Genomic DNA, 72,089 nt, shown 5'->3' with positions numbered 1-72,089 from the left:
AACGGTAAACCAAGATTCTTAGAATGCAGAAATGGTAAGGTACTTTGGATCTGTTACCTCCTTTCCTGAACCTTGCAGCATTTTTACTTCAGATACAAAAAAAAGTAGCCAACAGAGAAGGTATTTGTACACATTTTTCATCAGTAGGGATCTCCAAGGCAGTATTAAGTCAGTCACCTGGCAGTGAGTATTGAGAAAATCCTTTCTTCTTCCTTTCTGCTGTGACCAAGAAAGCTATCTTAGCTACATATGTTGATAACAAAGATAGAGAATGTGTAGCTTTCTGATATATTCTTATTTTTACACATTGAACTCCCATATCTTGATACTCTCACATTCTGGGAGCCAACCCAGCACCTTAATTTGTAAAAACACCTTCTCAAAATGCTCCAGCCTAATTATACTGGGAAAGTCACTGTCTGGAAAAGATGTGTTGCAATCATACGGCCTCTCAAAACCATATAGATTTTTAAAATGTCTTGTTCTATGACGTCTTGTCAGGGGAAGCTGTCCCTAGCCTTCAGCAGTTAGGAAAAGCTATTACTCCTACCTCAGGTACTGCTACAGGCCAAGCAGGTAATTAAAAATAGCTCATGGCTTAGTCAGCCACCAAACCTTGTCACTTGTCCCATGCATCCTATTACATTCTCTCAGCACACTGGAATTAAATGTAATTATATTATGATAATCAATTTTTTTGATAATCAATTTTGATTTTGATTTCTTCCTTTTTTTCATCAAGGAAGAAAATTAGGCAGTAATTGGGTAAAAGATGGTCTATATGGTCTCTTCTGACACAGGAGCAAAGAATAGTTTTTACATCATAACAACATCAAATCTTTTCAATATAACCTAAAGTTCTGCTAAGCCATAATTCTCACTTGGACTTTTCTCACATTATTATAGGTTAAAAAAAGAAAGAAAGAAATTATAAAAGTGTGTGGGTGTGTGTAGATACACAAGGGAATAGTCACTCAGTTTGTTTCCTAGACATAATAAATCTTTGTATAAAATGGTAGAGTGGAATGATTTTCAATTAAGAATTCATCTCATGAAACTGGAAACTGTTGTTAGCAAAATTACCCTTGGACCATAATTTTGCTGGTACCTGTGGGTTCCTTTTTGTCCTTTCTATTTTGTATTTTACTGTTAAAGTGCCAACATTCTTGATCATTTTATAATTACAAAAAACCATCTCTAGCAGGAGCGAAGAAACAAAACAAAGATTACATGAAAACTAAATTGCACAGAAATTAGTAAGTGCTACTATTACTGCACAAACTAAAATTAAACTGAGGGAAAGCACTTGCAAAGATGAGGAGAGAACAAGGAGTTAACTTACTGTGGCAATGAGGGATTCACCATGGCTGTAACATTCCAGGTCCACATGGTCATTCTAAATCTGGCCCAGTTCACAGTGATCAAAAGCTGGTACAATCTAGTGCGATGTTTGTTGGCTGTAGAAATCAGCTGATGGTTTAAATCCAATTCTTCTCAGAGGGCAGAAGTTCATAGTGTAAGGATGCTGCCCAGAAAGCTCAGAAGACTGATGGTTATTTGCCCAAGCAAAACCTTTCCTGCTTATTTGTTCTCATCACAGCTTAAGGGAAACCCGACCAAACAGAACACTGTAAAGCCACATCTGACTATTATTTGTGTACTGAAACTGTAATAACACAGCTCTCTTCCTCATTAGGCAATAAGAATACAAATAAAGAGAATACACATACCAAATTTCTAATCAACTCAGAGGCCATTTTTTCTATCCCTGAGAGGAAGTTCACTAAACATGGTACTGTCTCATATAACATTTATTGCCTTTCATTAACACCAGATGAAACACAAAGTCTCTAAAACCAGAATAACATGTCCTTCATTCCCCAAATGCTGGCTTTGCAAACTCAAGCACACATTTAGCAGCAAATTAAATCTTTCTTCTGGTACCAATCAGTCTGCAGTCTTGCATGACCTGTGACACAATCACAGATCCCTCCCTCTTTAGATGAGGGTCATGTCATGGCTGTCCATAAACCTCTGAATCTGATGGACTGCCACCACAGGGTTAAATCCCAGTTCATATCTTGCTGACTGCATGGGAAGCATATAATATTCAGTTCTCTCTCTAATGAAGAAATCTATTTGGAGAGATAGAAGGAAGCACAATCTGTAAATATTTATACAGTTTGTCAAAACTACAATGCACATGGGACTCAGAATGCATCCCACGAGCCAGCCTGCACACTGAAGTAGCTCCACGTTCACTTGCCAGAGAAGAATGGCTTCCTCACACCCCTGCACCACTTAGCCAGAACCTGCTGAAGAAGCCAGTCACAGAACCAGCCTTACTACCCAGCAGCTGTGGGTAAGGAAAGGTTGTATCAGGCATTTCACCCGAAAATCACCTGCTCTGGCTTTCATATCCAGGACCTTTCAACAGTGTCCAGATTTATGCTACCATGGCTAATACACCAAGTGTAGGCAGCCAGTTCAGTTTCATAATTGCACCCTCCACATAATGAAACTGAAATGAAAAGCAACCACGTCTCTTACTTCATACTTTAGTACTCATCCTGCCTCAAATAGGAGAGAGCCAAAGGAAAAAAAAACAGAAGTGAAACATATACTTTGCATATGACACTGGATCAGTGATGAAAACTTCAGCCCATGGAAAGCTAGAAGCATGGTAAAAAAATGTTTTCTCTAGTTATCAATTTGGTAAAATTGTATATAGGAGTTTTAGAGGGGAATGCACACAAAAGCAGCTGCTAACAAGGTGCTGACAAAGTGCTGTGAGGTGCAAATCAACCACTGCCACGACTGTGGACTGCTGCTTCTAGATAATCCTCTTATAGTGCTGTGAGGTCAGGAAAAGCACAAAAGCTTACACACTGCAGCATGAAAGAAAAGACTTGTTGAAGTGGAGATTTGCTGCAAGGATGGAAGAAAGCTCCATGTTTCTACAGCCTGCTGATATTGCTAACATTTGTCATTCAGACTGATCTTCTATTGAGAAACTAATGCTAAAACTTGCTGTCGTAACCAATTTGCATTGGAAGTAGAGTAAAACAATGAAGTATTATAATACTTAATGAAAGTAGCTCCACTCTATGTAATTTTGCACCTTCTTTGCTTCTCAGATTTTTCATACTCCTCCTTATGATCTTTTCTAAATGATTTTCATCAAGAGTTAAATTCAGGAAGTTTTTATGGAACAAGCACAGGAGCACAGGTTATGTGTCATAAGTTTCCAAGCTTCTCGGCAAGCTCATATTTGCAGGCTGGCTGCTGCTCCCCAAATATTTGTAGGTGCCTTCCTCTAGAAAAGCAGTGGACTGTGTCAGCTCTGTGCTCCAGAGCAGAAACTTCCAGGGCAAAGGCTGCACAAAGAGGAAGCCTGCAGCCTTCATACAGAGTGCTCAGCACCTGCTGCTTACCATTCTCTGCCTTCAGTCATATTTCTGTGTCTCCTCAGCTTTTCTGTGAGTCTCCTCCAAAAGCTGAAGCAGCAATAACACATGCAGGTACTGCTGTGCCCTGTCTGGAGTGCAGCTGGCTTGACTGGCATCTTTCTGCCAGTTAGCCAGAGAGCATTTGCATTTTCAAGCTGTCACCCACAGCGACTTCACAGAAAGAACAAGTATTATCCAGCATTGTTCAATAGCATTAATCATAATACAAATCCTGTTCTTGGGCTCATTTGCTTCATTCCAGGCTTGTCCTGGTGCCTGACTCACACTTAACCACAAATTCCCACTCTTCTTCACCACTGAATAGTAATTTGATGGACACTGGGGTTACTACCAGCAGGACAGCCTTTCAAGGTAGTTGGCATGTCAAGAGCTACTGATTTTATTAGTGCCTCTAGCAACTTAGAAAAGGCAATCTCTAGGGTTTTGTAGCAGGAATGCAGCTCCCAGAGTTGCTGCCTTGTAGTGTTCTTGGAACCAGTTCTGGGGCTGAAGGATGGCAAAATGACACCAGGCAGAGCTCCAGCAGAAAAAGAGGCTGCAGGGATTTGTCTCCACGCTGCAGGCAGGCTGGCAAATGAGTCACCCGCAGAACCTACCTCCCTGTATCCTACAAGTAAAGTGAATTGCCTGTTTTCCTGGAAATTTTATTTTGTTTCTTTCCTAAACACTCTTCTGAGATCAGATGAGAGCTAATTCTACCGGGTAATACATAATTCAAACTAAGACTCAAATGTATCCAAGAACAAAAAGAAAACTCTACTTGCAAGCTTGGCATTTTCTGATGGCAACAGCTTGTTCACTGCTTTTGGAGTTACAGCTGTACAGAGCTGTCCATGATCAAGTGCTGCAGAAATATCCAGCAGCCACCCAGCTCTTCACATTCCTATTCTGTGCTATGCAGTTATTTTGTTCCTTGCTAGGCTGCTCTTATGGCCCAGATACTGCTATAATACAAGTAATCCACCCTGGAGGCTTGGTGGATGTTGCACAGGTAAATATGAGATAGTTTGGCACTGGGGGACAATATAAATAATGGGAGCACATCCAAACCTGACCTACAAACTTAAGGAACACTTCACAATCACATTCCTTCTCTCAAATAATATTTTTATGTTTGCATAACCTCACCATTGCCAGAGAGGTACAGCAACAAACATTTCAATTTAACCTCACAGCAGAACTAAAACTTAAATATACATCTCTCAGTATGATCTACACTTGCAATATGGGAAACCTTGGCTGGAGGCAAGAGAATGAAAAACCCTCAAATCATGAACTCAGAACAAAACAAGTGGAATGCAAGAAGAGCCTTTAAACTAGCATGTCAAGACCATATTTTGTTTTAAATTACACAGAAAAAATGGGAGCATAGCCAAAAAACTCAGACAGATGGATTTTCTTTATTTCTTTTTTTGGTCAAACCAAACTAGCCTGCAGATTAATAACTAAAACACGTAATTTTTTGGCACCCTAAGAGGTTTGTGTTTTTCTTCATTAAATGCACATTAATAGTGCAATTGTTGCACCAATGCTGGGTTGTACTTCTTTGATCCAGTACTATAGATTGTCAGCAGAAATTTTACCAGATTTCTTTCCTGCCTTCAGTAACTGAATGCATTTCATATCGTGCTTACAGAAAGAAAACTTCCTCAAATCCTGATGGTTGCCCAAAAAAAGTGATGTTTTTTCCTCTGGTGTCAGTGTAACTCATATTCTTTCCAATTCCTTTCACTAAATTTCATATCTAAGGGGAGGTTAAGACCTACCACTTGACCTAGCAATAGGTGTAAGTTTTGTGGTTAAGCCCTCAGGGCTGAACCAAGGTCTAGAAATATAGTTCTCCACCTCTGATTAAACCGACCTAAAGAAAGGAAAAAAAATGAAGAAGGCAAAAAGAAGGAGGAGGAAATAAAAAGGAGAAGAAGAAGGAAGAGAAAAAAACCAAGAAAATAAAAAGGAGAAGAGAAAAGAAAACAACTGTCTGGTTAACAATTTGGTTGTATATATATGCATTTCAATCTGAGCAGTGTGCAATGTACTTGGTTTGCTTGATTTGTCACCTCTGTTAAAGGTGCGATTTCATTTCCCTGCTTAGCCTAACATGATATTTCTAATAAGAAGCATGACTAGGCAATCACTGGGAAACTAAATCTCTTTGGAAGAGAAGGATAATTCTTTAGAAAGGAAAGCACAGTAGGCCCCATGAGATAAGTAATTTCTGATTCAGAATAGTCAACAGTTTACATATAACTTTTACAATACCCTGTGATTGTTTATGCCTTTTATGTGAGAATTAGATAGCAACCTTTATGAATTCCTTTAAAACAGATATAGTCAATTTTAGAATAACCCTGTGGCATGCACACTGTGTGACAGGTATAAATATAGCAAAGATGTTAGTTAAACTTGTGACCACAGTTACAAATTAGTCAGGAAATAAACATAAACTGCAACATATCTGACCTCCCAGCAACAGCTTTTTAAAAAAACATTAAGGATCCAAAATGCAAATAAGGAAATGAAAATTACTTCACATATTGCCCTTAATTTGAATGTGTAGACACTTTTGCAAACACAATGAGGCACCTCTGGGCATTCTTAGGGATCTAATTGTGTTTAGAATCATGACATCTGTCAATTAAGAAGCAAGTTCTGTAAGCAAGCTGCTGGGATTATGGTGTTGCCAGTGTATGACTCCGTACACAGCCATGTCACGACCTGACAGACACATAAGTTACAGCGTCCCGCTCATCCCCTACGTTTACTTCACTCTTCAGCCTCACAAAGTCCCAGTTTCTAAACTGGAATAGTCTTCAATTGAAGACACTAGCAGCAGTTTAGGATGAAAAAATGAGCCCCAGACACCGCCAAGTGGCATTTTATTCTTTTAGATTGCAGCACTGCATCTCAGAACACAGCTTCTTGGGATCATCAATAACACCATCCCAATGGAAAACCCCTGCCCTTGGTGCGGTGCTGAGATCTGCAGACTGCTGTGCCTCCTTCCCCGCCTCCTGCCCTCACCTCAGGGCTCAGGGTGTTTATCACACTTCTGTCCCTCACTCCTCCTGCAGAGCAGCATTTAGTCCTTCATCCCACAGCCTCTCCCTGTGGCTGCGGGGCTCAGCTGTGTCCTGTGGTGGTCGTTTGGAGCTCTCTGGAAGCGGCTGTGCCCAGCAAGGGGCACCTCTGTCCTCTCTTCACAGGGGCCACCCTGCAGTCCCTGCTGCCAAAACCCTGACACCAGCACCAAATACAGTCAGTATTGCCAATAATTTTCACTGGGGACTGGTCCATGACTGAGAATTAAGAAGTGTGAGCTGGTGTGTTGGAGGGAAAATGATCAGCTCCCACCGCAACCAGTTCTAAGGCATATGACAGGAGGCATGTGCACACTAATAAGGAAGATACAAAAAACCTACACTGACATTACTCACTATTTATTTCCATGGCTGGCCTTCCTCCTCACCAAGCAGGTATATTCACAGAGCCCTCTCAGGGACAAGGCAATGCAATTATCCACTGCTTCAGCAAAGTGAGAGATGACTTGATCCAGTAGGTTCAGGACAAAATCACCACATTTTAGTTGCAGTCATATCTCCTGGTGTTTGAGGTCAGTCTTCAATCTGAAGTATTTGTTCTCTAATCACTAACCTTAAAATTTGGAAAAAAGAAAAAGAAATCAACAAATTTGATTTTTGTTTTCGGAAACAGAACTTTTTAAATTTTCACTTTGCACCTATGACACAGGTTGACAACTGTAGAGTTGTGCTGCTATAGTAACACCACCATCATCTGCTTCTAAGTGGTGTGCCTCCATGAAAGACAGCACACTGGGCAAATTTCTACCTGCTCATCTGCATCTACCATTAACATGGGGGTGCAAATATCTGCTTCTACCATCACCACATACAGCTTTCCCTGCAGATATATTGGATATTGGAAATGCAGCAATACCTCATTTTGGTGTCTCTCTGTATTTTCATGCCAGTCACTTAGGAACTCATCATGTGGGAAGAAAAATGAAATACCCTCCTTTAAGAAAGGCCACAGTGTCTTAGAGACGGCAGACCTCTGTTTTTCCACTCATCAGATGTGTTTCCATCATACCACAATGAGCTTTTAGCCTAGGTACACACTCAGGGAAAAGTTTTGTGTCCCCACTGCCCTGATACTTTCCTTGTTATGATAATAAAAATAACTCCAAACCCAGAGCATCAGCTATGCAGAAACTCTTCACCAGAAATCCAATTGCAGCCATCCTCATGCCCACCACAGAGGACATTAGAAAGCTCTTAGAGGCAGGAACCTTGGAGACAAAATGGATAAATACCATTAGGCATCAGGTGAAGAGTTTCCTCTATTGCATGTTCCTGAAGCAGCTTTTTGTCAGTCACTTCCACTCTCAGCAGGTAGGCAAGCAGAGCAGCATAAGAGCAGAACAGCATTCTGGCACTACTGCAGCTTGTACCACTGTTAGCTCCAAACTTGAGCTGAAATTTCATACTAGAAACAGTTATTAAGGCCTCTTACAAATGTAAATCATAGGCAAAACAGCCATTTCAGCAGGGTGTTTATGTGCATTTGAACAGCTGTTCTAAAGTAACAGCTCTTTCATCCAGATATTTCTCGTGTCTTGAAGCTGGGATGAAGATTTGGGAACAAAATATTCTTGCATGGAAGACCAGCACTACTTGGTAATTAAGCACACTGTGATTCACAGCACCAGAGGAATGCCAGCAAGGCAGGATTGTCCTCTGATTAGGATTAAAAAAAAAAAGGTTTCAGAAAACAAATCAGGTTTCTCTATGGCATTCTTGTGAGGCTCTTTAAGGCTCTATTCTCTGCCCACAAAACAGGAAGAACAGTGCTCCCTTGTGAGACAGAGGAATTGATCTCATTTATAGTGTCCAGACTCTGCTCTATATTATTACATGCTACTAATGAAGCTGAGTTTATTGTGGTGGCAGGTGTAATCAGTCGTCATGGCATCCCAAGGATGTTGTGGAAAACATAAGAAAAAGCAAAACCTGTAACAGAATGGATATCTATGCTGGTTTTGGCTGAGACAGAGTTAATTTTCTTCATAGTAGCTAGTATGGGACTGTGTTTTGCATTTGTGTTGGAAACAGTGTTGATATCACAGGGATGTTTTGAGCAGGGCTTGCACAGAGCCAAGAACTTTTCTGCCTCACACCACCAGTGAGTTGGCTGGGAATGTACAAGAAGTTGAAAAGGGACACAACTGGGACAGCTGACCCCAGCTGGTCACAGGGATATTCCAGACCATGTGGCATCATGCCCAGCATATAAAGGAAGTAGAAGAAGAAGGAAGGGGGTACACATATTATACACAATGAGGGACACATATTATACATGATGGAGCCCTGCTTTCCCAGAGATGGCTGAACACCTGCCTGCCCATGGGAAGTGATGGATGAAGGAACAAATGAATTCTATGCTTTGATTTACTTGCACACATTGCTTTTACTTTATTTATTAAACTATCTTTATCTCAACCACAAATTTTTTCACTTTTGCTCTTCAGATTCTCTCCCTCGTCCCACTGGAGGGGGAATGAGTGAGAGGCTGTGTGGTGCCTAGTTGCCAGCAGTGGTTAAACCACAACAAGATCTCTGAGGAAAACGTGCTTTGCACAAATGTTTGAATACTCCATGGACCATTTGTGATAAATGGGCTGTGGATTCTGGAAAAAAGAGTTGGGTAAAAGCAACTGGCCAAATACAAGAAGGTCAGTGTCAAATAGCACAACAGAAAGTGCCATGGCAAATATTTTCATGGCACATAGAACTAACTTTCCTCTCCTACATCAAGTCTAGACCCAAAAGGAAAGAATATGGTGTAAAAATAGGGTGTAAAAAAAGCTATTTAGCTTTACAAAGATGGAAATGAAACAATGACTCTGAAAAAGAGTATCTGAAACATACTAGCAAAACAGGGTAAAAAAAGTGCTTGTAGCCAGAGCCCCCTGTGCTGCAAACTTTGAAGGGTTGCTTCAGTGAACAAGAAGAGCATACAAGAAGCAGCCAAAAGGCTTAATAAACTGGAGCACCTTGAGCAATAATCTAGGGAATTAGGAATTGTTTTATGTGGGTATTTTTTTCTGGAGTTCACCACCTTGTCTGCATGAAGAAATAAATGAAAAGTTATCCTAGTGGTTATGGGCTGGTGAGGTGTGAAATGCACTATGTGCAGCTGCCTGCTCAGCTACAGCTTTCACTGACACACAATACCACCTAGGCAGCTGCTGCCTTCAGTTGTGCTCCTAGTGCAGCATACAACCCTTTTTTTTTTTTTTTTTTATAAGGTACTAAAATGCCACTGACCTAACACTGTAGTTGGAAAAAACCCTCAGTTGTCTTGTTGGATTATATTTCTCTTCAGATACAAGAATGTGTAGGTGTGGAGCTTTGGGTCTTTTCTAACCTCAATGGTCCTACAATTCTATGAAATTATGCAAACATCTCTGCAAAAATAACATAGCAAAATTTTCAGTTAAGGATAAACAAAAACATTTGAAATGAGACCCTGAGTCTTTAGATAATGGAAATCTATGAAAACACAGCTTAACATACATCTTTGCTTTTCAGTAAACCACGTTGCTCTGTCCTGACTGGATCAGAAGTGGTTAAAACTGTACCATTAAAGGAATATCCAGTTCACTGTGTGGAGTGTGCAGAATTCATGGGTGTTTGAAATATGGCTGGCATTTCAATAGGACTAGGGAACAGCAAAGACTTCTAAGGACTGTTACAAACTCATGTGGCCAGATGCCAAATTCAGGGTGGTCCTGGACAGAGGAAGGATATGAACTTTTCCACAGCTCATGCTGTAATGAATTGTCATTTACTTAATGTGGTACTATTTTCTGTGGCCTAAGATCTTTATTCCTTGTATTTCCCTTATAAATAATTCCAACTGACACCTTCAAAGGCTAGATTAAGAAGAGGAAATGCACAGCAACATTGTTAAGGTAGCTACTCTGGACAATGGGTTAGCAAAGCCTGATTAAAGCAAAGGTTTCAGTGCGGGGCTTGTGATCACACCAGGATAAGTTTCATCTTCTCAGTTTGGGATCTGGCTCTCAGAAAGAGCAGTCCCAGACTGTGGTCATGCTCCGTCTGTGTTTGCAAAACAAAATGGAGGGGAAGTTGACCTTGCCTGCAGAGAGGACCAAAGGGCAGACTCCCAAAGTCCCCTGGCATACCTAAAATCAGCATGCCTGTTGTTTACAGCTTTCTTTTCAAATTTAGAAACAGAGCCTTTTCTCATCTCACTTGTTCCTGGCTGCAGAAAGGGCTCCAGCTATTTATATATATTGCAGAAGTGCCAAAAGACACACAACACGGCTGGCAGCTTCCAGGGGGCTTGGCTCCACCAAGATTGCAATTATCATGCAGAGTTTTTTGGAAGCTACTTTATTCCAGCAAATCTTTTGTTCTGGGAGAACTTTGATCTGGGAATTTCTATGTAAATGTACTTCCTAGCCTGATATCCTTGAGATTTTATAATTACAAAAAAGGGGACAGAGCAGTTTCATATTCTTGATAGCCTTTTAGCAGCTCATTTATTTATTATCCATGAATGAGCTTGTTCAGATGCAATGCAAATTTTTTAACTTTCCACATAAAATATGAGATTCACTGCAATTTGGTAAATGGTATAGTTTCTATGATTTCTTTACATACCTCACACCTTTAAATCTATTGAAGAAAAAATGTATCCAGAGACCATCAGCCAATTGTCCATTCTGCCAAGTACTGTGTGGTTTGTGGTTTCAATTCATATAGTTTGGTTCACTTCTCCAACAAACACAAAAACTTTGACTTTCTTAAAAAATTAGTATTATGAAGGATGTTTGTAGTGAGATTCAAAATTTAACTTCTGCTTAGGACTCTTGACTCAGAGCCCTAAACTAAGTTAGCTTTCATTTTTCTCTCTCCCTTTCAAGCTGGGAAAAGAAAACAGAAAAAAACATAATAGATCAAACCATAACTGGTTCACATAACTCTTATCTATTATTTTTTTTTTACTTAAAGAGTCTGTAAATCAAAGAGAAGCTAAAAAGACTGAGAACAACTTAATTTGGCTTTCCATTCTTTCCCATTATACGGTTTAGGTTTTCTATGAACTCTCCCATAATTAAGACTCAGTCATGGTGAAACACTTTTATCCCTTGCTGTTTCTAGGTAACCTCAAGTAAAAGCCATGCAGAGTGAGAACAAAATACTGCCAATATATCAGTCATGCACTGTACAGTAAAAATAAGGGGTTTTTTTGTGCATGCTTGTCTTTGAATGTAAGAATATTTGTCAGTTCAGTGGAGCTGGGAAGGGTTACTTCGATTACTTATTTGTTGCACTTTAATGCTATCCTCTTTTTCAGTTTTCCCAGCATATTGCAGCTCTCATATGCCCTTCTCAGTCAGATTCCCTTCTAGTATCACCACTGGCTTACACATCAAGCAGAATTCTTCCCACAGATTCTCACAAACCACCTCACTGCTGTGTGGCCAACCTCCTAGCTTGCCATTGCTCCCTGAGAACCCATTTCTGCTTCTTCTGGGCGCTGTAGCCTAATGTGAAGGTGAACCTCAAACAAGAAGTGACAAGTCATGCTTGGGCCTAGCAGCTGTTTCAGCCACTCACCATGGGTCATATGCAAACCTTAACTCAGGACTGGATGGGTATTTTAAGAACCACAGATGCACAGCTGGAAAGTTGCCCGCTTAACCCATGGTTAAGATCATGGAGCAGATCTTCCCGGAAACTATATTAAAGTGTGGAAAGCGTGGAAAATAAGGAGCGGATTGGTGACAGCCATCATTGCTTCACTAAGGGCAAACTGTTCCTGAAAAAACTCATGGCCTTCCATGATGGGTGAGGGCACTGGTGGATGAGGGAGGAGTAACTGATGTCATCTACCTGGCCTTGTGCAAACCAAGCAGATGACACTGTCCCACACAACATCCTCGTCTCTGAAGTGGAGAGGCCCAGACCACAGGACAGTGGAGAAGGATTTGGCTGGATGGTCACACTCAAGTGCAGTCACTGGCTCAGTGTCCCGGTGGAGACCAGCAATGAGTGCCATTCCTCAGGGGCTGGGGCTGGGACAGGGGCAGTTTAACACTTTTGTTGGCTACATGGGCAGTGGGACTGAGCTCACCCTCGGTGAGTTTGCCCACAACACCAAGCTGTGAGGTGCAGTCAACACACTGGAGGGAAGGAATGCCATCCAGAGGGACCTGGACAGGCCTGAGGGCTGGCCCTGCACAGACCTCATGAAGTTCAACAAGGCCAAACACAAGATCCTGTACCTGGACCAGGGCAATCCCAAGCACAAACACAGGCTGGGTGGAGAACAGACTGAGAGGAGCCCTGAGGAGAAGGACTTGACAGGTTTTGGTGGACAAGAAGCTCAACATGATGCAACCCTGAGGGCACACAGCCCAAAAAGCCAGACACATCTTGGGCTGCATCAAAAGGAGTATGGCCAGCAGGTCAGGGGAGATGATTTTGCTCTACTCTGGGTCAAAATGGAAATGCCTTTTTGTCTTCTCTGCTCTGGTGAGACCCTACTTGGAGTTCTGCATCCAATTCTGAGGTCCCCAGCATAAGAAAGATGGGGACCTGCTGGAGCAGGTCTGGACAAGGACTAGGAAGATGGTCAGAGAGGGATGGAGCGCCTCTCCTATGGCAACAGGCTGAGAGAGTTATGTTGTTCATCATGGAAAAGAGGCTCCAGGCAGAGGTTACAACAGCCTTTCAGTATCTAAAAAAGGGGAAAGGAGCTTGTTACAAAAGCCTGTGGATTAGATACAAGGAAGACATTCTTCATTATGAGAGCAGTGAGACACTGCTTGCCCAGAGAAGTTGTGGATGTCCTATCCTTGGTGGCATTCAAGGTCAGGCTGGATGGCACCCTGAGCAACTGGGTTTAGTGGAAGATGTTCCTGCCCATGGCAGGGCACTTGGAGCTGGATGATCTAAAGTGTGCTTCAACCCAAACCATTCTAGGATCCCGTGCTGATACCAGCTGCAAGGGATGGCATACATCAACATGTACAGCTTAGCAACTTAGCTTTGAAAAGAATGCGGTGTTTCTTAGCACAAACTCAAGCACACTGCCACAGGCTGTCCAAGCAATGATGAAGCAGCATCTCACACAGACAGCAAATACTAGTGGGCTCTCTCCAAGCAGCAAAAGCATACAGGATGTTAGAGGGAAATGTTAGCATATATGGAATAGACAGATTCAGTCTGGAACTGGAAAGCTCAGAGTGGATTGTGGAGGCAGGAAAAAGCTACTGGCAAGGGAAGAAACAATGAAACAGAGAGAAAATCCAACTGGGGGCTAGAAATCATAGGGAGGGAAATCCATGCACAAACCCTCCGCTGAGCTTCTGGGCATGAAAGATTGGGCAGAGCCTTGAGAAACCCTCAGCACACTGGCTGCTCTGACTGAAAATATGAGTCATCAGCCCCTAAGATGACTCATGGCCATTCTCCTCCACCCTAGGTGGCAAATGAAAATATAGATGAAGAGGAAGGTCAGGGTGAGGACAGTACTACAAGCCAGGGAATTTCTCAGCCTCTCACTATGTGAACACTCGTGTCATGAATCCTTTCACATTCAGCAGTTGGTGGCTGAGGAGGAGACAGCAGTGACCATCTGGGGAAGGAGAGCAGTGCCATCCTCCGTCATGTTGCCTGCCAGGGAGGGAGATGTTTTGGGAACAGAAGAAAGCACCTGAGAAACAGAAAAAGGGCAACTGGTATGTGTAGCTATTTAGCAAATGAACTAGACATAAGAAGGGGAAAATCACAAAAGGTTTTGAGTACCTTGGTTAATTGAGTTACAGCTGTGAGGATAGCACTGCTGAATAGCTTGCCAGGCTGAAATCCTGGCCTCAGAGTCACTGGAAATCTGGCAACAGACCTGAGCAAATCTGGTTTTCAACACAGCTTTAATGCCATGTGACACTGAGAAACAACCAAGGCTCAAGGTCCGGGCAAAGGCTGAGCTGCATTACTAGCTAAATGGGTGCAGCCAGGCAAGATCTCCTGAAGCACCTCTGCTCCAATGGTGCCCAGCGCTGGGAAAAGGGGCTCCACGCCAGGCTGTGCCTGGGTCCTGCAGCTGAGGCAAATCAATGTGCTGACAGGGATATACAGGCTCTGGAAGATGCACTTATAGACATCACCTTGGCAATTGCCACACAGCCAGCCCATAGGGAGCTGTCTGCAGTCACTCTGCTGCTAGACTCTCTGCCACAGTGGCATCTGTATTTCATTAAATTCCCATCAATTTCCTTCAGCCTGGACTGATGGTAAGGAGGAGATAAAGTTCTTGTGAGCCATTAATGCTTGCTGGACTGGTGCATACCCACATCAGATCATACTGCTCTTGCTTCTCACCTCCCTTGTTTTTCCCTTACATCTGTTAAGACTGCAAGTTACTGGAGCTGTGACTCCATGTCTTGGGCACTGTTTGTCCAACAAAGACTCCATTTCCTTTAACCCCTGGATCTCCTGGATAATATTAAAAATTCACACGTTGTCTTGTCACAGCACAGAATTGGCTTTCTTTATAATGAGCTTTTCCTTAAGTCTTTGGGGCACTGGTTGGATCATATTCTGTTCCCACAACAAAGTGAGTTGGGTCATTCAGTAGCAGGTAAGAAAATTATTAACACAAATCTGAGCAGCAACATTCTTTTCCCAGACCACTGAAATTCAGCATTAGCTCTGCGCAGTGAAGCATTGACTTTACTTAAGTACTTCATCTTCTTTAACTACCTTCAGTATGGAATCCCCCTCCCTTTCCATTCCTTTCAAGCAGCTTTTGGCCTCCAGCTAAAACAAGGCCCTTTCACTCCCTGTTTTTATCAAAGCATTGCCCTGATCACAGAGCCAAAGGATGTCAAGATAAATGTACTTTTGCAGATACCCTTAATGCTGGTGTAAATGAGTGAATGCTCAGAAGAGAGCATGCTTTATGGGCAACAGAAAAAATTAATAGGAACTTGAGAGTTTTGGCATTGTCTTTGTGCCTGTCATTCCTGCCTCAGGACAGTCCAGGGTTTGTGATTCCATAGTCAACAATGGTTTTTGACTGACTGTTCCCAGCCATGAGCTTTGCTACAGAGACTGAGCACTGCATGGAGTCAACCTTGTCCTTCAGAGATGCCTCCCTCTTCTCATTCCTATACAGAGTCAGTTTTCACTGCCTGTCAGGTCACACAGCTGAAAGTAGTGGTCAAAAGTACTGGAATCATCTGCCAAGTACTGGAATGGTCTTCCCAGGGAGGTGGTGGAGTCACCATCCCTGTATGTGTTTAAAAAAAGATTGCATGTGGCACTAAGTGCCATGGTTTAGTTGAGGTGTTACAGCATGGGTTGGACTCAATGATCTTAAAGGTCTCTTCCAACCTAGTGATTCTGTGAAAAGCCATCATTGGCAACTCATTGCATGCATGGAAACTCAGCCAGGAGACAAGACAAAAGGAGCAGAGGTCTCACTTCAGTCTGGGATATTGTGGCAAGGCTAGAAACATTTTCCTGTTTCCAAGAACCAGCCCATAAGAGAGACGATACTAATATGTGAATGCTGTCCTGAATGTTTTTAATATAGTCCTGAATCTCACAGAAAATTCAGGAAAATCTGAGATATTTCAAAGGCTCTGCTCTATTTTCTCTGCTGTTGATGTTGTGAGAAACAACTGCTCACGTTAAAATTTAAAAAGGTTCATTAAACCTTAACAAAAATACAGCAAAGGACTACATAAGGAAAAATTCGCAGTGCTGGGAACTGCTTGCATGCGGCCAGCTCATCTTCACAATGGACACTCAGTCTTTTATACCCCTGGGGTTGCATCAGCCAGCCCTGGCCCCTCCCAAAGTCTGTCAGTCATCTCTTCTTTGCCATTTATCAGTGGAGACTGCTTTCTTGTAACTTGATTGGAGATCAGATGTTGTCTCACCCCCCAAGCAACAAACTTTTCCATTCCCAGCTGCCCCAGGTAAGGGACACACGTGCATGCCTTCTCTGTACCTGTCCTAGACAACCCAGGCTGTCTGATGGCAACAATACAGAGAGGGGGAAAAGGGAACTATGGGGAGAACAGAGGACATCTAAACTACAATAACATAACTATACATCACTAAAACTTTTCTTAATATTCACACAATTGTTATCCTTAATTGCAAGAGCCAATCATCTCATTATCCATCTATAACAATGCTTGGCTTTCAATTTTTCTGAGGTCATGTTCCTTGGTTTATACCAGTATGACTTTCTCTATAGCAACTAAGCTGTTCTGCATTAAAAAATTAGATTCCAAAGGCAAATGGCCCATTTAGACCAGTACCTGCCAATTTGCATCATAAATTGGGTCTCTCAGAGCAATATTCTGTCTCAGAAAACTACTCTGTTGCCACACTTCATAAAAAGACATAATGGCAAATTTTCCCCATGTCACAGTACCCCCACTTGTGCAATGTTCCCTAACAGACAAAAGGGTAAAATAAGATTAAAAAAAAAGGTCCTTATGCCTTGTGGCAACAGTCCTGAAGCTTGATGGCCTATTTTAGAATGTGCAATTTTAAGAACTCTGCTTGTTTAGCCTAGCCAAGCAAAGGCTGGCACAAAATATAATTATCCCAGGCGTATTTATAGGGAGGACACACTGGGGAGGAAGAAGAGCTAATGAAGAAAAAATTGCACAAGAACAAATGGGAATAAGTGAGCCACAATAAAATTAGGCTGGAATTAGTAAACAATTCTACCTGTACTGTTCTGGAAGAACCTGCCAGGAAGAGAACAGGGGGAAAAACACCCATATCTATTTTTAGAAAATAACAACATTAGTTTAGGAAAGTTTTATCACTGTGTGGCCTGATGGCTATGAAAGCAGAGGATTATTTCAGGAATCTTCTAGCTCCATATACTTCTCTTTCTTGACCGTTTACATTTCTTCTGAAAACAGGTTTCCCCCAAGGGTTTTAGGATACACTAAGTCTTTTACATCAAACTTTCATCTATTCATATTTGTGGTACAGACTCTGCAGACTTGAATAAAAAAAGAAAAAAAAAAAAAAAAAGTTATTTGCTCGACCAAATCAATCCAATGTCTGTCCAAAAGATGCTTTCTGATTAACACAGGAATTAAATCATATGGCTGGCAGTCCCCAAGAGGAAATCTGAAGTGATCATTGAGTACCCGTTTATAATAACTCTGTTAACCTCTGTCAGTAGCAGAAAAAGAGCTCGGTGCCAGCACATCTTACAGTTTTAATTAGTTTTCCTCCAGACTTGGCAATCCCCATCCTGCGAGCCCTCTAGCGGTGCCGTCCGTGCTTGTGGGCCTGGCAGAGCCGGGCCACCATCGTGGTGGGTGCTGCCACCGCCACCCCACTCCTCCACCTGCTCAGTACCACACGAGTAGAAGCCACAACAATTTCCATCCCCACGGCGCGTCTGTGGCGTGCATTTCCTGCTTTGATGGAAAACCCAAAGGAAAGTATCCCCAAATTTCCTGTTTCCCTCCCAAATACTTCACCTGGCTTAACAAACAGTATTATATTGTCTTACAAATCACATCAAGCTGACACGTGGCAAGTTTGGCTACATGAGAATCGGGCCCTGATGGTCCACATGAGCACTGGCATATTTCTATGCATAACGTAAGTGAGCAGATACCCAGCTGCAGGGTAGAGGAGTAAAACACAGCTGGAGCCAGCCCTGCAGTGCTGCTGGCACCCGGGGATGCTGCAGAGCCTACCAGAGCCACCACCGCTGTGTCCCCGGCTCGCTGCCAGCAGCCTCCCTTTGTTGCAAAGCCAGCAGCCTTGCTCGGTGCCCTCCCAGTGGCACCAGGCTCTGAAAATGCTCTGCAGCTCTTTTCCTGCTCACGTTCAGGAATTCCATTATAACTGCTGGCATAGATATATTTTTTTTAAATGCTGTCCCTGCACAGAGACCTTCATTGTCACTGCTGCCTGGCCACAGGGGGAAAATCCAAAGAGGCACTTTGCTGTGTTTCTATTTCTGTCTCCTGGACTGCAGAACATCTCATAGTTTAGCCAGTTCCTTGCTGAAGTCTGAATTTCACAGCACTAAATATAGGAATAGTGCACTCTGCAGGGCCTAAATTTAGCTTTGCTCTGTTAGAAGGGGAGGTACCTCATTACTGGAGGCAGAAAAGCTAAACCACTGCAGGCAGGGAAACTTGGGCGATGCAGTAACAGCCACTGCGCTGTTGTGCCAGTGCAGGAAGGAATTGAATTAGAAAGTTCAGTTCTAGGTTTGATTTTATGTTTTATGTTTTTTAATTTTTAATAAATTGGAAAACCTCAGTGAGGTTTTCCAATAGTTCACTTCTTCCAGAAGAAATTACATACCTCCATACTATTACCATAAAAAAATTTAGGAGTATTCCTTATTTAAATTAAGGAGAGAATTTAAAATACTGCAAGTCAAATTTCAAGGTTTCAGGCATCTGACCTTGTTACAGCTGGCATGTAAATCCTTGCATAACGATCCTCAGAGGCAGTAAATCATGACTACCTGCCATAAACCTGGGCAGGCTTTTCAGGAATGTTAATCACTGCTAAAAAAGGAGGGCCACTCCTCTCACAGCTGCAGCCTTTCACCTTTAAGTCACCAATTCTAGCATAATTGGCAGGGGGCACTCGACCTGGACTCTGTTCCTAAGATGTGCTATTCACTGCAGATTAGTCACCATGCCTCTATTTCCCTGCCTATCATCTGCGGGTGGCAGAATTTCTCCTGTGCTGCAGAGCATTTTCAGAGTACAGTGACAAGTTAAAACTCTTACCCTGGCTTCTCTTTCAAAATTACAAAGCCCTGGGAAGATTTGAAAGACAGGATTTCAACCAAAATGCTATGCAGGAAAATGCCTGACTGCTTGAAAAGATGTTTCCTAGCAGGTGTCATCACTCATGAGTCAGCAAAGGCAGGTGAGTGCCAGAGGCAGCAGACCGAGGCTGTGGGTGAACCATGGGAGATGCAGTGCAAGGAGGTGACCCCACAATGGAAGCAGCTGATATAAATTAAAAGGTTTTTAGGAATTAAGATGGCATTCCAGAAGCATAAGGGGTAGGTTTTTTCAAAACTTTACAGAGTCCCATTTTTCCATTACTATTCTCACTTCCCTACAGTGTTCACCAATATGAAACAGGGCAATGAGTCAGATCATCTTCCATGTGAAGAATTATTATTTAATAGGAAAACAAATCAAACCACCACTAATTTAGTTATTTCATCTTCATACAGATGATGATGATACACAAACTACACAGTGGAGGAAATGACCGGTTCTAAAAAGAAAATATTGTTGGGATCCACCAAATTTTCTTGTCAGACTCAAACATAAGGAGGAAAAACACCTTTTTATGAGTCCACACTAGATTCAGCTCTGGCTAATCCATGACAAGTGACAGCTGCACAACCATTTTACTGCAGACTGCTGACAAAAGTACATTATTCACTGGATACCTAATGTCCATACTGGGAAGGTAAATACACCCCCAACACTTATTCTCTAGGACAGACTGGAGTTTTTTTCACATACTTCTACAGCCCAACTCCTTTATAGCCCAAAACATTTTAGTCCTTCTTAACTTTCAAGCTGTGCCTGTGAATTGTCTGGGAGCATATTATTTGGCTGTGGCCAAAACAGATCAGTGACAATAGCTGAACACTTGTGGGAAGATGACTGGGGCTGAAAAATAACAGTACAGAAGTTACAAAGGAAAATAAAGTAGGATGGAACGTGGCCAGTACACCTGACCTCCCACACACAACACAGTCTAAGGGGAGCTAAACACAGGGTGGAGCAGTGTTGCAGTGTGCTTTTTGTTTTATTAGTAGGTTTAGTGTTTGATTTGTAATTTGGTAGTTTTCTTCATGATGTTTCTTTTTTTGTCCCTGCCTTTTCCCAGTTTTTTCGTCACTTAGTTTCTAGTTTCTATTTCTCCAAACTCTAGAAGTTTACTGAAACTGTTCTCCTCCCTTGGAATTTTATTGGTTCACACATTGTGGTTCCCGCCTTGTTTTTTATTCCCAATTCTCCTGATTTGTTAAAAATTGTGTCCTCCCCTGGGATTTGCCCCAAATATAAGTGCCCTTCCCCCACTGATCTGGGTCCCAAGGACGAGGGGAAGTTTTACCATCAAATAAAGTTACCCTGGGACCCGTGTGCTGACGCTCCCCCCCACCATGATCAGCTAGCCGGGGGAAGAGGAGCGGCAGAGCAGCGTGGAAACACCATGGCCACACGCTGTCAAAACCCTTGCAGAAGAGGGAACTCAGTGGTACTTTCTAGCCAGTAAGCTGCACAACAGCTGAAAACCAAGGGAAACAGAGAAAGATGTCCTCCTGTTGAATCAGCTGCTGTAGTGAAATCACTCTCCTTGGACTGACCCATGTGCCCATGCAACACTTTTCTTGGATGCCATACTGAGATATCTGCCCCAAGGTATGACCACCCCTCAGTAACTCAGATGTATAACTAAAGTCACTCAAGCTCAACATAAATGTAAGGAAATAGTATAGAAGTGAGTCAAGAATGGGAAGAAGTTGGGGAAGACTCCATCATAACTTCTGGATCAGCTGACAGGCTGAATCTGTCTCCTCCCCCCACAGGGACCCCTATTGGGTAAGAACTGTACTTGACGCACACTGAAGGATTATCTTGAGCTAAATTTGTTAGGGATTAGATCTTGTTAGTATGTTGTTTTGAATTATATTGCTTATTATTCTATTGCTTTGAATACATTTTTGAAGTGAGATACCACCAGCAGACCTTAAACCTGCTGTAATTATATTAATAAAGAGTGTTATTCCATCACCTGTTAATGGGAATCCTTCAAGCAAGCTGGCAGTGAGTAAAGGTGTGGAGACCCAGGAGAAGGTTTCTCAGGCATGTGATCCTAAACAAGTCAGTCAAACTGCCCTTCAGTGTAGGGAACTGCTCAGTGAAGGGCCCCCACAACAAGACACTGACAGACTGGTTGGGCACAAGGGTCCCAGTTTTCCTGTGGAGCTAACAGACTTATCAAACACTAAGGGGTGGAGCAAATCTCTGCTTTTCATGTGACAGTATTAAAAAAAAAAATCGTACTCAGCATATGGAAACAACCTCTGGCACTGTTGATTAGCACAGAAACAGTCCCTGAGTTTAAAATAAGGAAACCAAAATTGTCTCTCTTTTCCCTCAATGCATCCAGTAAATAATGTTAAGTCAAATACTGTTTGGTCTCACTCACAAGCTACACACATCTATCAGCCTTCTCAAAGGAGAAAGAATTTCCAAATATAAACTCATTGAAACAAAATTAGAAAGCATGGGGAAAGGAAGGCACTCCATGCAGGACAATCTATAATTTGAATATTTTTGTGGGTTTTGCTTCTGTCCCTGAGAGACTGAAGATAAGGTAACTCCTCAAGCCTCTCACGACCCTGATACTCCTTCCATTTTGTGAATATTTAAACTGGTATAAGGAAAGATGTTACCAATTCCTTCAAAACCTCTGCCCTCTCTGACACTAAGGGGTCATAAGCACAAACCCAGTGACTGAAACATTAGAGATGATTCCTGCTTGTACACCTGCTTCCTGAGGTCCTTTTCTCACACTTCTCACATGTGCCAGTGGAGATTTTAGGTACTAATTACTCACAGCTGTACAACATGGTCAGTGACAGCATATCCGGAAATAAGCCTAAGGAAACATGCAATATTATACCACAAAGCAACATTAACAAAACAAAAAAGCCCAACAAACAAAACACATGTCTATTTAGAGAAAGAAAAGAGAGCAAATTAAGTAAGTTGAGCTAGGTGCTCAGGACTCTCCTTGCTCAAAGACTCATCAAGATTTTTCATTTCAAGTAACAATTCCAGGCTCATATAATGCTGCAGGCCATATCTCTTAGTCTTCTATGTTTTCAAAAGACAAGAGATATTTTATCCTTTCCTGGTTTGGGCTGGTGATTTTCTGTGTAGTAACTTGCATGGTGTTATGTTTGGGATTTGGACCAAAACTACATTGATAACATGGGGATGTTTTTGTTACAGCTTCCATAGGTAGCATTCCTGTGGGTCATATCTGTAGGTATTTGAGCTGTAAAAAAAGGCATAACATTTACCTTGCTCTCCATACTACTATGAATTTTTTAGATATTTGATTATTAATCATATTATTGGCATTACCATCATTAATTTAATTCTTAATTAAAGACACTTCCACTTTTTTAGATTAGTACTTGGCATCCCTATCAACGTGAGTATGTACTGTCTTTTAGCTGTCATGTAGACAAATATATTAATTTAATCTTTAAATCAATGTCAGCTGGGAGAGCAGATTTATGAATGTAACTGAAAATCCCCAGCTCTTTTCTTGTGCAAAGCAGATTGTATAGCTGAGGTCTGCCTTCTCTGAGAAGAACTTCTCTGAATTCTTCTCCAGTTCTGTATCAATAGATTTGGAGATACTTTCCTATTTCCTTATTTCTTTTCCTGTATGTATGAGCAGCAAAAGCACACAGAAGGAAACACAGGGGAAGCCAATCAACCCTTGCTCAGGTCAGCACTGACCACTGAAACTTCTGTAATAGAAATTCCCTGAAAAGAAAACATTTCCCCACCTGCCTATGTATCTGACAGGCAGAGAGAAGGAGAAATGGGCTAGGAGGACTTCCAGCTTGCAAACAACCTAAATGGTGCTATAAATATTGTATATCTTAACAGTCACACAGACGTGACTTAACATCTCTATGTAAAAATCTGATATGAAATGAGAAATCTGATATTAAACAAAAAAATCTGACATAATGTATGCAACATTTACAAATAAATGTTTACGTGGTTAGATAGACCTACAACATAACCTGAAATCATTTGCCATAATGACAGCTTCGTTGTCAGACTGAGGAATCTTCCTTCAAACGTGGCTCTAAGTGCCTGTTTGGCTTAGACCTTTCAGCTGTTTACTTAGGTTGTGGATTTGTCCTTCACAGAATATTCTTTTGTTACATATTGGTTTATTATCTGCCATGATGGTTCTTGGTACAGGACTGGAGTTTCTGGATCTTATTTTGATTACAGATTCTTCCTTAGGCCAAAGATATCTGTCCTAAAGCTTTCAACTGAAGTGATTGCTACACTCATGTGGGGCAACAGCTCTACATAGTTGATGAAACCACCAAAAGAGACAAGATGTGCAATGCTATTAAATGATCACCTATGATGCAAGTTGTATAAAAGAAAAGATGCATCCCATCTTCAAGCTTACACAGTCAATGACACCTCCTTTGGAATCAGGAGCAGCCAGCTGACCCTACCTTCCATAGCAGCCAACAAATGTTTGATTTGAAGGACTTACAAAAACACCTTGTAAATCCTTGTCCATGAGGTGATGAATTGGTGGACAAAAAAAGTGTGAACAATCTTCAGATATGAATTCTTAACAACATTGGGAACAATATGAAAAAGAAGAAATACAATACATGACCTAGCTTGAATATTTGTGCCAGTATTCAATCTTTAACTTATAATTTACGAATCTGACAGAACCTTGATGTAATTATCTTGCTGAGCCCAAGACAGCATGTCAATGACCATAGTATGTTATTCAATAATAATTCTATTAAAATAGGAGTTCACAACTTGAGTAAAAAAGACAAAAGATGTGCAACCAAATACTCCACATGTACATTCTTTTTATCTTGTAGAGACTTTCTGTGTTTTCTTCCGGTTTGTCATATGACTACAACCTTAAACAATTAGAGTAGAAGAGTCAAGATTGATGATTTGGAGAATGAAAGAAGAAAGGACAAATGCTATCATCCTGTAACAAACCGCAAAGACAGACAGACATGTTTTGGATTGCATCATTGTTAGAGATGTTAGATGCACATTATTTTGCTTGCAAGGGATAAAATGAAAGCAACTGGTGAAACAGCATAGCCTGATTCATGATAAATTACAAGAGTTAAGGCAATAAAATGGGTCCATTACTAAATCTGCTTACGTTCTGCACTTCAATCAGTCTGAGATGGGATAATGTGTTTATTTCCCATTTTATCCTTATGTTTATCTCCTGTCTTTTCACAATGTAACTTCATATTTCCACTTAGACTACATTAATAAGAGCATGCAAAGAAAATCAAGTTTCATCTCTGTTAAATGTACATGAAAGAGCATTTTAAACCACACATTTTTGATTGCATCATTTTGCAAAGTTACTTTGCAGAATTCTTCCAGATGAACCAAAACTTCTAATTCTCTGTTTAGATTCCTCACTGAAGATGTGGATTTTACCACACTGAGAAGGGCTGACTTTCTTTAAACAAGAGGGAGTTGGCCTCTATGTTTATGGAATTGGTTGATCTAAAGTTAGAGTTTCTTAAGAACTGAAGAAGAAAGAATTCAAAGCTTTCTTTGATCAAAGCCTTAAAGACTGACGTGAGAAACAGCAAAGGAAACAATAAAATGAAACAAACAAAACAATATTCCAGAACTTCTGCCTGCCAATTAAACCTCCCACTGCCAAAAATGGGGCAGAATATAGACTAGCTTATCAAATACACTTTTTTAAAAATCAGAGTTTTGAGTCATTGCTCTCCACTTTATAAAATGTTTACATATCTAAGTGGCTCAACATAAAGGAAGGAAGCATAACTTTGAAGTTCACAGGACTAGTCCTTGCAAGGAAGTAAGCAGGTGTGGATTTGCCACCAGTAATTTGCATCCCATTGGTACATTTTCATGGCCTAAATAAGCTCAAGGCCATGTGGGGAGGGAGAGGACCTACTGCCACCTGAAGTCCTCATCCAGAACAGCCATTTAACCTGCACCAGTTAAACAACCATCTCCAGCACTGAGTTTAAAGACAGGCTGGTAATTTAAAGTACAGACAGACAAGAAATAAACCTCCTAAATTAGTTTCAATAGGAGGGAAAACTACATTTCTATTGAAATTAGAAACCTGAGCTCCTACTCCAAATCACCCACAGGAATTTTCTGTAATCACTACTGACTACTTATTATTTTCTTTTGTTTCAGCAATCTTTATATTTAATAAGGTAGCTTTATCTTTTTTTAAACTTCAATTCGTAATAAGTAAACAAGGTAGAGAGAAATCATTTATTCAAAGTATTAGAATATAGGTTTCAAGTTTTTTTCTGATTATAGAAATGAACCTATTTTGTATTTCAAATGAAATTAAAACAACAAATGTTAATAATTAATTATAATACTATAAGTTTGGCAATTTTAAACTATAATTTATTGACTCGTTAAGCTTTTGTGAGTAGTTACAGCAGTTGATCTTTTTAATTGAAAGAATGGGGTAAAATACCTTTAACTAAATTATCATATTTTTATTTATTTATAAAGTACAATAAATCATTTCCTGAATTAAGAAACTTTCTGTTCATCCAAATGCCATCACGTACAGATTTTCTATAATGGCATATTCATTGCTGTTATCCAGAATTCTTTAAAGTGCAACTTTTACTGAATATTTTGAAACTTGTTCAGTGTGGAAAATCTATTAGGCCATATTAGAAATTATTTAGAATGCTGGTGTTCAATGTATAAATCTGTGTTTCAGTCTTCTTCCAATATTAACTTGATACAAAGAGCAAACAGAAAGGTAGTTGAGCCAGAAATGAAACATTTAATTTCCCTTTTCCTAAATCTACAGTGGGAATATTAGAATGGAAAGAAATATTTTATAATTTCTTAAGTATGCACAGAATATCTTTATCAGATAAAAAGACCTCCAGCTATACTGTGTAAAGATTTTCATTTTATGCCAGCAATCAAATTAAAATATTTTATAGTTAGCATCACAATTCTTGATTTTGGAAAATGTGAGTACCAATGTCACTGAATTACAAGAAAATTTTAAACTTATAGATTTAAAATTGACATGACTTAAAATCAATCCTTAGTAGATCCTGTTCAGGGAGATCCTAACTGCTAGAAAAGTATTTAAAATTATGACATTTCCTTCATTCTAATTTGAAAACCAATTGTGAAAAAGCTTCTGGAATAATTTATTGTATGAAGTATAATTATTATCATCAATCCCAGAATCACAGAATCACTAGGTTGGAAGAGACCTTCAAGATCATTGAGTCCAACCTGTTCCCTGACACCTCAACCAAACCATGGCACTGGGTGCCACATCCAGTCTTTTTTTAAACACATCCAGGGATGGTGACTCTATCCCATCCCTGGGCAGACCATTCCAGTATTTTATCACTCTTTCCAAGAAAAACTTTTTTCCTAATTTCTAACCTATATTTCCCTTGATGGAGCTTGAGACTGCAAATAACTGTGGGTCAGCAATAGGTTATCAATAGCTAATTTTTCCTCGGAGAATCCAAAACTGAAATTTTGACTTGAATTTTCTCAGCCTCAGTTGTGTACATTGTACAAGTCACAAGCAATCTTCCATTTCCATGTCAGACAAGCACAATTTTGAGATGTGTTTTTTGAGTAGAACTGCTTGTGTGCCTGAAATTTTTCCCACTTGTGTTCTCTACCTTTCCTTTGGTACATCTTAAGCAGACCTCTGACAAACACCCACACAGGAGATCTCTAACAAGCAGCAGAAATAATATTATAGGAACTTGAGTCTCTCCCTTTCAAAACACCTCTGGAACAATGTTTTAATACCAAATTGAAAAATTTAAGTGTAAATCCCTTCTGACCAGTAGAATATACTGAATTCAGAGGCAGCAGCAGTGCAACATTTGGACACAATTAGTACAGAAATATCAGCAGTTTTCAGAGTAAAGTGCAGGATGAAGCTGGTTACAGTGTCCTGTCACTAATCACTCCACAAGGAAGGCCCTTCTAAATAGATGAATCAGTGAAAGAAACTCATTATTCAACTAAATCTGTCCTGCAGAGGTCTGAAATATGCAGGAGAGAAAATGTAAATTAGACTATGTTCTCTCCCCATACACAAAAACTGGCATCCATACCTCTTATGCTCAAATGTTACAGTACAGCACCATTTAGTTTCTTCACAGAGAAAAAACGTACCAAGAAAGACAAAAATTTCCATTACTGTACATGCTCAGCTTATTCTAATATGCAGCACATGAGGGAGGTGAAAACTTGTAAAGCACAGTATCAGTTTCCTGCAGTTTGTATCAGCACAAGGCTGCTCCTCGCTGGAGGAGCTCCAAGGTGCTGCCCTGTGCACCCAAGGCCCTGATGGTGTGTTCCATGGGGCTCTCCTCGTGTGGTGGAAGCACCACTGCCCCCAGGCTCACTCATGTCCCCAGAGCACCCAGTGTCCCCCCTGGCAGTGCAGCTGGCCCCCAGACCACACCCAGCCAGGTAAGTCTGCTACAGCTCAGGGTAAAGACCAAGCAGGCACAATACTAAGTCCATCAATAAACTGCACTGAGACGATTCTACACACATTTATAGGCAAAGCAGACCTCTAAATAGCCAGGAGATAGACTAAATACCATAAAAGAACCTCTCAGGAAACAGCTTCCTCCTAATACCTAATCTAAACCTACTCTCTTTTAGTTTGAAGCCATTCTCCCTTGTCTTGTCACTACATGCTCTTGTAAATAGTCTCCTCCATCTTTCTTGCAGGCTCCCTCCAGGTACCAAAAGACTGCAATTAGGTCACCCTGAAGCCTTCTCTCTTCCAGGCTGAACAATTCCAACTCTCTCAGCCTTTCCTCATAGGAGAGGTGCTCCATCCTTCTAATCATCTTGGTGGCCTCCTCAGGACTCGCTCTAATGACTCCAACCTCATACTGATAAGGTACTGTTTTTCCTGCTCATGGAGCAGCTGAATAAGAGGCCAAGGACATTCCCACTTCCATAACAGAGCAACAGCATTGCAGCACAGGCACTAGGGGCTGCATTCAACCATTACTAATGTGCTCAATAGCTTAGGTATTAAGTTCAGTAGGAATAAAAAAGGCATGGAAAGAACACGTAGGCAAAATGTAATGGATAGCCACAGGTGGGAGGAAAAAATCAGCTTTGAATGCTCCCTAGAATAATTCCTTGCATAAGACTTTATATAAGCTGACAGCCTTTCATATTCTCAGAATAGTATCCCAAAATTCACTTGCAGGGTTTACATCCTCCAGTAAGAACAGCCCCAAGACTGCACTCACCAACCACTACAGTGTTTATTAGAGGAGAAAACAGGGACAGCCAGTTTCAGGTGGGGCTGGAATCCATTTTCAACAGCGTTTGAGGCTTTGACATCACCTATTGGGTCAGTTTACAACCTGGCAAGCCTGCAAAGTCTTGTCTATGACCCCCTCTGTGTGACTGTGTGGAAAAGAGACACACAGGCAGGGGCAGGAAGAAAAGCTGACCTTGATCAAAACCTCTCCAGAGTCCAGTCTTTTAAAGAACGCAGAAGAAAAACAAACCCAGCTGTCTGTGCCTCCTGGAACTGCTGCTCTACAACAGCAGAGGTGCAGGCAAAACTGGCAGCACCGAGGCACCCTGCTAAGCCAGAGGTGTGTTTGAGCACACACTTACTTGCCTACAGCCCCACAGAAAAGGCTGGGCTCAAACAGAGCTCACCAGGATGAAAGGAAAAACTGTGAGGCCTGTCTAGCTTTTGCCACATGAGAGCATTTTTGCTCCGGAGGGCTTTTATATATTTCAAGCCACCCAGTTGCTTTTATGAAGGAGACCTATGCCCAGCATCTCATTTCAAAGTGAGTCAGAGGCATGAGCAGCAGGAGAAGGTAAAGGTTTGGTTTCACGGGCTAACACTCATCTCATTTGCTTCATTATTTGGAACCATATGCCCAATGGAAGAAGCAGGGAAACAGTAACACCAGCATTATTTTAGAGCGGTGCCCAAGGGACTTGTCATCTGACATTCAATGTTGCCAGAATTCCCAGTGCAATGAGGACAGTTGCATTCCCTAACTTTTCTTCCCTACTCAGTAAGTGGCACACCTGCTTCATGAAAGAGCAGCTTTTTATTCGTGTTTCAACTTCTAGAGTGAATAAAGTTTTCCCTCAAGATATTGAAGCAAATATGGACAGTATGACACAACCATATCCCTAAATACTTAAAATTCTCAGCACAGAAGAGCAAACCCTTCTTCTGATAAAGTGCAATGGTGTTTCAATCTAACTTCATGTTTCCAGAAGCTTCAGTTTCCAGGAGTTTCAGATTGGAAAAGTTGGTTATCATAAATCCAAATCTCGTAAAAGCACATATTTTACATTAAGAGGAGGAAATCAACAATATTCTGACTGGGTAGGCATAGTAGCATTTTGCATGTAAGCAACATGCAAAAATTTACAGGAGGAAATAAGTAGCTTGCAATACAAATCCAGACTTTACAATATTTCTGAAAAAGTGAGGCTCTTTTTTTGCATAAAGAACCACTATGATGACTTGGCATGGCATCTCTTAATTGAAGCCACCAACACACAGAAAACCAAAACCTGCTGTGGAAGGAACCTGCTGGGTAACCCCATTTGGAATGGCAGAGAGGTGGTACATCTGCACACAAGCTGAATCCCCAGGTATGAAACAGAGGGAACAAAGGCAGGTAGCCTTTAGAAATGTTCTAAGTGATCCTTACAAAGTCTGGAGGTTCACTTGCCCTTTCAAAAATCCAGTAGGGAATATTATTCACTCTTTCATAACAGAGAGTATAGCAGACTTCTGGAAAGCTCCCTCAGCTTAATTCAAATCAGGTTCTGGATGTGCTTAAACACTTTCATAAGCTAATACTTCATATTTCTGAACATGCAAAGATTACCCACTGAGAAGCCTTCTTGATCCAGATGGTATGGGGAAGGGTGACTATTTAACAAAAGAGACACCAAAGAGGATAGACATTAAGGATAATTACATTTGGCTGCCCTGCTTTGTTTCCGCTGGGGTTTTGTTTGGTTTTTGTTTGTTTGTGGGGTTTTCTGGGGGGGTGTGTTTGTTTGTTTGTTGTGTTCCAATTCCTTTATTATTCAGGTAAAATTGGAACAATACCACACACCATGGAGAGAATATGAAAAAATACATGTGCACTTTTGTGCTATTCATGTGTTTACTTGTTCATGCTGCACCAAGCAGGTCCAATACCTTACAATCATATGGAGGAGAATAAGAAAAAATTCCTCTGGAGCAGGTCAAGTCTATGCTGAAAGGGGTTTTAGAAGTTTTTAGAAGACAGTATAGGTCATACAGTTAATTCAGAATTAAGATCATGATGTAGCTGACCAAGAAAAATACTGTATTGTTTTTATTGTTCTGCACAAATCAGATTACTTGCCCTTGTTTTCGCCTGGAGATTAGAATCATTAAAGTGCAGTGATTTGTTTGTAAACAGACTTAACACACAGCCTAGAAAACAAAACTTAAAAGTAGATGTTCCTCAACAGTCAGCTTCTAAATGGGGGAGCTTCACATACAGACATTTTCACATCAATAAAAAAGCCCTAAGAGTAATTTCTCTCCCTTTCTGAGAGCACAGCACATTATCTCTGGTTGGTACATCCTGTTGATTTCTAACCATCTCTGTTCTTCCTCACCATCTTCCTGCCTTTACCCATCCAGAAGAATCAGAGTGCAGGGAGCCTCCAAGGACCATGAAGGCACTAAATCTGATTCTCACCTGTTTGAACTTGATCCTCTTTTCCCCTTCTGGGAACAAGCCTAAACAAGGTCATGCCCAAAGTCATCTGAAACTGAATTGCTGCAAGGCAAGCTCTGCTGATGGGAAGTGGCTTTCAGCAGTTTTTCAGGTCAGAAAGGACCAGCACACCTGCTTGACAAAGGCTGCTGCAGAGAATAGCTGCTGGGAAAAGGCACCTCTTTCTAACCTGAAGTAAGGCCAGGACAAGTCTAAGATCAGTGTCTCCAGCCCCTGACTGAGAAGAATGAGGCTGTTCACAATATGGCAAGCATCATTCAGTTTCTTTCCTCTCAATAAAATAAGCCAGCTCAGTTTGCCCCTGAAATTCATTTTATTAGACTCCATGTCCTCAAGGCAACCAAGCCTCTAAATCCTTGATATTTCTTCCTCTCCAGCATTCAAGAGCTCTGTCCAGGGAGAAGAGGCTTAATACTTGCCTGCCAGTTTCTTCTCTTTTCAATCTCTTTTTTTCCCCTGGCTCCTCAGGCTAGCCAGGTCTCCCAGGTTTAAGGCCTTGGGTTCATGGCACACCTTTCAAACTTTTTTTCCCCCAAGGTAAAGCTTAAATCACAAAACAGATATTAGGCAAGAAGGAAGTAGATGAGCTATTAAAGGCTATGACTTAGAGGGTTTAGACTGCAGCTACCTCTGTCCACTTCCTCTTACCACATTCTGTGGAAGTTCTACATTCCCTCCCTAGAAGCTGGTGAGTGCTTGTAGGAGGATAGCACAATAACACTGGTTCATTACTCTCTGCACAAGCCACCTACATGACAAGCCAAGGTCTGGAGAAACGGGGAGCATCCTCCATGACCCAGGTGTCACCCCACTCAGAAAAGAAGCAATGGACACAGCCTAGAGGAGTTAGGCAGAGCTTTGGAGTGTGATCCAGCTGATGAGCTGTTGATCTGCAGTGAGAGCTTTACTTCCTCACAAAGAAAAAAACACAGAAATGGATTATATTTAGTCACAGGACATAGAAAAGAACAAGTAAGAGCATGAGAGTTCTTCAAAGATGAAGAATAAATCCCAATTGTGAGATCAACCAAGCCTGTGATGGAAGGATTGAGACACAAATTTGGAGACAGAACTGAAGAGTTTGCAAACTTCCCAGTTCCAGTTCTCTATGAGGGAACTCTTGCAGCTCTGCAAAGAGCACCAGATCTGCACACCTCTCGTGGGTTTCACTGCTAGACAATACAGCACACATATAAATCTTACCTAAACACTAATAACTGTAGCAAATTGTTACTGAATATTACTACTGATAACCCAAGGCAGAGTCCAGCTCCTACTTAGCTGTTTTCTAATGCCTTTGAGACCTGGGCCATGCAGTTTCTTCTACATCTAATAGAAAAACAGAGCTCTGCCCACTGACAGAGCACAGGAATGAAGCAAAGACAAGTGGTGCCTGAAAACTACAGTGCCCTCTTCACAGACAATTTGAGGAACAGTGCACTGCTGCAGCAGTAATTTCCTCTTTTGCTAGACCCAGACCTTTTCTCTTTTGGGATTAAACTGTCCAATACTCTTACAACCTTTTGAGAATCTCTGGAGAGAAGGGAGCAAGAGATGTGTCTTTGTTTACACAAATCTGCTAGTTGCACATGGCAAGAAGAAGCAAAATAACTCACAGCTGGACTGACAGAGAAGGCTTTGAGCATGGTGAGGACCGAGATAAACAGGCAGGGCAGTTTCTGAATCTTGCAACTAGCGTCAATCAGGTGACTCTTATCCCATTTCATTTGGGGTTGCATCAATATCTGCTTAGCCCTGAAGTACAAACTACCCCACCAAGCAGATATTAGGTCATCTTTTCTCATGTATGTCTTTGGCAGTGTGAGAGTGATTGCTTCCATTTCATTCTGTGTACTAAACAGGGAAAATACTCATTCATCTTGAAGGTAGTATAGGGAGTGGAAGAACCAATGCACAGAGAGCAAACAGATAATCTGACACTAGACCTGGCACAAGCAGGCAGCTTTACTGGCCAAGGGGACATGTGGCTGGTTTGGGCTGGGTTTGTGGAGGAGAGGAGGGGAAGGCATTCACCATGCCTGGTAAGCTTTGCTGCGTGGGGTGGAGAGCTACACATGAGGCCATGAGGAACCGTGGGTGAGGAATATAGAGGTCGACAACCACATTGAATGCAGCCAAATTAGGTGCAAGAAATATGATAACCATGGGAGGGAGCTCTTAATTTATTGCTGTCTTAGACGTGATGGGGGTTTCTACAGTCCTTGGTGAGAAATAGAAGTAGTTTGCAAGGGAGAAGTGAAACAGCATTTAACAGTCTGAAACTACAAAGAATAAAATTAATGCTAACTTGAGGGGGAGTATATTCCCGTGCCCCTTGCCTCCCACTTGTATCACTCACTGCAATGAACTCAGGTGAATAATACAGACTGATGCATTTGTCTAACATGTGGTTTAATACTCACTGTCATTACAACAGAGGAAAAAAACATAGAGTAAATAAACCCCAAGGACTCTCTTTTAGAAAGTTCAGAGTGGAACACTTCCAAGTGTGGGTATTTGCTACAGCACCTTGTAAGCTCTCTTTTCCTTGCCTCTCTCATTTAAGTGTTCATCTGTACAGTGACTCTTCTGCTATTAGGGGCTCACTGAGAAAATAGCTAAAACAAAAACCAGCTTATAGAAAAACATTACTTCTTAGTCTGCATCTGTTTGAGGGTACAGCTGCAAGAGCACCAAGCTGCATTTCATTGCAAGGTGGGGATCAAGTGCTGTGATATATTTTAAGAAGCTCTAAAATACTTTGTGGAACAGGATGTGGCCCGAAATTGTCAGATTAAAGTCACCAGTGTGAAGCAAGGCAATGTATCTTACCAGTAGTGTGGTTAGAAAGTGTGACAGTTCTTCATCCTCAGAGATGAAGTAGAAAAGCACCTATTCCAGAGGCTACTGTAATTCTCTTTGAAGAAAGGAAAAAAGTACCCTCTCTGGAAGAAAAAAATCCACAGATTTCTTTTGCAAAAATTCTTGAATGATCTGTTCCTCTCTTCTTCTCTGTGTTTTGGTGGGCAGGAGGGTTTGTTTGGTTGGTTGGTTGGGGGGGGTTGGTTTTTTTGGTTGGTTGGTTTGTTTTAGTTTGGTTTTTTTCATTTTGTTTTATGTTTTCTTGGTTAATTGTTTTGCTTGGGGGATTTTTGTTGCTTCGGTGGGGTTCTTTTTGTTTGATTGGTTGGTTTGGGGATGGGAATGGGGCATCCACAGCTTCTATGGGCAACGTGTTCCAGTGCCTCACCACCCTCTGAGTAAAGAATTTCTTTCTAATATCTAATCTAAGAGTACCCTTGTTCAGTTTGAAGCCATTGCCCCCTCTCCCACAACTACATATCCTTGTAAAAAGTACCTCTGTTGCTTCGGTGGGGTTCTTTTCGTTTGATTGGTTGGTTTGGGGATGGTTTTTTTCATATTTTTTTTATCCTTGAAGCTGTAGGGGTTAAAATCATAATTATATGTTAAAGTTTGTCATATCTTCTTAAATTCTTTGGTAGGACCTCATGAAGGTTTGGTTATTAAAAATGTTTACAAGGACAATTATTGTTTTAAACAAATGCATTTATTAGAAATCAGCTATTTAAGGGAAAAAGAAAGCCAACCAAACAAATAACAGAAGAAAAATACCATGATTCTCTTTTAGAAAGTTCAAGAAGGTGACATTTTCAAAAAAAAGAATTTCACATTATTCATGTGTCCTTTAATTATTTTTTTTAAATCCACTATCTTTAATTTCAATCCAATTTCAATTTATGGTAAACAATAGGCAAAAATCCCAATGAATTTTTCAAAACTTAGCATCTCAACAGCAAAAAGACTATGGATGGTGCCTCCTAGTGGGGAAAAACCAGCAAAAAAGGGATATTCAATGCAGCAGGTCTGACAGCACAAGTGACCTGGACAGCCAAGTGTGGATGCATGGTTTCCTTTGGCACATGAAAACATATGCTGAGGAGTTGGAACAATTATTGGGTGGAGGGAAGAAAAGTTAGCAGGTGAAAGACCAGAAGTTGAATCCAGGCTTACTGGTTCTGCTTATTGCTCTGCTCCCTGGAAGTTGGTGCTTTATTGTGATTCTCTATTACACAGCCTGCCCTTCAACAGATATGATGGCAGAAGTATTTAATGGCATAAATAAAAAAAAAGTCTGTATACTTGTAAATAACTGTACACACTGTTTTGTTTGAAGCATACAGATGTCACTGATGTATGGTCTTGTACCTGTAACTCCCTCTTTCCACTAACAATCTTAGCTCTTCAACATATTCCCTGTGATGACTCTCATGGAGCAAAGGAATCCAAACACATACAGACTGGCCAAGGGGCTCTCTCCAAAGTGTGAGGTACCAAAACAAAACTGTTACCCACTGAGAAACATAAGTATCTGAACTTCTTCAGTTTTCTGAGAAAAGCTCAGGTTTACCCAGAAACAGCATATTGGTTCTGATCCATTTCCAGTGCTTTAGGCACTGACCATCCATGGTTCAGCTAAGTCATCTGTTTTTCACAAAACCATCTTTATTCTTCTCCTGAAGACTAACAACACTTATGCAGTTAGGTTTGGTTCCCATCCTTCATCATGCAGGCATGGTACACACAAAAAGAAGCACTAAACAAAATCTGCTTTTTCTGATTTGTGTGACAGTTGAGGCAGTAGAAAAAGAAATAACAAAAAATTCCAACAAAACAAGGAAGAAAAAGGATACTCATATCATACAGCTATAGAATGGCCTGCGTTGGAAGGGACTGTATCCAGTCCAACCTCCCCTACTTTGGGGGCAGGGACATCTTTCATTAGACCAGAACACTCAAAGCTCCATCCAGCTTGGCCTTGTACTCTTCCAGGAATGGGGCATCCACAGCTTCTATGGGCAACGTGTTCCAGTGCCTCACCACCCTCTGAGTAAAGAATTTCTTTCTAATATCTAATCTAAGAGTACCCTTGTTCAGTTTGAAGCCATTGCCCCCTCTCCCACAACTACATATCCTTGTAAAAAGTACCTCTCCAGCTCTCTATAAGCCCCCTTCAGGTACTGGAAGGCTGCTAGAAGGCATCCCTACATGGACTGAGAATATTCTACAAAGTTCCAAAGGTATTTGACTCCTGTTTCAGCATGTGCAATATTATGTAGCGTCACAGAACTGAGCTACAGTCACCTCTGTGTTTTTCTGCAGCAATAGCATTGCACAGAGTTTAGTTGACTTCCCACAATTGATTTCTCAAACAAAAAAACTCACAGGACTAGGATTATAAAGATGAGAATAAGAATATTTCTTTTGTAGATCTTGGGTGTATGTATAGCTAAAGCAAAACAAGCTCATTGAACTAAACCAAAACAAGATAACATTGAATGAAAGAAAGAGCAAAGATCTCTGGGCCCTTTCAAACCAAATCTTTCCCAGTGTAATTTTACATATCTGAATACTTCCAGTTGAATGACTAAAGAAAGATTTTGATTGATTTGAATTTTGACTATTATTTAAGAGCACACAATACATCAAGAAAAGATGGCAGGACTAGGGAAAACCTGGCAGGAAAAAGCTGGCAGTGTAGTAGTGGAAATAGATGGTCTACAAGCAAAAACTCTATTATGATTAAGAGAAAGTATTGTTAATAGGGTTACATTTCTAAAGAAGGAGTTCTGCCAAAACCAGTACAAAACAGAGTAATTATTAAAAATGTGATTGCAGCCATCAGTTTAGACAAGAAATCATCTCTCAGCTGAGATGTGAGCACTGAGAACGTGTTTGCTTCTACCCCATTGCAATATAAATTAAAATACTAAACACAAACTACTATTTCAGGTAGTTATGAAATCAGAATGAAAACTACAGAGCAAAAGTGATGAAAATCAAGGGAAGAAAATAATGGAGACATCACAACTGGATGTCACTTGCTGGTAATTCTTCAACCAGTACTCCAAGTGTTAAGAAACAATGTAAAATCAAAATACGTTAGGGTCCCATATATTCCACCTAGCTTACTGGGTCCTGCATACGACACATACACAAATTGCTTCTATAGATAATAGAAACAGATATTTATCCCCTGAGGTAGACAAAGTCCCTCCTAAACCCAGTTAACTGAGATACAGCCATGTTTAAGCTGAGGTTCTTAAGTCCCCTCCGAAAGTCACTGAATGCCTCATTTAGTCTTCAGAATTGATTAAGTGACCTGATGGTACAAATTCATCTACAAGGGACTGCTGAACACCCACTAGAGATAATAATTTCTAGGAGTGCTTAGGAATTTAGTTATTCCTGAAGATCTTGGTCTCTCTTTTTAAAAGCTGACTACAGGATGAGAAAATTCAATACGACAAACCCTTTGCCCTGATGTGTAAACTCTTGATACTAGGCAAAACTCTGCTCGCTGCATATTTCTTCAGCAGGGCTGCTGTCATGAAACAAGGTACATACCAAATTATTACAGTTTAAAATTCTTGACCTTGTTAAAAATTAAGAAAATGATTACATTTAGCAGTTCTCCCTGATTCAGGGTAATCATTACTCAGCAACAACTGAAATACCTGTGTGTTATCATTATGTTAACATTATTCTTATGCTAAATCCAAAACCCAGAACAGTATCACCTAATAAGAAGAAAATTACTCCATCTCAGTCAAAACCAGGATACCCTCATGACTTCTCCAGTCCTTGCACTGACAGCTGTTCACAAGCCCAGGCATCAGGCACGCTGGTGTTTACCTATTCATACCAGAACTAGCTGGGTTCTTCTGTACAGCTGCAGAGGGCACGCGTTATAAAAGGCTATGTAATAGTTGGCTTTCACTACAATTTATTTGCGTTAATTATAAAACTGTAATTGTTTGTAATTAATTATTGTAACTTTTAAACTGCTTTTTAAGTATGATAAAATTTTTAATTGTTTGTGGGCAGTGTAAACGGGGAAGCAAGGCATTCACAAGATGTAAGCGGGCTTGTGAAAGATGTATATGAAGATATCCTTGCTACTGCAAAATGTATATCCAAAATGGAATAAGTGGAGAGCAGAAGACCATAAAAGGAAGTGTACTAAGTTTAAAGAGGGGTCAGAAGACCATCAGACTGCTCAGAAGACCCTAGACTGCCAGTGTCTGCAACTATTGAATTGTGCAAATGTCGCAAAAATCTGAAGCAAGATTGTAGTCAACAAGACCAAAATAAACTTGAAAAATCATCCAAGGAAGTAAAACAACTGTAACAGTATAAAAGACTGCAGACTGAAGAAGTGGGTGTCTCTCTGGCCTTGCCATGCACCCAGGCTTGTAACTGCAATCTTATCATTCATTAAAACTCTCAAAAATTTAAGAGGAGTGGGCTTCCTTTCTCACAGCACATGAGAAGATTTCTGCTGTGAGGCTCTGGAAGAAGATGCCAGCTGAGGTGCTGCTTTGTGTGTGGTCTGGAGGTCCAAAACTGGCCTGACAAATATTTGCAGGCCCAAAACCATTGGCTTCTAGCAATGCTGTCCAGTAATTTAGACCACATTCAATAGAAAGGACACCTAAATCTGGATGATAGAGTTGGCACACTGTGCCAAAAAAGGCTTTCGATAGAGGGATAATTGTAACAAGCTCACAGACCTGCTATCAGCAGCATGCTTACATGAAAGTGCAATTAATTTTTTTTTGTTGGTCTTTTCTACAAATTGTACCTCTCTGATTACCTAGTTGCTTTCTTGGGCCTCATTCTTTGCACTAGAAAGTTCATACCACAAAAAAATCCAAACCAAAGCAAAGAAACCCTTTACAAACTCTCATTCCTCTTTGAAACCATCACATTTTAGTTATGCCTGATTGGCAGGAGGCATGCTGGATCTGGATCTGTATGCAAAGGTGTGTTCAATCTTGCTTCTTCCAGCACAGTGATATCAGCTTTGGCCATATCAAGTCACAGAGCAAACACAAGCGTTCTGACAACATCCACTGCTCATAAGAAATAGCAGTGATACCCCTCCACAGCTACAAGTTAACGTGACAAACCAACCACAGCTGCTTGGAAAGAGCCACGGTGTTCCTGTTTCCATCATCCTTTAGTTCACAGCTCCCCCTTCCAGTGGTTCATTGGTCAGCGAGGTAATTCTCAGTGTCACTCTGTGTCTCTGCAGTGTGGCTTAGCTAAGGGTCTCAGAACTGAAGTGTGAAATGACAGGAACATTTATTACAGGTTTCCACTACTGCACAAGAGCTCTCACTTTTTGCAGTTTGAAATAAACCCAAGTCACAGCACAGAAGTGAGTGCAACCACAGTGGGTTTGAGCAGGAAAAGCCTTCTCAGAAGGGCTGTGAAGGACTGGTGGGGGACAGGAGGCGGTTCTGTCACCAGAAAAAGTACTGCCAACTCAAATTTTCCACTTATAGTCAGACCCTCCGTGACACCATAGAAATGAACACAAGAACTGACCACTGAATGACAATATATAAACCCTGAGATAGGGGGCTGACAGTAGACAATTTCTGCTCTGCCTTGACACAGAAGCCACAGCGATGAAGCTCCACACCGCAGCAGTCCTGCTCCTCTTCTGGCTTGGCGTCTTCACTGTGCACACAGTCAAAGGTAAGTTTGCAACTCAAGAGGATGACAAGAATTGCTCCACATTGCACCTGTGGTCTCATGAGCAAAATTAATTGCTGCAGACAGCTGATTTATAAGATAAAGCACACAAGACATCCAGAAGAAATCTGCAAGAAAGGCAGCTTCATGGGGGATTTCATCTGATGTCCTGCTGGTGATCGGTTTCTCTTTTGATGCAAGGAGAGATTCTGTGCCTGAGAGCCCTTATAGGCTTTCTGTGCAATGGTTTCCCACTTAAAATCAAAGAATTCTTGAAGGCACAATGTCTTTTAGTCTCACTGATGCCATATACCATGTATTTTAGTCTCACTGATTCCATGTATACATGTGTACTATAGGTTAACAACATGTCATGAAAAATCTTTCTAGAATAATATGTACATTTTCCTTTTTCCTGATAGATTATTTTTATATTAATTTTATGGTATTAATTGTTATATGTATTCCTCTAACTATATAGTCTTAATCTTTCTAATATCTACATTTTAAGAAGTTCTCCACTGTTTATAAGTTCCATATTTTTTATAGAATTGTTTCTAGATAAACCTTTTAGTATGGGCAGGGAAAATAAGAACAATAACTAAAAAGGGGAGTAATAGATTTATACAATATCTTCTCTCATTTCACTAATTCATACAATTGAACATCTTCTTTCAAACCAATTATGAACACTGAGATGAGCCATGTTTATTGGCTATTCTTTAAATAAGTTTGTCTGCAGGGCTGGTTAGGTCAGTAAATTTTGGATTAGGCTCCATGGATTGTGGAGAAACATGAACATATTCCCATTACAAACATCATCTCATCACAAGTAGATTTCACACAAACCACTGATATGCAAGCTATATGCAAATCCACAAATATGCACTCAGAAACACAGAGAAAAGGTATCCTCCCTCACAAAACCACACCAAATCCAAACTGTGGCCTGCTAAGCATTCCCACGTCTATGAGGCTACACAGCCTTCATGCCCACCCACTGCCTCTGCAGCCACATCCCACTACATCCTCCTATTTTCATTGGTGACACTGCTCTTCCTCCTGGCAACAGTGGCTTCATATCACAGACAGTGTCATTGTCCAGGCTGTGTAATTGGCCCTAAGTATCACCAAGTTTGATAAAAGCACAATGGGATGGTCTACAAGGGACAGAAAAAAGGATTAGAAAGAATGGAAAAAAAAAAAAAAAAACCAAATACACCAGAGAAATAAGGTAGTTCTAGGTGCAGGACAGTTGGGGTTTGTTCCCAGTCTTGAGAAATTTTGCTGCTATTCCCTGCATCCATTCCCTGAAGGTTGTGCAGTAGCAGAAGAAATATTTCCAGGACTTGGAACAATTGCTTGACTGTATTTGAGCTCTTTTAATGTCACATTTTGAAAACCAGTCTGAGGCAGTAAGAAATGTGTCATGAAACATAAAAAAATCTACATTGTGTTACTCATTACTAAAGCAAGATCAGAAGGGAGATTTCTTCAGGCAAAGAAAATCTCAGGAATTAGCAGATCTGCCAGTACCTGTGCACTGGCTATCCCACACCTTCTCCAAAGACTGCTGTGCGTTTGTCTCAGCTACTCCAATTATTTCAATGGCGAGACTGTGTGCAGCAGGTTTTACATTTAGCAAGGTGCACCACAACAGCTCTTGGACTTTTCGCAAGCCAGTACCTCTCCAAATTCTTTATAAACAAACCACAGAGTAGAGCAGTGTACTTTTTGTCCCCTGCATGCTTTCCCAAACCTGTCTTCCATGAACAGGAGAAAACCAGGAACTGGCAATGGAGACTAACACTAATGTAAACTCCATTGTATTTAAGTGAGCTCCCATTTTTACTTATCATCATGTAAGATAACAAGTGCCCAGAAAATTTTATACCAATATTGTGATCCTCTTTCTTAATCACCACTACATTTCTATGAATTGTATCAAAATCTTGGAGGAATGCAAGGATTAAGAAGCACCCCACCACCTATGAAATCAGAGTTATAGCCAGAGGATATAAGCACTTATTCTTCTGGCAGGTATCTCTCCCTTTCTGTTAACAATTTTTGGTAATACTACAATTGAATGTGAGAGAAGTAGGCTCACTTTCCTTTTCTTCACTTGGAAAATAGGAGGAATTTCTAATCCATATTCAAAAGATATATGGAAATCCACCCAATAAAATGCCAGTTCTAAATGTTACCTCCATATGCGTACTTGCAGATGATGTAGACCTGATTATGAATGATGTCAAACTCTTCTACTGCTATGGAAGCAGTGACTCCATAGGGATAGACAACACTTTAGAGACAGTAGGATGCATCACAAAAAATAGCTTAGGCTCTCTGGTATAACTGGTATTGTGGCTGTACATCATGAGACTCTCATGGTCTAACCATCACTAGGAATCTTTTGGAATTCCGAGCTTATTAAGCAATTATGGCTAAATATCAATAAAAGTATTTATTCCCTTTGTAATTTATCTATTTTTCCCTTCTAGGGAGTGCTACCAGTCAATCCATGCGCAAATTCAGGTGTGTAGATCTGTCTACAAAGCAGTTGAACATCCGAAATCTTGTGAGCTATGAAAAGCAACAAGTACCAACAGATGCCATCATGTAAGTATCTCATGCACCCTTCAGACTTCCTTATGCAAACACAAAACCATCAACTAGGGAAGGGGCAGCAGAACACAATTCTGCTGGCCCAACTCACTAAATCTGGCTAGTCCAGGTCACCCTTCTGGTTCCTTCATTCCACATGGCAACTGAGGGAGTGAGGGGACACAAGCAGGCCTCAGAGAGCTGAGAGATGTGTGCTGCTCATAAATAATGTCAGGAAGCTCACTGACCAGCTCACATCTTTGTGCCCGGTGAGTGGGGGAAAATCCCAACAAGGGCAGAGCAGTCAGAGGCCCTGTGCATGAATTGAGTCAGGGGGAAAGATCAGGTGAAAGAATATGGAGTAACTCTGAGTCTTGCCAGGAGCTGTGTTTGGTCCTTTGAGCTCAGATGCATGCATTTTTATCACAAGTGGGATCTGTTCCTGGGAGATAAATGCTCACCAAGATTTAGCATAAAGTCCCAGAATAGCAGGTATGCTCAGTTATCTAAAATCAGTAGTACATGACCATGTATGCTACATATGTACCTATGCCATGAACAGGGAACTGACATGGCTAACTGGTGTCACTCTTACTAACATTTACAAACTCCATCATCTGATATTGTTTTACCACATTTTTACTTATGTTCTGTATATAAACCAAGAACAGCAGACCTGTGTATAGAGACTAGAGTTTTATGGCTGATTGGTTTGCTTTCCTTTTTCTGATAGGTTCATCACTGCAGGAGGTATCAGGATCTGTGTAAGTCCTAATCAGAAATGGGTTCAGGCTGCTATAAAGAGAATAAATGAAAGACGTGCTGCCAAACGCAAATAATCCAAGCATCTAAGGCCAACCAGCTGGAATCATCATCAGTGCTGCATGAAACAACAAAGAAATCCTTACTATCTGCTTTTATTTCCTATTTATTAAGTGGCAATAAAATCTTGGAACAAACACAAACTCACCAGAATCTATTCATCACTGGTTGAATGCCTGGAGACTTCTTCATTTTATGGATGAACTCTATTTGTTTATTTTCTGAAATGCTTGCTCATATATATTTACAGCTGAATGTAGTTATCATCTCATCCTTGCTGTCCTGACCTGGATGGCATTTAACAGTGAATGACTGATAGTTTCACACAGTGTAGTGAGGATGTCCACCCACAGAGCTGGGAGAGGGCAGACCTCCATGCTGATGGAGACCAGAACATTCTGCATTGAGTGCTGGTTTTAAGAAGGTGCTGTCTAAGTTAGTCAGTCACACCTATATAACCTGTACAAACTGATTTCATGCTTCAGGCTATCTATCTCCTGATCAGTGCCATATTCAGAAGATGATCCTTGAGTCTTCTAGTTTTACACACAGTATTGCACTTTTTATTAGCTCAGTTCACAACAGTGTGTGAATATTCTCACCTAGGGATGATGTAGAGTAATTCAGTGTAACTGAGTGAATGTAACCCTGCTCAGTGTTGCCCTGGGGAAGCCTTATCCTACCAATGCCATCTGTGAAGTTACTTCAGTTTTGCCCTCATGTGAAACAAACGTGAAACAATTGGTTTGCTTTTCCCATTGCTTTTCTTTGAATAAGAACAAGCCATGGCTGGAATCTGTATTTCACAAACTCATAGGTACTCCCCGCCCTAGAGAACTATGTACATAGAAATATCTTAAAACTGATACATGCTACTAATAGAAGGCTTTGAATTTTAATAAACTTACTATAAACCTGAATCAAACGGCAAGTTTGTTTGCAAAATTATAATGCAGGTGGATACTGATGAAAGAGGTACCAAGATGACTGCACAAATCTGGGAACTCATGGGCTAGTTGAGCTAGAGCTGACACTATTGCTAACTTATTACTCAGATGGCTTTGGAATTATCTGATTCCAAGCTTTCTACATCATATTTCAGCTCATATTTCAGACCATACCTCTTCAAAAGTTCACATACTTCAGAAACAATGTTCATACCATCCTTGTGTGGTCCCCACATTATCAGAAGCAGAAATTGAAGAGCTCTCTGCTCAGAGAGAGAAAAGACGGCATTTGAGGACTTTGAGGGCTAGAGAAGAGGTATAGGCAGAGGTGCTTCTGGAATAAAGTTCCCCTCATATTACCACATGGATGGAGCCTGCACTGCTGCTAACCTATGGGCTTTTCATCCCACCTAACTTCTTAGTGATACTCATGGAACTACAGCACTTCCAAACTGCACCATACAAATAAGATCACTCCACTCTAAAAGACAGTTTTTACGTTCACTGCTGTGGTCAAGACTTTAGAAAGAATTTGTCTCTTGTGGCTCACATTTTGTAAGAGCTCAGTCCTGAGTGGGGCAACAGATTTAGTTTTTACTATCCAGGACAGGTTTTTAATAGTGCCACTGCCAAGGCAGGGAAAAGAATGAGGACCGTATGTGTTACACTACAGAACAGACCAAGGCACGCTATTGAGTCTCTGCTATAGGGAGTTATGCTTCCTTACTTAAGTTCTCAATAGCAACAAGACTAGAGAAAAATACTTGTTGCCACAAACTTTGCAAGGAGAGCTTTACAGGTAGAAAGAAATGTTGGCAGTAAGATGTTACTGGAGTATCACACTATATAAACTGTTCAATAATTTTGAATTGCTGATCTCAAGGCCCCAGATCCTCATATTATAGACAACAGAAACATTTCTGTTCCCTTCAACATTACCAGAGTATTTGTAGGCTACAAACCAGGTCCCTTATAAAACCATTTTTACAGTAAACACTTGCAGATAAATACCATCAACTGACAGATCAAATTCATCCAGGACCCAAACTATCTAGCATGCTTTTTGCAGGCAGAATTTTAATGCCTATTCTCATACTTAATAGTATTATATCCTGGGATGAATCTTGCTAAAGCGAATATAATTTTTTTTTTTAATTAGGACTCTCCCAACTTGAGGATATATTAACCATCACATAGCAATTAATACTTTATATATGTTCATCCTCATCAAAATTCATAGAATGATTAATAATTTTAAGAGTGAATCATCCTACTTAACAATTAGTCCTTGTTTGTTATACCTTGCAAGATCTGTAGAGATCCTTCCACAGTCCTTGACATTTAACTACTACTGGTGATCACGGTTCTCAGTATCTCTTCCTACTCCAGCATTAAACTCCAGGAGCTTCTCTATCTTTCCCTGATTGTGCCTTACTCCAGTCCTTGCTATGGTTCCAGTTGTGTGCTATTTGTCAACTCTAGCTGTGTATAATCTGGAAGTTTATCTGTAATAGCACTGTTTCTCCCTAGCACTTTTCCCTAAGTCTCTCCAAAGAAAGAATGGAAAACATTATTAAACCTCCTTTTCATACACACAAATGCAAAAAGAAAATGCAAAACAAAGAGCCAGAGTGCTGGTCTTGTGTTTGAGGCAAGTAGGAACCATAGTCTTGGTCTTTCCAACATCTTAGAAAATACCTACAAAACAGCAAAACACACAAAACCCACAAAAAATAGGCTTAGGGCCTAAGGTACATTTGAAGATTTGGGGCTGTGGTTGAATTGATGTTCTCCCAGGTCCTGGCTGCCCAACATTTCTTCTCCAAGTGAGGTAGAGAGCAGGGAACTCATGGTCACTGTTTCCCTTCTTGCTCAACCTTTGCTAGATTTCAGCTGATTTTCTTTGACTCCTTTTGTAATACCCATACACCACTTTGCCACAAAGGACTCTCCAGATACACGTGGGCAGGCCAGTGGGCATCAATATTTGAAACAAATCAACTATGTCTTTCCTGTCCCACACCACTTAAGTTTCCACAGAGACTTAAGAGATGCGCTCTGTTTGGATCTTTGGCACAGAGGAAAGGCAGCAGAGAGCACAGTGGACAAACCCTCAGCCTGTGTGAGCATTCACACCTTCCCTCACTTCAGCTGAGGTGGACAGGGCAATTACCCACCCCTTTGGGCCCGCTGGCTTTTTGGCACAAAAGCAGTAATTCTTCCTAGGCAATGACTTTATATAGCTGCTTCTGTGTTCTTTTCACTATATATTTATAATTAAGGAACCAGAAAGTTAAAGGTTTACAATGATCATCAGCTTTCCTGGAAACTGCTAACGCATCATTCAATGCCTCGACCCCAGTTAGGGATATTCCTTGATTTTTGGAGTCTCTTGGTTTTGTTTTGTCTTGGTTTTTTACATAACTTCTGACTACCTTTTGTGCTTTGCTTTATGCTGGAGGTTTTCATCAGCAGACCACCTATTTTAACAGATTGCTTGAGATCCTTAATGGGAAGAAGAAAATGGAGGAGGATTGTGTACCTCTGTACATCAGTGATGCTATTCAAAATAGCATCAGTGATGTACAGAGATACAAATATTGGTGCATGATATAAAAAGTAAGATGCATTAATTTAGCAAACACAAATATTTTCTTCTCCCATTCCTGTGGAAAAATGCAGTGCATGCATTTTGGAAAGTTAAAGCTTATATTCTAAATTGCAAATTAATTGATTAGTTAACCCAAGTGGTTGGTATTTGCTACAGAAGATGGTAATTCAAATTCTATGGCAAGTGAGTACAGGAAAAGGGAAAGAGAGTAAAAATAGAAAAGGGGTGACAAGGAGTCATTTCAGCACATAGTGGTATGAAGTATCTGGCATTAAGTCCTTAATAAATCACAGTCTTTTAGCAGCTCCCTTGAGTTTTCATCTCTGCACTGCATGTGCATGAAGTCTCTCTTCACCTTAGAAAAAGAAGCTTAAAAGAAGTGCCATAAACCTGGAAGCCCTCAACTACACTCTTCCACTAGCAAAGATGTGGGTGTGAAAAAACTGGAAACATCTGAAATTACTAATCTGCAGATGCTTGCCAGTGTAATTCAAAACACAAATTTTATCTGGGCGCAATTTGTAGGGCACTATAAAGCTCTTTATAGAGTGTTTTGTGGTCAGCAGCATCACTGTTGCATGTCCCAGGGAACAAGTAATTCCAAGGTATTCCCTGCAGTAGCACTTGGCCAGTTCCATGGGCACCTCTGACTGCTCTTACTGCCCATGGGTGTCCATGGCCATGATGGCCCTTTCTCATGTTGAGAGCTATTTATGTCTGTCTTTTACCACCTCTTGCTACCTATCCACCCACAACTTTTAGTTTGGTTAGAGGATCTGAGAAGAAGGGAAGAGACTTACCAAGACAACTCCTACAGACACTGCACAGAAGATTTAAAAAGTATTCTACTGTTATGCCATGGTTTACTTTCTCTTCCATTTACTGTTGTACAAGACAGTAAATAACTATTCCAAACCAAGTACAGGATTGCAATTTAAATGAACCTTTTAACTTTGTGAGGCTCACTTGAGATATTTGCATTTCTGATTCAAGGCCTGCATATAGCCTTTACTCTTAGATCTTTTAAAGGAACAACATAAAAATGTGGGTGCACAGCAGGCTCCTTCATGGAAAAGTTTTGGTTTTCCTTCCCACCTGTGTGGCTTAGGACAAAAGAGCCTAGACCAAATTATTATGTGTTTGCTATGCAAAGGAAGTGACTGGTCCTGTCACCAAGGCACAAGGAAAGGACTCCAAAAATACAAACTCATATCCTGCTCTCCGAATTATTTATTGTTCATTTTTGTGCATTTTTGTCTGTTATTTGATTTAGGCTGAGTATTATGTATCATATTGAATATTTCTTGCATTAAGTCCTTAAAAACTCAAGGAAAAAACACCTCAAAAGCTATTTAGAAACTCAACACTTGAAACAAATCCAATAACTCTTTTGTTCCCTCTGGGTTTCTGAGCCTTTTGGTTCCACTCTAGGGCTACAGTTTTCTCAAGAACCATTATTGTCATAAGACTAAGCACTAAGACTTGGAGTCTCTCTGAGAGGTTGGTGTTGAAAAGAGTGATGGTAAGAGTGCACGAGAACGTGAATGCACACAAGTGGGCACATGTTCAAGGCAAGTTTTTTATAAGCTCCTCAGTGGGGAAAAATACCTACTTGTTTCCTACCCTCTGTCATCTAACATCCACTGTGTTGTCAGCTCTAACTGCTCTGAAGCCATTAGCAAATTACTCTGCTATTTCCCAGTGGAACAACACTGACTCACACAGGACCCCTCAAGTGAAAAGTGCCCAGGGTCTTCCTGTGCAACGTGAGAAGAAAATGACTCTTAGGGCTCCAGTCAACCTCCAGGGTTAAAACCTGCCTATAAATAAACCCTGAACAGGAATTCCCATGCTATGAGTCACCAATTCACCTGGCAGTATCCTTCCAGCACTTTTAATGAGCTGATATCTGGTTCAGGTTTGATTTATAAAGGCCTTCTAGCATCAGTATCTCTCGGGAGGGAGACCTTGTCTGCTCAGGAGGACTTGTTGTAATAACACCAAATAAGTTAAGCAACTAATCTGGCAAAATATTGCAGATTTCCATTTCAAGATTTTTATTACCCTAGAAAAAAGTGAACTGGTAACTACTAACTAGACACAGTTCATTATATGATTATTAAAACTTGATCTAAGGCATATTTTTTTATGGGTACTGATTTAACTTTTAAAATTAAAAAATCATCCAATTGATGATTTTAGTAGTATAGTTCTACTAAAACCTGATCCAGGTTTTAGTAGAACTATAGCTGGGTGGCATTTTCCATCTCAAAAACCATTTAAGAGATCTCAGGACTTCAGATGACAGTCTGGAATTACACGAACATATTTGCAAGCTCTTAAAATGTGTTTTTGCTTCAAAGCCCACAGACTTCCCTGTGGCTGCCTAGCAGAGCTCCTGTTCAAAAGCAGGATTCATGAGATGGTTTGTGGTGATGGTTATGTTCTGCAGGAGAACATCTTCCATGCTTTCCCTCAGCCAGCCGAAGCACGCTGTGGTACCAGCCAGGGCTCCCTGGAGTCAGGAGAAAGTATTAAACTTTGGACAAGCTCCACCCCACAGAAGGATGTGTGGTACCTCTCCTAGAGCCACTTCTAATGGTGCCGGAGAGCAGTCACTGGAATACACAGCTATTATGACTGGGGTACCTTATTCCCCTTAATAAAAGCGGCCTTTCCTTTGATGTGTGATCTTGTCATTGGTCTGTCAAGCAGAAAGTGCCATTCCGTGCTTCTGTGGGGCCCTTCATGTACCACATTCAAAATGTAGACAGCACAGTAAGCAGAAAAGCAGCGAAATTAAAACTGGCTAAAATGAAACATATTTCAGAGAACTTCAGCCACAACAGGATTTGAACAGGAAATGCCTTCACATGGTGGCTGCTAACAAATAATGGAGAGGAAAGACACAGTTTTTGTCACCAGAATTTAAATCATCTGCACATGCCCAGTGCCCGCTACTCCACTTACGTTTTTGCCAAAACCAGGATCTTGAAAATGAACAATAGTACAAAAACTCAATGAAATGAGGCTCATTTTTACCACTTTCTTTTCTGCCTTAACACAGAAGCCGTGAGCAGTGAGACTCACACCACAGTCACTGTGCACATAGTGAGATGCAAATTTCCAGTCCAATAGGAAGACAGGAATTCCCAACCATGTTGCACCTGCAGTCTGGTGAGCTTAGAATTCATTCTCACACAGAGCTGATTCCTCTGATCAAAACAGCAAGAAATTCTGCTAAAGGCAGCCACGGCATAACTTGGTCTAATGAAATATTTATCTTAGTGGTGGGCTTCCAGCTTAATGCAAGGAGAGTTTCTGCACCTCAGAAATCTCTTTATTTTTTCTCCTGTAACTGTGACATCTGGAAGACATATATATAATGTCTTCTAATGTCATTGATGCCTTATGGCAATGAGCTGCATGGGTTAATGGCATTTTATGAACATTCCCAAGCCAGTTTCAGATACAGTCTTTCGCTTTTTGCCTTGCATACTTGTGTTTCACCTCTTATTTACCATTTTCTTGTCTATATAGACCTAATCTTCCAGCAACCTCATTTATCAGCCTGTCAACTTTCTGACAATGTATCTTACCTCTTTGTTGGAATTTTATCTTACTGTTACATGTGTTATAGATGTGAGAGCACACAAAATTTGTTGGTTTTGGAAACATAAACAGCATTCAAGACAAATGAGTACAAGTGATTTCTATAATGAAGTCTTATTCCTGACTTTGTACTGTTAATACCTTTAGACCACTGTTGCCTGCTATTTACAGTGGAGATACAGCCTCAAATCCACAGACCATACCTTCTGCTGAAGCTCTCATGTACATAACAGCAAACAGGAAAAAAACCTTTTTGTATAGACTCAGATTAAAGCACAAAATAAAACAAATTCACACAACATGGACAAACCAAACCAAAGGACACCTCTAACTTTTTGTGAAGTGACCCTTGCACCCTGACCTTACTGAGTAACTGAAGTTACTGGCACTGTTTTTGCTGCTGCTTATTCACAGTGTTTCCCTGAAGAGTTCTGTAGCTGATCTTCCTTGTTTGTGTTTTGTTAGTAGTTTTTGTTAGTAGTTCTTCAGAGCCAAATATTTCTGGCGGGGGGGAGGGATAATTTACTATAAACATTCTCATGTGGAGAGAGAGGCGCAGGAGAAAGTCTGTAGAAAAATACCCTAAGGTTTTTTTTGTTGCTAAGTACCAGGGCTATGCAAAGGTGGCAAGGCTTAGAAGTGTAACCAAGGTAGCTAATAGGTCTGTTGACTAACACACTAAAGAAGAGAGATTTTGCCAAAAATTGAGTGAAAATGTGACATAAAAATGTGCCTAGGATACTATGTTGTGAGGATACTTTTCAAGGAATTTGCTGTTGGAGGCAAGTTTGTTTTTTTCTAAAAACCCAGTGTTAAAGGCACAGCAACAATAGCTTTTAAGAGGGAAATTAATTGCAAGGAGTAAAAAGAGGGGAGATGTATTGGTCCTGTCACGAAAAGAAAAAATTGAAAGGGAACAACAGGGAATAACAGTAGTGCCAAAGGAGTGTGGGAGGCAGATAGAGGGTGAAAAGACAAAAAATCAGAAAAGTGAATGACAGGAGGAAAAAAGGAGATAAAAGAAATTATCGATTGTGGTGGCGTGGTTTTTTGTTTTATTACTATGCTCACTGTTTGATTTGTAATTTTGTAATTTTCTTATGCTGTCCTTTTTGTCCCTGCCCTTTCCCCAGAACTTTCCTCACTCCTCCTTTCATTAAATGCCAGTTTCTCCCCGAACCTGCCTTCCCTCCAGAAACTTCCCTGTCAGTTTTGTATTTCTCCAAGCTCTATTAGTTCACTGAAACTGTTTTCCTCCCTTGAAATTCTTTCTTGGTTTATACATTGTATTCCCCGCCTTGTTTTTCCACTCCCAATTCTCCTGATTAGTTAAAGATTGTATCCTCCCTTGAGACCTGCCCCCCATATATAAGCTGTTGTTTACCCCCAGTTTGGGGTCCTGGGACGCTGGTGGGGGAAAGTTTTACCATAGAATAAAGGCACCCCAGGACCCGTGGTGCTGCTCTTTTGCTTCCACGCCAAACTTCAACTGGAAGCTGGGATTTTGGGGGGTTCCGAAGGGGGCTGTCACACCCCTGTCTGTCACCATCTAGCCGGGACAAGCAACAATAGATGTGGACCGTGGTGCTCATGTCATTTCCCAGTTTCTCTTTGAAGGCTGATTCCTGCAGTGTGAGCTGAGAACATGCTCGCAGACACTCTGAGTTTCTTGGTAAGAGATGCCCAGACTCTCATCTCTGCCATAGCGAGTTCCCTCTGCAGAACACATCTGTATGGGGAAGAGAGGAATAATGGCTGGGATCACCATTACTTCCCTAGCTCTCAGAACAAAGCTGTTGGTCTTCTGACAGTCACACTTCATTCTTTTCAAAACTGCTGCCCAAGGATAGGAGGGGATGGATTCTATTTTTGGATACCTATCTTAAGACAAGCCAACCTTCCTTTTTGGACCTGAGCTGCTGTTCATACACAAGTAATAGGTGTTGTACAATACTAAAGGTTGACACCAAAATAAAACCACTGCAGTTTTTACACTTGCAGAAAAAGGAGCACAGATTTCATTCTACGTAAACATTTCTCTGTCCTTGGGAGAACATTTTGAGATGTTCCTACCAGTAGTACTTAATGCTTCTTCACAAACACACTTGTTTCCTAAGCACAAATAATGCCTTTTGCCAGGTACATTTACCCTTCAGCTTAGTTACCCTTTTACCAACGCTTCTCCAGCTATTTTCTGTATATGAGACCTCCCAGAGTAGTTCAGTTGCATGCAGCAATGCCAGCTGTTCAGATACTGCACAGGACCATAATTATATATATTCATAATATATATAGACAATTTTAGTTGTGTTCAGCATATGAACAGTTAATATTGCTGTCTGATTTTGTACGGAATGTGTGATGACAAATGTATTTAAAAGATCCCATTAAAGTATTTGTAGCAAATCTTGGATTGGGAATCAGAAATGCAATGACAGCCTGGCCTCACTTCTCTTCTGCAGGTTCCTTTCCCAGCAAACCACAGGAACTATGTGAGGACTAATCTCCGGTGGGAGCAAGTTGCCAAGGAAATATCAGATGAGAGGTCAAAAAAAAGACCTTCGAGCAGAGCAGTGTATGTCATTCCCAACATACACAAAGGGCTAGACTAATGCATCAAAGACTGCATTTTTTCCAGAGACCATGCCCACTCCTGATACTTGTCCCAAGACCACATTATCTTCCAGATGGATTCACGAGGCTCCACGAGCACCCCACTGCTACTCTCTGGCCCAGCTACAGAGGCTTCCTCAAATGTACCCTCAGGGCCATGATCCCTCCTAAAACAACTCCCAAGGTTACTCGTAACCCTGAAGTTATCCCCAATCCCAACAGCACTCTGAGTGTCACATCCACTCTTAAATCCATTCATAAGTGACAGAACAAACCTCCAGCAAGTGACCAAACAGGGCACCAAATACAGCAAGAAACAGCAAGCCCACCATGTGCACACAAACTACATGAAGCTGTAAATCACTAGGCAGGAAGGAAGTCTCTGAACAAACACTGGCTCCAGTCAACCCTACACTTCTGCTTGTGTTTTCTGGGAATCAACAACTGCATGAGGTTCAGAGACATCCAGCTGTAACCACATGATGTGAGGAGGGGTGTGTCTATCATACTGTACATTGCTTATTAGATGGAAAAATGGGGTTTGAGTTGTCTGAGGCTCCAGAGCCCTTTGAGTAAATCTAAGCTCATTGAATAAACCAAAACAGCTCCTTGAAGCCACAAAATTATATTATTTCACTTTAAAAGGAATCCTGCTCATACAACTGAAGATGACATTTGATAGTTGAGATTTTGCAGAAATTTAAAAAATAAGTCTCAAGTGGACCAAAACATTTTTGTAACTAAAAAATTAATTTTTACCTTGGCAAACTATTGGGTTGGCAATATCAATAGTAAATCCCACAAAAATCCTGAAAGTTTTAATTGTTTCATCTGTCTACATTTCTATTTATAGTTCATATTAATTTTAAAAATAATATTTACCTTTAAATTTTATTGTGTTTTTATAATTTAATATAACACTTATAGATAATATAACCTTAAATATAAAATATCCTTAAAAGCTTGAAAATTAAATAAATTAAAAATACTAATTTCCTGGAAAATGAAATATAATTTGTTCTTATAAAGTTTGCATTTTGGTCTAATTTGAGACCAAATGAGAAATTAGTACTCTTGGAAACCCCCATAAATCCTGGCAATGATGCTAATACGGTGTGGGATGAGGTACTAAACATATTAGCTGTTACAACTAAGGAAAAATATGTGAGAAGTTCAAAATATGGCTGAGGAACCAAATAAGTTCCCGTAATTCAATTTACACTTATACGTTAGTAATTAGTCCAACTTAGCACATACCAAGCAGTTTAGAGAGCAAATACAGAGATGGAGAAAATCAGATACCCCAGGGTTATCTGATTCATTTTTAAAGCCACTTGACATTTACACCTATGACAAAGTTGTGGGCTGGTTAAATGGGGCTAATGGAGGGGAAAATACACAATAGGGAAGCCACAATGAACAAAAGGTGGTTGGGGGAAGGTCCAACAAAACCTCACTTTTACTCAGATAACAATTGTGGAAATTATCTTGCTTGCTTCACTGTACACAATGCCCACCACACACTGCCCTCAGAAAATCCCACAGACACCATCTTCACAGAAGAGCCGGGAAAGGAGACAGAGAACAACTTATCTGTATGTTTGAATCCTAACTTAATACAGTAAAGGATTATTTGCGACCATCTGCCACCCAGCCACCTGTTATACCTTTCAGCAAATGTTTAAGAGCTGCACAGGGTATATACATGGCTGCTTTGAATTGGTTGTAACATAATTAGCTTAGAGAACTCAGTAAGCAAAATAAGAAAGGGCACCCTAAAATCTAGGAAGTTTGCAATTCTAGCAGTCAGTTATAAGCATATGTTTTATAAATCAACTAAGCTACAACTTTTTCCTTACAACTTAGAAAAAGCTGCCAAATGTACTAAGATCCTTTGGGGGATCTAAACTCCCTTTATATATAGAAGAGCATCAAAGGCAGTCTGTCCTACTGTAGTCTAAGCTTGCCATCAGATAAAGACACTTGAAGTAGAGCATTATTTCAGTTTACTAAAAGTTTGCAGCTTTATGCTAGAGTTTCTCCCCTCTCTTCTACTATTTCACATTAAATTTGCCATGGACAGTACTCATCTGCCTTCAAGGTTCCAAAATAAACAAAAGAAGCCTTATCCTGTACTTCTGCTGGAATAAGCAATACTACTTCTAAGGGCTCCATGAAGGCTCCCTTTCTGCCAGGCTATCCCCAGCAACCTGCTGCCATCTGGGGCTTGCTCTTCTTACCCACTGACCTGTCCCCACAGACAGCACTGAAGGAGGAGGGAGGCTGGTGAGAGCTTCCCAGAGTACAGTGAACACAGACAAAAACTCACATCTTCCAAGTTTCCTAACATTCTTCAAAATGCTGCCAGACTGTCTTTTTAAAATGTAGATCATACAGACAAATCATGCGGTCCTGTTTATTTCTCCAATTCTTGTCTGACAGTTCAGCTGTGATTTTGGGTCCTTCTGGCTATTCATTTGGTGTGATTTTTTTCACTTGGCAAACACAAGTCATGGCTCCTTTGTCACTGATGTGACAGACAGTGTTGCTGGTCCTCTCACAGTCAAGTAGCAAACGTATCCAGACACACTCACTCAGCCCAGCGGCACCATGCCATCACTATCCTTTGACTCAAGCAAAATTATTCTTTTTGATGCCAGCAGTAATTTAACAGAATACAGATGGAGGACGTGCAGAATTTGGCCCAGTAGTTTTGACTGACAAAATCATGGTTGCTTTAGCTGTTTATTTCCATAGGAATTTTTTTGTTGCTGATAATATGGGTTACTGGAAAGCACTTCTAGGCTTCAGAAGAGCTGATTCAAATCTGATAGGGGGAGGGAGGAGCAGGCAGGTTGTGTCTGTTAATTTGAGATTGTTCAGATCAATTAACCTTTAGCTGCTTTTCTCTGTCAAGTTCTCTCCTGGATTTATTCAACACCGTATGAATTACTGCCTTTCTGCTTATGCTCCTGGGCAACCAGTACTGCACAAGATTTATAATGTCCTTCTTCCAAGACTCCAAATACAAGCTGATACAGTCAGAGTGGAGTCAGTGATCCTCCACATACAGCTAGGTAAGACAAGAAGGCAAAAGAAGTGCCAAGAATGAAATATACTGTATGAGATTGCATTTTTATGTGATCTGCTCCATCTCTCTTTCCTGGCCTCATATCAAATCACCTAGAGTTACAGAGCTAACTGTGATCCTGTTATAAACCCCATCCAGACAGGCAAAGGAATGTCCCTCCTTACAGTAGGCCAGATTCTTTAGTGTAAGACAAATGCTCTATTAACTTTTGGTTTAGCTAATGGACATATTCCTGAAGTTTAAACTCACAGGTTAACTCACAAAATTATCTGTTAAATCACTTAGGTTTTAATTCTGAAAACATTTGTCTAACTGATTTTAAATTAAAAGGTTTCAAGAAGAAATCCAAGCACCCAAACAGATGGCTGCAGGCATGCTCGATCACTTGAAACAGCTAGTGAATCTCAGCCTTGCTAGGGCAGGTACAGTGACTATTTGGGTCTCCTGTGTTTCTATGGGATGCAGAGTTGCACAATCCTTCCATCAGGGTCTCTACAAAGCCATTACATCAGAAGAAATTCTCTGCCAACTTTACTTGCTAAGATGAGTGTAAGCAAAATTCTCCTTAACTACACAATACAAATGGTCCTTGTGTCATCAAAAGTACAATTTGGTTTTTGTTAACTGTTCAGCAGGGGAGTTTTCTACTGAAACAGCAGTAGATCCCACATGTGATATGATGGGGAAAACACAGAATGTATCCAAGCAATCAAAAAATTTTAACGTCTAAATCAAAAATTATTATTATTATTATATTATTTAGACTTTAAAACATCTTGGACTACTGCTAGTGATGCAAAAGAATCCTTTGTAACAATTGACACTATGCAATCTACATCTGAAATCATGAAGAATTCTGCTAATGGCCAAGAAACTGATATATGGCAAAAAAAAGAAGAAGCCTGTACCACTCCCATACCATCTGTAGATTAGTAGCATCAGGAAGTTGTGAAAACATCTGTCCAACTGTTCAAAATGAAAGGAATGCTTTAGGCCACCCCATGGACCCAGGCCAAAACTTTTGGACCTCGCTGGAAGACAAAGACCCAACTAAAGGCCCAAAAATGGCCTCCCTACACAATCACTCTCTAGATCAATTGAAATGCCAAACACTCAGCTTCTCCTGTGCTTCATAAACTCCTCTGCATGTTTTCCTAAGCCACACTTCAGGTAATAAGGATCTCAATTAACCCCCCTGCTTGCTTCCTCTGCTGGTACCCATTAGAAGTGAGGTAAATTCTGAGAGGAAAATCTAGTTTTGAAAGTATTCAGGATGGAATCACTCCAAAGAGAGAGGACATCAGGTTCCAGGTCTCTCAGTCTAGATCATCTCAATACTACTATATTTGGTAATAAAACCAAATTACTATTCACACAGGAATGGCCTCTGTGGTCACCAGCTGGTGAATAAAGTACAGGAAAAGTAGACAAAGGTGGAACAGTAAAGATGTCAAAAGAGTTTCTATAGCAATCCTCACAATCTTATCCCTTTTACAGTGGAGAAGGTGGGATGCCATATGCAAGGTCAGAGATCCAATCTGTTCTTGCCTTGTATGATTCTCTTGGCCCACCTCAGATGAGGAGACTGGAAACAGTCTAACACAGATCTGCACAATGACTCCAAGATACACCATCCCAAAACTGTAATTACAGCTTGACACTTCTCTCCTAACCAAGACAACTGTGATCCGCCCAGACAAAAATTCAATATAGAAGTGCCGCAGTTCTCAAGAGCTTGCCTTGATTCTGGGCCCAGTTCATTCCTCCTGGCCAAACAAAGCCTCAGGAGACTCCATGAGAACTCCAATGGGCTCCCACAAAATTCCTGTAAGCTGAGAATGTCTCAAGACTTCAACAGGACACCACACAACATTAGGATGTCAGAGAGAGATGCTCCATCAAGGAGAGAAGTGCTGACAGCTGTGATTTTAATCTGGTTTCACGGCATGGCTTCGGCTGCCCCTGCCACGGGGCCAGCGGGGCAAACAGTGACACCTGCAAGCACCATCTATCTGTGTCTGCAGACTGGGCATGAGCTGGGTGGCCTGGCCCCAGGACAGACCATGTGTTCTGTCATTTCAGATTAGGAAAGCCTTGGGGTCCCTAACCCAAAGGGAAGCAGATATCATCGCACAGCTCCAAAGCAATTGTATGAACACAAGTCTTTTTTAGGAGTCAGAAAGGCCAAAGAACCCTTGCTCATGGTGGCAGGATCATGGTTTACCAAATCCACTCTCTGTACAAGGGTAAACAACTATTCTTAAATGCTTGGATGTAGCCTGGAAAACCTCTAGAAATAAAATTCCCAGAGAAACTGGTATGTGTTTTAAATAAACAGAATAGCTGAACATTTTCCCCCCTCAAAATGGAAAAAAAAATCTTTTGCATAGAAAGTTCTACTTTTTTTTCTGTTACCAAGTGGAAGCACTTTATTTTTACAGAATTTTGTAATTTCCAACGGTCAATAACCTTGAGTTTCACTAGCTCTCACTGTCAAAACCTATCATTTAGATTGCCTTTCCTACCTGAGAGTGTCTGGTTGCACAATGATAATTTTTAAAACTTTATGATAACCCTAGAAACTAGGTATTGATAAATCTTACATGCCATCACATAATGAGTAAGCTGACACAGAAACTGAGTGCTACATCTGTTGTTAAACTACTAGTAAGTGTTAGACCTAAGAACAGAGCAAAAAAATCTTCATTCCAAGGCATTCCTGAGTCTTGGAAAAACAATAGAGCTGATTAAAAATCTCCTAAGTACTACACATGAATTTCAATTAGTGCAAATTGTCACTTACTTACCTACTATATAGTGGATTCTTTAAATATACATTGAGTTCAGTCATTTCCAGATAAGATCTGATGAGGAGAGGCCTCTAATCTATAATTCAAGAACATACTGCAGTCCATCCATATACCAGTTTTTATGTATTTTTTCCAACAGTTTTGTATGTACATCCACTCACAGCATAGACTTATTTTGTAAATTGAAAAAAAAAAGTGATGAACAAACAAGTAACATTAGGAAGAAGGACAAAGTTAGTTTGAGTGCATGAGACTGACAGTGGAGTTGATTCTCCATTGTTCTGTACTTTGGTTCCCTTGCAGGGCTCCGGCCTCCCTTCCCTCAGGCCGCATGGCCTCAGCTGGGCCGGGAGAGGTCAGATCAAACTCACCGCCAGACTCAAAAGAGAAAGTCCCTCTGGGAATGCTCTGCTTTTAACCCCTGTGTGCTCTCAGAGGCGTATCCAGGTCTCCAGTGGCCACACCAGGTGCCAATTTTCAAATCTGGCCACTGATTGGTTTGACCATGACTTTCCCAGAAACTCACCTCCTGGTCAAACCAGGACAGTTCATTGCACTCACCAAAAGACAGTGAATGCTGTATGCAGAATTGGGGTTCCATGTGAATTAGTCATAAAGCTGTCCTGATTCACTGGTGTCTAATACTCAGTTTGAATGTGAGCTGATATGGAAGGGAGCACCAAAACTTAGAGTAGGGGAGTTTTTTCAAAGCTTGTTCTTTTAGACTGTTTATCTCTCTACATGAATGATTTTTCTTTAGCTTTAAAATTCAAAAGGAAAAAAAAAAGTCACAAAAACATGATAAATTTCCTTTTTTCATTATACCATTGTTGCATTGACTAAACATGCAGATTACCTCTGGCAAGGATGGCTAACCACTTCCTATTTTTTTAAGGTGGCAAACCAAATGGTCATGGCAAACCATGACTTAAAGGAAGTTTTCAGAAGCTGTTAAGAGTTACTTAACAGCAAGTTCTACTATGTTGCTTCTGAAAAAATTAAAAGAAATATTGCCAAGTATATAACAAAATTCCTTGCAGCACTGAAGTACCTCTTCTCCTCTGTCCTTTCAGTAACTGAACATCCTGTCTCAGATGATGTAACTAAATTACAACCAAAACATTGATAAATGGTGGCTCCAAAAAAAGACATGAGCTCCATCCTCAGGGAGGGCAGTGTTTTTAGAATGACAGCTGTTTCTGAAGAAATAAATATATTTTTGAAATATACTCTGTATTAGACCAACATGTACACGCTATCTAGACAGAAACATGGGTGATTTGTTGTAGAGGAGTTTTCAGAAATAACCAGCACCATTTCATCCTCCCCCTCAATTTATATAAATAGCTACAGACACGTTTTACGTGCATTCACATATAGGGTGTGAGATTCTTAGCACTGTACAATGGCAGAAAGAACAGCAGCCTCCTGGTAACTCTAAACCAACCCACAGTGTGTACCTATACAATAGGTCTATCATTAAATACAGATTTAGCTAGAGAAGATCCCCATGTTTCTGACATTCCAGCATAACTTTCACAAAGGAGTTGAATGGGTTCCTCACCTGCACAGTGATTTTTTCAGTCTTTTTATTCTGAGCTTTTCCAGTGAGTAGGCCAGGGACAGTCTATCTCAGGTTCACAGGACAGCCTGGTCTTCTGTGACTTACTTGAAAGCCCTGTCAGCAGATTCCTCATTCCAGACTCTTGAAACCTGAAGGTACTAACCTCTTCTATTCTCCCAGATGCAGCAGATATTCTTTGAAACCTTTTATAATCTTATTTAAAAAGTAATGTATTTTTCCACTATTAAAATGGGTTTAGATATTTTAATGGTGTCAAAAAAACCCAGCATGAGATCCCAGTGCTGAATTGGTACTTTTCCTTTGCCAAACCTCTGGTTTATACTAGAGACCAACATCCCTTCAATCACCTGAGGAGCAATCTCTTTTTCTCTTACTGAGCTGAGTTTGCCTTCTGCTGGTGCTGGGATGATGCAAGTATGTCTGCAATCCAGTATTAGTTTTTTATCTGTCCCTAGTACTCTCCTGGCAACTTTCCTTTTCCTCAAGCAGAGCTAGCTAAGTGGCAAGCAGCTGTGAGGGTGGATCTTCACACCTACACAAAACCCCACAGGAACAGGCTGTGTTTTGTGTGAACACAAGGTGAGCCTCGTGTACAACTATGTGTAAGAGGATGTAGGAAGAGGGGACTTGATTGCTTTCACATTAGTTTTCCTACCCCACCTTCTGTTTCTAACTAGTGCTGTTGTCCTGTATATTTCTGCTGCTTTTCCTGTCACCCCCTTTTTAGTTATTCCCGTTTCATATAAACTCCCAACTTATTTTTAGATCAATTTCTTTTCACAATATGCTTTGCCCAAGGCAAAAGCAAACATATAAACTAATCTTCCAGCCAAACCTTAAGATCTTTTCTTATTGTTTGCTGCTCAGCCCTCACCAGAGTCCCTGTGCTTCACAAGTCACTCTGGCTTTCTGTGTGAGCTAGTGTGATGTCAGAGAACAGTTAAACCAGAAGTAAGCAGGAGGAGAAATAAATACAGTGGTAGCTCAAGTCTTCTCACAAGCTCTGCTCAAAGCACAGGGCAGAGAGGGGTGCTTAGCTTCCCCAAACACCTCATACCTGGATTGAGGCCCACTGTCCTGTTTGTATCCAGCCCCCAACATGCCCCTGTACAATGTGCCTTCCCCCTTGTCCCTAAGATTAAGACAAGCCTGTTCAAACTCTCATCTAAAGAAAAGGCAGAGACACTTCTGTTCTGCAGGAATACTTGTCCCAAAAGGCAAGGTTCCCTCAGATAACATAACTCCCTGCAAGGGAATACGGCCCCAGATGAGCTGGGAAGGGCTCAGACACCCACACTGCCAGGACTGTAGGCGTGAGCCAAAGGCAAAGCCAGCCCTCTAAAGAGAATGGCTAAAAGTTGGTCACTGCTGATGCTGGGCACCTATCTCAGACCTCAGCTATGTGTAAATTGCTTTGTGTTATGAATAAAAAGTTATCTATTTTTGTTTATGGTTACAGAGCTAAAACCGGTTGGTCGGTTGCTGTTAAATTAGCTTCATTGTTAAGAGTTCTTCTTTAATTGCCCGTCAATGGTTGGTGATTTAGCCATTGTCCTCCTGATGCTTGCCCTGGAGCAACACCTGGACACAGCAGCACCAGGAGAATGGGAGTGGCCTGAGATGTCGTATGCAGATGAGAAATGCATTGCTCCAAATCTTCCTGTTTTCCAGGAAAACCCCTAAAAACAACGAGCCAACATAGAATTCGGGGACCTAGGTGATGTCTAACGATGGGCATGTAGTCCAGTGCCTGCTTGGATCCTTTGTGCTTCTCACCCTGACCTAAAGGATGTTCACTAAGGAGGGGACCCGAAGTGTTGGACCGAAAAGTAGGAATCTGCAAATCTCCCGTGAGGACGCAGTCCCCAGCTCTGCCTGCAGACCAGCGGACAGAGCTGCATCACCCTCCTCCTCCGTGCCACTCCTGGGAGCAGCGGCGGCAGGGGCGCAACCCGTCGATTTCTCCCCACCTGAGCTGAATCTCTTTAATAAAGGCATTAAAAAGGAGAAAGATCTCCTGCCCATTTATTTCACTTTGCCTGTGTGAAAGCAGTGAATCCTGCAGCAGCCCATGGGCTGTACCAAGGTTATTTGTTAATAAAGCTACGTGCATAAACACAATGCCCAGAGGAAGGAGGGTTTGGAAGGGTTTTTGGAAAAGCAATCATAGTGTATGCCAGTTGCATGAAATGTGAACCCATTGATCTTAGCAGAGCCAGATACAAGACTGACCAGGTGAGCACATCCCTGAAGCAGACACTGGATTCAGTTTCACCATGCTTGCTACTTTCTTTGAGAAATCCTAGACAGGGAAGCAAGAACAGATATAATCAGTAAAATAGTTAAAATATTAAAATTAATCTTAAATATTAAACCCAGTAAAACATACTCTGTATGCAAAGTGCAGTCATTGCATTAATGAAACATCTCTAAGGAAACCATTCTGAGGTGGTCAGAGAAGCTGAAAGGATCTAATCCACAATTGTTAATTGAGGTGGGAGGGAGAGGTGGGGGGGGAGAATTGGGGGGGAGGGGAGAAAAACTCAAAAGCAGCAGTGTGGGGAGCCAGCAGAGCATGGACTATCAATAGCTCTTTGTTCTTTTCTTCATGTTTGGCTTGGTGAAGAACAAGCCTAGGGCTGAAGATACAACCAGCCAGTTGTAAATTTAAATATGTTTGCTTTCCTTTATGCTTGCCAAAACCACTCAGTGGCTCCTGGTAGCTTTAGGTTTATGCAAGCTGAGACTATAAAAAGCAGTGCTACCTCAGGACTCCCTGAAGAAATCTACTTAAGCAGCTTTTTTCTCCAGCTCTATATCTTTATTGAGGCTGATGAAAGTTTGGCATATACTTGAAGGATATCTGGCCACATTCGAGCCTCCAGAGATAGAGTTACACAACAAAGATCCCAGAAACAACTTTAAAGCTCTGACCCTCAATCACCAGAGAGATTCCTCTGATATTCAGAAAAACATGAACATGACCGAAGACTACAAATTACAATCTTATCAGAAAAAAAGTAAAACTTTATTTGGTAGGGAGGAACAGAATACTTTAATACTGCAGTGTAAGTAACAAATAAAGCCTTGGTTCCCCAAAGTCAGAAAGAATTTGGGCCAAGGGAAGAGTACAGAGTGAACTAAGTTTAGTCTTAAGTGTTATAGGTAAAAAATTGATCCAGCCAATTTAATAAAAATAAAAATAGAATTTATTCGCAACTGATATACAGTCCTGACAGCCAACAATCAAGGCACAGCACCGACCCTGGGATCGGAGCTGGGTGAACACAGAATCCGAGCTCGCTAGCAGCGAATCCCCAGTGTTCACCAAGACAGCCTGGTAGGGCTTAAATACAGTTTTTCTAGCCCGAGGCAGAGTCTCTTGTCTTCCATTCAGGACTCTCATCTTTTTTTCAGGATTTCCCATATTCATGTCGTTTCTTTTCTCTGTGCAAAAGCCCAACAAAGCTGGTCTGGGAACTGGCTGCTGAGTTGGCTACTGAGTTCCTGGAATATGTCTTTTCAGATGTAAGTTTCTGATGGCTCAGATTATCTAGGTCACACATCTTCATGGGCCATCATTGCTGGGTGGCTCCTGGTTCATTCCAGAGAGAACACCCATCTCCTGTCTCAGCCAGTCTTTTTCGTGTGTTAATTCGAATTCCTTTCCTCTGCTGCCAGCTTCACTCCCTCTAGCAATCCCTTGTCTCTAGCTAGTGTGCCCTTCATGATTTGTTTTACTAGAAATCATACTACACCCTATATAATACTCATACCACATCTCACAGAATACTCATAATGTAGGAATTATCAATGTAGACATACACAGTCTCAATCAGCACAAATTACCAAAATACACATAACATTAAGCAATATTAGCTTAAGTATCATAGAATAATGGGATACATGGACTATGGTACAACTTAAACTTGACATTTTTCAAACTGTCTTCTGCTTTATAACAGGACCAGCAAAATGCATGAGTAGATCTTGGGGAGCAGGGACTATTGTGCTTATTTGCTTTTAAAGTAGTTTTTTTCATTTTCAAATGAGTATTTTTCCAAGATTCTTTCTTAAGTCTCTAGCCCCTACTCAGATTAAAAGCGATGATTTTGAAACACAAACACTTGAGCAGAAATTTTTCTGCTTTGACATAAAACTACACATATACTCAAGCTAACTCTGTCCAGCACCTGACAGTGTTTGCACCTTCAGCCTGCTCAAGCCTACCAAGTCTGAGGTTGGAGCAACAGTGTTGGCCTGTTCCAATTTTGCTGTTATCCCACCAATTTTATACCACTTAAGAATTCTGGTATAAGATTCTTCTGTCTGCTTGACACTCCAGTTCTCAGCCCAGCAAAGCAGTGCAGGCCTGTTTTCATTACAACACTAATAGAGCAGACTCATACAGCAAGCTGGGATAGCCAAGACATCAAGATCTGTCAGTGCTGTTACACGCCCATGAAATGCAGCATTCTGACATTTCAAATTGCTGCAGTATGATTTCTCAGAGGTTTTCTGCTAGAACGCAGAAAGACAGAAAAAAATCAGCAAGGCTGGCAGTCTACTGCCCCAAATCCCTTTGTTACAGCCATGAGGGTTGGGGGGAAAATTTTAAACCACAACAAACAAACGAAAAACCACACCACCCTAAAAACAACTGCAAATTGAATTTCTGGGCACACTTCTAAGACTTGACTTTTGGTTCAATATTCAGTGTTTTTTAAAGGCTATTCTTATGAATTCAACCAGAGGTAGAAGCAGCACCATGTGTATAATTTGTATGAAAAGCAAACAAGTATGAGAAAAGCAGTCATTCCATAAGAACTGTCACAAATACCTTTCAAATACCCTTTTTTCCACTGGAAAAAGTAATAATAAAAAAGAGTCAGAAATTTTCCTGCTAGATTTTAGTGGATCATCAAAAGTTCATTCCTTCCTAGTGCTTTTGACCAAAATACAAAAATACCACCTCAAGACAGCCTTTAAATTCATGGATCAGACTGAGGACTCTCTCACAACTACTTCTGAATATTGAGGAGATGCAATAAGGCTCAGATCCCCATGTGGCAACTTTATGCAACCAAGAACAATGACAAATATATGGAATTAAATAGTACTCCGCTTCAGTTTAAGCCATCTTCTAGAAAGCACTGACAAGCACAAAGTCACTGTGACATCCAAAGCTCTTGTTACATTCAATTCCAAAAGGGACTTCTTTGAGTGGACAAGTTTCAGCTTAATACAGAATTAACAAGAGTATCAGGAAGAGAAGCTTGAAGTAAAAGGCATTCAAGCTTAATTCATATCCAGAACATAGAGTGACGACAGGAAACAAGAAATACCAAACAAATCAGACCTTACCACAGCAAGAGACAAGAAATAAAATTACAGCAAACGCAAAGCTTTGAAGAAATGAGTGGATTGAAATGATCAAAAGTAAGGCTAAGTCTTCAATTTTATATGTCACTTAAAGGATATTTGTTTCCTGCCACTAGAAGTCTACAAACTCCTGTTCCATCAATCTGGAGTTGATTGAGAGAGAAAATAAATTGCTATCACTGCCAGGGATGTTTGGATGCCAATGAAAAGGCTCCTATCCAAGTACACACCAGATAGTTTTTAACATTAAAATACATGGCCTTTGTTCCTGACCACCAGAAGATCAAAATAATTAATCTTGAGTTTCAAATGCTGCTCTACTTTTTCAATTCTAATTCTTTTTCCCTGATACTTGATTTCCAGCTTTCTGTATGTAAAAAATGCCAGCACAATAACACATTTTGCTTTGCATTACTATTTCCATACAGTCCACAGCAAATGTTAGAGTATACAATTCTTATTTCAACAGTCATTTGGCAAAAGGTAATATTTACTTGCTAATGGATGCCCTTTTTTCCCTAACAAGATTAGAGTGCAAAGCTTAGTCTTCTGCTTCCAATTACACATGACATTTGTCAAAACAGGGTAGCAGTTCAAAACTCAAGTCCATAATTAACTTCTTCTCTGACATCTCAAAGACATTAATTGTCATGTTAGATGTGCACCAAAAATGGAACCATTGCTTTAACCAATACACAACTAGGCTGACACGCTCTTCCACAATTGCCAATATTTCAGAACTCAAAAAACAATTCTGTACTTCAACTGACACAGCAAACATTGCTGTATTTTATGCGAACAGTATACACATGTTATATATATGTAATTCGTGCCTTATAGAATATAAAATAAATACATGTTATAATGTTTAGAAGGAATGTACAGAGATTATTTAAACTCACATGCGGGGTCTGAGGAATGCTATATGCTATGGAAAAACTGCATACCATTACAAAATTGCAGCCACAGCAGGAAGGGATCTAATTTACCATCTAAAGGACCTAGCCTGGGTGGAGACCAATTCATCTGAACATTGCTCGAGATCCAGATAGTGGGAGCTATAGAGAGTTCCTGTAACCTTACCACCAGCCATCACTGCCTGCCAGGAACTGCATTGTCAAACACAGCCCGGAGGAAGAGGACGACATGAATATGCTTGACCAGTGCTCATCGCTGGCCAGGAACTGTATTCTCCAGTCCAGCTCGAAGAAAGGAAACAACATGAATATGATTGACTATGAAAAGAACAAGAGAGACTTTGCCTCGGGCCAGAAAAACAGTATAAAAACAGACTGTACCAGACCACATTTGTGAACAGAGGGGGATCCAATGCGATAGAGATTGGACCAGTGTTCACCCAGCGCCGATCCCGGGGTTGATGCTGTCCCTTTGTTTGTGGCTATCGAGACTGTATATCGGTCATGAAACAAAAACTATCTTTATTAATTATTAATTTGGCTTTATCGATTTTTACCTGTAACACACACATAAGGAATTACTTTTACTGTCAACTTGCCCTTCTTCTGGCTTTTTATCTTATAAGGAAAGCTGAAGATCCTGTTCTAAATAAAGACATGCATAGATTTGCAGCAGCCTGCTAAAAACCAGATTGACTCAGGCATGTGCACAGTTTAATCTGTAGAGAAGCATTTTCCCAGAAAAGTCTCCTTCTTCTTTGATCAGCAGCTGCAGGTGATGAATGCTTCAGTACTGCCTAATGCAGTGAGAAGCAGACTCAGAGCGCATTTGTCGCGCAGGCAAGCAGAACTGTATGCACTGAGTCCGTGTGGATGCCAAGGGATGAGACACCAGGGACAAGATTTCACCATGCTCTCAGCATGGTGTTATGTGTATTTTGGTTATTTGTGCTGATTGAGACTATAAGTATATATCTATATTGATAATTTGTACATTATGAGTATTCTGTGAGATGTGGTACGAGTATTATATAGGATGTAGTATGATTTCTAGTAAAACAAATCATGAAGGGCACACTAGCCAGAGCCAAGGGATTGCTAGAGGGAGTGAGGAAACCACAGCTGGCAGCAGAGGAAAGGAATCCGAATTAACACACGAAAAAGACTGGCTGAGACAGGAGATGGGTGTTCTCTCTGGAATGAACCAGGAGCCACCCAGCAATGATGGCCCATGAAGATGTCTGACCTAGATAATCTGAGCCATCAGAAACTTACATCTGAAAAGACATATTCCAGGAACTCAGCAGCGAAAATGCATCGATTCCCAGATGAGCTTTTTTGGACTTTTGCACAGAGAAAAGAAATTACAGGAATATGGGAAAACCTGAAAAAAGAGGAGAGTCCTGAATGGGAGACAAGAGACTCTGCCTCGGGCTAGAAAAACTGTATTTAAGCCAGCCCTACCAGGCTGTCTTGGTGAACATTGGGGATTCGCTGCTAGCGAGCTCGGATTCTGCGTTCACCCAGCTCCGATCCCAGGGTCGGGGCTGTGCCTTGATTGTTGGCTGTCAGGACTGTATATCAGTTGCGAATAAATTCTATTTTTATTTTTATTAAATTGGCTGGATCAATTTTTTTACCTATAACAATGGTGAAAGACAAGAACCTGGGATGAAGAGCTGTGGGACACAAAGCCCCAGCTGAATTGCCTGTGGCAGGGTGGCCAAGGCTGTGGTGTGAGGAGGGGCCAGCCGTAGCGCCCCAGGGCTCAATCCTCTTTGGCAGGGCTTTGGCACAGGCCAGGCAGGCAGCTCTCCCACTGCCCACAGCAGCCTCCATCTCTTTTATACCAATAACTGGCACTGCAGATATTGTTAGATGACAAAGCAGCAGGATTTCTATACAGCTTTGAGGCCACCCATTTCCATGTGTTCTATCAGTGCTGTTTACATGGTGGTCCTGCTGCACCTTGGTTTTGTCTCCAAATCCAGCAGGAGAGATCATATAAGCCACAATTACCCAAAAGGGGAGTCAGAAGTGTGTAACACTGCAACTATTCCTTCCCAACAAAGCATTTTATCTTATCTGTCAAGAAACAAACACTAAACAGCACATTACAACTTAGTGATAGTTAAAAATCTCCTGAACATGTGAAAAAACCCTTTATTCACAACTCTTAAGCTATGAAAAGAAAAATCCCCTTGTGATATATACTATAAAATAATTCATGCTAAATGAAATAAAATAAAACCCCAATAGTTCATACAGTTTATATATACACATGTATATGTTTATATACATAAATATATATGTTTATATACAGTTTAACTGTGTATAGAGAATTCAAATAGGAAGTCAGCTGTGCCCAGAAATGTATATTCCAGGGGATTGCTCTTGTCTGACAGGAGGCATTTTTGATAAGCATCACCAGTAACCATAAACTAAGTGATAGAAATTCAAATACCAGGACACTACCTCCAGAGACACATATTCCAATGTTTATTCCAAGCGATTTTTTGTCTGACCAGACTCCAGCAGGAGGCATATTGGTAAGCATCATCAGAAGTCTTTCCCGGAAAGTCTTTTTCTGACAGGATTCCAGCAATCATCCATCAGAAACCCAATGATATGCTAAAGAGGAACCTCTTCCAAGGGTATGAAAAACTGTATAAAACAGACCTTCTGAGAACTACTCTTTGGAGAACCACAGGGACTTTGGTGGAAAGGACCAAATCCTACATCTCCCCAACTCTGATCGCCTAGCTCAGAGTTCATTTTAGATTGTGGCTTATTCCAAATTTATATTTTGACAATTTAATAAATTTCTTTAATTATTGAATTAGAGTATTATTTTATAACACCCTTTCATGCTTACTCTTGTGCTCTTGTGGTTTGATATAAAACAATTAGTTTTGCTTCATGCCAATTTAAAACAGAATTGTGTTTTATATATTTTTTATTCATAAACAAGGAATAGACAAAAGCATCTTAAGAAAAAGACAAATGAATATCCTTGCTTCCCTTCAAAATACTCATTTAACCTTATATTTTTCAGGTTGTTTTTTCTCAAAGGAAATAACAGGTTCTTATTTAAGGACAGTATTTTCCTGTAGAAATTTTCACAAAAATCACTGTTGCCTGCAGCAGAATGAGCCACAGGATTTTGCAGCTCTTAATTCATCCTGTACAGAACTAACATAATACACACCCGTGCTTTACCTAAATCCTTCTTGTCTACACAAAACTCCTGTCTTGTGTTCCCACACTGCTCAGCATCTTCCCCATGGTACCAACATTTCTGCTGCTTTATGCATCCCATCTCTTTACTCTTACCACACCCACGGGCTGGCTCCTCTCTTTCCCATAAAGTACCTCCATCTTCACTGATTCACAAGTCAAAATTCACTCCCAGCAAGAATAAGAAGAAGGAGGGCAGGGGTAGGTGTGGAGACGCTTTCTCGTGGCAAGGAGATTTTGATCCTTTCACTTTTTCTGTGTGCAGCTTCCCACTGGAAACAGCTGGTTTTCCTTACACATTAAGTGGAAGAACACAAAGAAATTCTTAATGAGGTCTGTCTAAAACACAGTCAAGACAAAAAATCTCTTTTTCTGTTATTGTTTATGGCTTGTCTTGGAAGCCACAACTGCAATCTAGATCCCTGGTGTCCTTGGCACCAAGGGAAAGACAATTTGTGCACCATATGTTCTACAATCTACAGAGGTGAGACAAACAGTGAGGGAATGCATCACTGATCCCATTTTATGGGTGGCTTAAAGCCAAGGAGTGACTTGCTCAGGCTGACAGTCCAAGGGACTCAATGTAGCTCTCCTGGTTATAAGCTCAGCTCTTAAATCATGCTCTCTCCTCATTCAGAGCCTTCCTAGCAGAACAAAGGAATTTATGCCTCAAAGAGCAATTTTATCCTGGCTAGGAGATGCATGATAGAAAGCCTAAAAATAGTGTTATATCATAGCTTAGGTAGAAAAACAACCTTCCCATCATGAAACTGAAGCACATTTCTTTCACAGTTCTGATGAACTTATGTATTTCCCAGTGAAAGAGAGAAGGTTTTCTAAACATTAGTAGAATTGAAAAGTGATGGAAAACTACTCCTTCATGGAATCCAGACAGAATTCCAGTTCAGAATTCCAGGTTCAAGAGGATGGGAAATGTCCTAAAAGCTTCTCAGCTGGACCTGTAGTTAGAGGGAAAAAAAAGCATCCAGGTTCTCAGCTGGACCTTGTATAAAAAGAAAATCAGTAATAATGGCAATACAAGTCAAGGTTAACAGCCTTAGCAACTAAACATTCCCTGCTTTAGCTGTATCTGAAGTGACTAACCTACCTTTTTCCATTACACCTGTACATGACTTTTCTGATTAGACTGCTCATTAGGTTGCAAGACCTGCTGGGGCTTTTTCCCTTCCTTTTTTCCCACTCTCTTAAGTACTTATTCTCCCCAGAATGGCAGTCTTCAAGACTGGCAATAATATTTGCAAAATCAAACAATGCACTTAGATTAAAAGACATTACTTTCTTTAGTGCTCAGAAAACAGAACTATTCTGGCTTGAAATCTGCAAAATTAAAGATCTAAGCTTTTCATTTTGAAAGGACATTTTGAGAGAATCACCTTTTAAACAGAAACAGTTCATTTATTTTATTTTTAAAAATACGCATCCATCCAAATAAGCAATCCTTTGAAGTTCTATTCACCCGAGAACACCACTTTGGTAAGAGCCAATCAACACTTGGGATACATTTTTTGTGTGCATATGTACATACATAGCTATTAAACTGATCTTCACTAAAAGCCTACAGGACCAATCACTTCTAAGGACAAAAAAGGAGTACTGAAAACAAAACATTATCTAAATAAAAAGGTGCATGACTCTTAAATTTTCTCATCATTACCTGCTTACAACTAAGCCACATTTTCACATGTTAGAAAGGAAGCAGGAAGCCTCAGCAAAATTTAAAAGTTACTGGCAGGTACATTATGTCTGTCCTCATGTAAGTCTCTTTCTGAAGGTAGGAAGAAAGATGAAGCTAAACTATCAGCAAGCCAGGTCACAATAATTTGTGTCCTTTTAATTTAACATGAACAAAGAGATCAAGGACACAGGTAAGTTGGACAGCCTTGCAAGGTACAGGTTGGGAGATTTTAACGCTTTTTCAAATGTAACAGCTTTCAATGAAGCTATAATTGCTAGCACTTTTGCTGGAAAAATTTAATATGGGAACCCATCTGGATGTGTTGTGAATCCTATGCCTTATCCATTGCCAGCGAAACTCAGAACAATTTTGCTATTGATATTCTCTGTGGACTGAATCAGACCTAAGTC

General features: G+C 40.7%; 1 protein-coding gene across 2 annotated transcripts; it reads left to right on the top strand.

Moving 5' to 3' along the window:
• The first annotated feature begins 28,186 nt into the window (after nt 1–28,186).
• Nucleotides 28,187–44,068, top strand: LOC121351655 (lymphotactin-like). Of its 2 annotated transcripts, XM_041463984.1 has the most exons (4): nt 28,187–28,315; nt 39,675–39,755; nt 42,254–42,371; nt 43,090–44,068. In XM_041463984.1, exons 2-4 carry the CDS (start codon nt 39,686–39,688, stop codon nt 43,193–43,195), a joined length of 294 nt encoding a protein of 97 aa, XP_041319918.1. In that variant the 5' UTR covers nt 28,187–28,315; nt 39,675–39,685; the 3' UTR covers nt 43,196–44,068. The 2 variants fall into 2 exon arrangements, with proteins under 2 accessions (XP_041319918.1, XP_041319917.1); XM_041463983.1 differs by lacking the exon at nt 28,187–28,315 and having other exon boundaries at nt 39,611–39,755.
• Nucleotides 44,069–72,089: the final 28,021 nt, after the last annotated feature.

This window comes from Pyrgilauda ruficollis, unplaced genomic scaffold (assembly GCF_017590135.1).
Source record: "Pyrgilauda ruficollis isolate IOZ18807 unplaced genomic scaffold, ASM1759013v1 scaffold17, whole genome shotgun sequence".
Lineage (NCBI taxonomy): Eukaryota > Metazoa > Chordata > Aves > Passeriformes > Passeridae > Pyrgilauda > Pyrgilauda ruficollis.
Note: the sequence above shows the minus strand (reverse complement) of the source record. Positions and strands in the feature narration are given on the sequence as shown.

Coding starts and splice junctions, on each gene's coding strand:
- LOC121351655 (XM_041463984.1), top strand. CDS start 39,686: ATGAAGCTCCACACCGCAGCAGTCCTGCTCCTCTTCTGGCTTGGCGTC. Junction 39,756..42,253: donor CACTGTGCACACAGTCAAAG/GTAAGTTTGCAA, acceptor TTTCCCTTCTAG/GGAGTGCTACCAGTCAATCC. Junction 42,372..43,089: donor GTACCAACAGATGCCATCAT/GTAAGTATCTCA, acceptor TTTTTCTGATAG/GTTCATCACTGCAGGAGGTA.